The 72,089-nt window shown below is 34.5% G+C and overlaps 3 protein-coding genes across 6 annotated transcripts; 1 reads left to right on the top strand and 2 right to left on the bottom strand.

The window, feature by feature from the left end:
- Positions 1-32,407: 32,407 nt before the first annotated feature.
- Positions 32,408-40,918, bottom strand: LOC142615780 (alkaline/neutral invertase E, chloroplastic-like). 2 transcript variants are annotated; one of them, XM_075788608.1, is made up of 7 exons: positions 40,768-40,918; positions 39,430-40,214; positions 38,470-38,635; positions 38,149-38,360; positions 33,683-34,176; positions 33,540-33,588; positions 32,408-33,058 (listed from the first exon to the last, which is right to left on the bottom strand). In XM_075788608.1, exons 2-7 carry the CDS (start codon positions 40,117-40,119, stop codon positions 32,732-32,734), a joined length of 1,938 nt encoding a protein of 645 aa, XP_075644723.1. In that variant the 5' UTR covers positions 40,120-40,214; positions 40,768-40,918; the 3' UTR covers positions 32,408-32,731. The 2 variants fall into 2 exon arrangements, with proteins under 2 accessions (XP_075644723.1, XP_075644724.1); XM_075788609.1 differs by lacking the exon at positions 40,768-40,918 and adding an exon at positions 40,406-40,430.
- Positions 40,919-47,766: 6,848 nt separating this feature from the next.
- LOC142617136 (homeobox-DDT domain protein RLT3) lies at positions 47,767-64,309 on the bottom strand. Of its 3 annotated transcripts, none has more exons than XM_075789850.1 (18): positions 64,173-64,309; positions 63,699-63,793; positions 62,350-62,784; positions 60,714-60,772; positions 60,209-60,565; positions 60,008-60,070; positions 59,723-59,939; positions 59,508-59,608; positions 58,742-58,828; positions 58,488-58,622; positions 56,713-56,853; positions 53,981-54,103; positions 53,367-53,825; positions 52,426-52,863; positions 51,639-52,259; positions 50,700-50,804; positions 50,342-50,561; positions 47,767-47,924 (listed from the first exon to the last, which is right to left on the bottom strand). In XM_075789850.1, exons 2-18 carry the CDS (start codon positions 63,748-63,750, stop codon positions 47,896-47,898), a joined length of 3,642 nt encoding a protein of 1,213 aa, XP_075645965.1. In that variant the 5' UTR covers positions 63,751-63,793; positions 64,173-64,309; the 3' UTR covers positions 47,767-47,895. The 3 variants fall into 3 exon arrangements, with proteins under 3 accessions (XP_075645965.1, XP_075645963.1, XP_075645964.1); XM_075789848.1 differs by lacking the exon at positions 47,767-47,924 and adding an exon at positions 48,279-48,790; XM_075789849.1 differs by lacking the exon at positions 47,767-47,924 and adding an exon at positions 48,279-48,790 and having other exon boundaries at positions 60,008-60,064.
- A 158-nt stretch (positions 64,310-64,467) lies between these two features.
- Positions 64,468-68,424, top strand: LOC142615221 (alkylated DNA repair protein ALKBH6 homolog). The gene is made up of 8 exons (XM_075787940.1): positions 64,468-64,607; positions 65,636-65,760; positions 65,867-65,927; positions 66,018-66,056; positions 66,720-66,832; positions 67,501-67,741; positions 67,831-67,877; positions 68,047-68,424. The coding sequence occupies exons 2-8, from the start codon at positions 65,653-65,655 to the stop codon at positions 68,224-68,226; spliced, it is 789 nt and encodes a 262-aa protein (XP_075644055.1). The 5' UTR covers positions 64,468-64,607; positions 65,636-65,652; the 3' UTR covers positions 68,227-68,424.
- The last annotated feature ends 3,665 nt before the right edge of the window (positions 68,425-72,089 follow it).

The raw sequence follows: 72,089 nt of genomic DNA, 5'->3' as shown, positions 1-72,089 counted from the left end.
ATCACCTTCGAGGTACATCCTATAACTCCCACATCTCCTAGAATACATGCTTGCAATCATATATAAAGCATTTTGATTCTTTTTGCTTTACTTGTTCTTTGTATATTTTTATTTTATTAAGCATATCATGCATGGGCATACAAGAGAGAAAAGAAATATTCAATTATGTTAAGTTTTTAATATTGCACTTTTGCTATGCCAAAGCATACAGATGTCCTTTCATGATTGGCGGGCAACAGTGGTGAAATGGTTATTTATGCCATTCTCTTAGGATATATTAGTCCTACCTGTCAAAAAGAGTGATATGAGTGTTAAGTACAATAGATTACTTAATCTTACTCATTACAAACACGAGCCACAAAGCTCACTTGTTTAGTTGTGCATAGAGATGCTCATCTAAGTTACAAGAGATACAAAGTTAGAAAACTTTGTTTCATTGGTCATTCAAGGTACACAAGTACCAATGTACACAAACACACACTGTTTTTATATTTTTTTGATTTTTCCTTCTTCTTTTTTGAAAAATAAAAAAATAAAAACTAAACAACCAAACAAAAACAAACAAACAACATGAAAACATGAAAGAAAGATGCAAATGCATGAGCATGATTCTAAAAGCAAATAAGAAATCAAACAAAGAGAGTCCAACTTTAGACAGAAAGAATTAAAGTAGAGAACAACAGAAAAGACAATTAAGTCTTAGGCTCTTTTCTCACCCATACAACATGAGTCTTTAGCCGTGAAGATGAAAAGCTCAAGGACATAGAAGAATTAAGATTCTTCCGGAATTGAGTTAAAAAGCTCAAGGATTTTAATAACTCTCCAAACAAAGGTATAGGTCCTTGAGAGAAAACCTGTAACTCTTTGGACACTTACTTTTGAGGATACAACTTAAAGCAATTAGGACGAATGTGTCCAGAAACACCACAATGATGACAAACATGAGGTTTAACAAAGGATTTAGAATTATCTAAATCAATTTTGGATTTCATACCTTTATCACCTTTCTCAGATTGGGGCACAAAGACAGCCCTTGATCCAGAAGTCGTGGAAGAGGAGGAGTCGGAGGAAACAACATATCCTAAGCCAGTCTTATCAGAACTAGGCTTTTGAGCACTCACTACCTCATTAAGCTCTGCACTAGACATCCTCTCTATTTGAGTTTTAGTTTGACTAAGCTCAACCTCAAGATTTTTGACCTTCTCTTCTAATGAGGTGTTCTCCACAACAAGAGTCTCAACTAACCTTGTAGTCTCATCTAGTTTGACTAATAGATCAACTTTTTTAGTTTTTGCCTCATTAAGCTCTTTTCTACAAAGATGAGAAGTCTTTTCAGATTTTATGAATTCAGTGCATAGCTTATCATAGGCTTCCTGAAGGGTCAACTTCTTGGGTACTTCATCATCAGAAGAATCCTCACTATCACTAGCACTCTCCACAATCATCTTATCGGTTAAGGCAGCAAAAGTCATAACGTGACCACATTCATCCACATACTCATTAGAAGAGTCATTCTCAGTATCACTCCAAATAGTAACCAACCCTTTATCGTTTGACTTCTTGGTCTTTTCCTTCATAAGGTAGTTTGGGCATTCTATCCTCATATGACCAAAACCTTTGCACTCATGGCATTGGATGAGGGGTTTTTCATTCTTGCCCTTCCTTGAGGATTTAGATTTTCTAGGAGGTTTTCCCTTATCCTTTTTCCTAAATTGAAGAAACTTGATAATCTTATCAGTTATGAAGGTTAGATCTTTATCCTCATCATCATTTCCATCTTCATCTTCACTTTCATCTTCATCTTCAGAGTCCTTAATCTCTTCCTCTATACCCTTAAGAGCCAAGTTTTTACTCTTTCCACCTTTTCCCATTGTGCCTAATCTCATCTCATAGGTTTAAAGATTCTACAAGCTCAGTCAAAGGAAGTTGATCAATGTCCTTTACTTCTTCAATGGCAGTGATCTTGGCATGAAATCTTTTAGGTAAGGACCTAAGAATTTTCCTAACAATTTAGATTTTGCTATAAATTCTCCAAGGTTGAAGGTAGAATGTACAATATCCTTGAGTTTAGCATAGAACTCATCAAATGTCTCATCCTCTTCCATCCTTATTTCTTTAAAACTACTAGTGAGTCTTTGAAGCTTCATGATCTTTACTGCTTTGGTACCTTCATAGGTGGTCTCAAGAATGGTCCATGCTTCCTTGGCAACTTCCGTGGATGATATTTTCTTGAATTCCTCATTGGTCACCCCACAAAACAAAGCATTCAAGGCCCTACTTTTGAAGTTTAATACTATAATTATTGTTTCATCCCAATCTACCAGCGCTTCCTTTGGCTTAATTGAGCCAACTTCAATAGCTTGCCATACCTGTTCACCTAGAGCTTGCAAAAAACTTTCATACAAATTTTCCAGTATGCATAATTAGTGCCTCAAATAAAGAAGGAATCAAAAGAGATTCTTCACGATCCATGACAACGGGGGTCAAGGATCACACTCAGGAAATTAATCCAATCAGAGTGTACTTGCTTTGATACCAATTGTTGGGAAATTTAGACCCTAGTTGATAAAATTAACAAGTTTTAAACTCAAGTTGTTAATTATATTTATTATGAATAAACCTTGTTAAAAAAACTAACATCAATATCATGTCAATGTCATGCGCAACGAAAAATTAAATAAGACAAAATATGATGACCTAGGAAAACCAATGAAACAAACTAGTTTCACTGTAAAAAACCTGGGGGGAAACATTCTCGAAAAGCAATCCACTATAGTAAAGAGAAGTTTCAAATCTAGTACAAAACTTTTGTCCCTAGACTCTACAATCCCCGTAGATGAACTTACAGCAGAAACCTTCTACCGCTTCAGAACCTCTGAACTTTTCAATATATGAACGTCACCCTTTTGTACGGATTCCAGTATGTGATTAATCAATGATGCACATCTCCTAGTATGTGACTAACTCACCAACTTGAAGAAGATGTTGGCTGCAAATTTCTTCACTCCATCAACAATGAAGATCAAGAAGCACTTGGTTACAAAAACTTAAGGTGCAAAGACGCAGTAGCTTCTTTTAGAGAGAATAAGGCATTTGTCACTTTTTGCATGTGTTCTCCTTGTATTCTCTTATGTGACGGTTTTTAAAATAAACCTTATATACGTTTAAGATTGTGAGAAAAGAAACCCTGCACAAATACATAAGTATGGGCCGAAAATCAGATCTAAAAAACTGATTTTCGTAATTCTCAATAGATAGAATCTGTCGAGCAACTGTCGAGCCTCGATAAATAGTATCTGTTGAGAGCTGTTGAGCTTTAATGAATTAGCACTTCTTCACATGTTTCTTGGATAGATTTGCATGGCTTCAATACTAGACTTGAACTCTTGTTCTTTGAAGTATTAAACAAATCCTAGATCTACCCAATTACAAGTAAAGTGCGTTTTGTCAAAGAATTAGCCAATATATGATGACATATGTTCCTAACATGAATCACATATGTCCTAACACCTTTCAAGAACAAAGTGTGCTCATGCAAGAGGTTGTTCTCTAACCCTTTTGTTCTTAATGTTTCTCTAATAATGATGATGCATGCTTTCTTGTTTCTAAATTTTCATGTTCTAATTTGTTAGTTTAGATTACTAAAATATGCTCTTGATTCTTTTACTATTACCATAATTTGTTTCTCAATTTTAGAAATCTGCATGTACTAAACTAGTTTTTTTTCAAAACAAAAACATATCTACATCTTCGTAGATATAGATCTGAATTTTTCTTTCAAAACAAAAACGGATCTACATCTTCGTAGATGTAGATCTGAATTTTTCTTCAAAACAAAAGTGGATCTACATTTTCCTTAGATGTAGGTCTGAATCTTTCTTAAAATAAAAAATGGATTTTGTATCTTTTGTTAGATACAAATCTGATTTTTTAATGCATGCAAATTTTTGAAATAAAGAAAGAGATTGTGAATTATTGTTTTGTGGTTTTTTTTTTTTTTTTTGAGTCATGTAGCATGAAATTATTTTGTGAATGAGATCCTCCATTAAAAAATATATATATATATCTCTTTTTTAAGTACAAAAACAGATCTAATTTTTCTATTATAAAAACCTTTTTCTTTTATCATCATCAAAATAGATCTGATCTTTTAAAAAACTCAAGATCGCTTATTTTTTATCTCTTAAAAAACAGATCTGAATTTTCTCTTCAAAAGCCATTCTTTTTACAAATACAAAAACAAATCTGATTTTTTTATATAAACCAAAATCATTTTTTAATCATTAAAACAAACTTAAATTTTTAAACAAAAGAGGACACATTCATAAATGGTTTTGTGTTGTTTAGTTTATTTCACATGTTTAACATATCATTCATGTCATGCATAAAATGGCACATTGGTCACAAGAGTCTAGAAGACCAGACTCTGTCTAGGCGGAATGGGTGCTTAACCCCTTTCCATTTCGTAACCTAGCCTCCGGATTTAGATTTTTGGTTAGGTAGACCTGGGCTTTATCTTTATTTTTATTTTGGATAAATTGTAGCTAGGCTCCCAAGCCATGTAAAGTTCAAATTTTTGAACTTGTATTATTATTTTTTTTTTATTCAATCAATGAATGGAACATTCAGTAATGTAAATTTGTGTTTAGTTTTTCTTATTTTTTTTACTTAAAAAAATAAGTGGCGACTCCATACCATTTACCCAAAAAGAGAGGTACCCTAAAATGTACCCGAATCTCTTTTTTGAGAGGCAATTTCCTGGTCTTTCACCATGGGGTTTTTAATTGTAAAGGGTGTGTGTGAGAGAGCGTGAAGACTCAAGCTTAAAGTAAAGATCAAGTAGATTTCACAAGAAGCTCGTGAGAAGCTATCCTGCGAAGTAGCCACGTGTAGAGCACATGACTAGAATGCAAAGAGTCATGATAGCCCAGAGTTTTCACGAGTATCTCGCGAGTAAGGCCTTCTCGCAAAACATTATGTTTGGCTATTTTGTCATTTTTGCTTTACCAAGTCTTTACCCATACTATATATACCCTCATTACCCACATATTGAGTAGATTGCTTTTCAGAGAAAAAACCCTAGAATATACACTTGAGAGTTGGTGTTGTGGTTTACAAGTTGAAGCTGCCAGAAAGATTGCAGATTCACCCAACAATTCATGTAGGTTTCTTAAAACCTTATCATTGGGATGTAGAAGATCCTACAAGGAATGAGGCAAGGCATGCCTCGCCTACTGTCATGGTTCAGTTTAATCGAGAAGTGGACAAATTTCTTAACAAGAAGGTGACAGGTTATCAAAAGGGAGGAAACATAATAACTTACTACTTAGTGAAGTGGAAAGGGACAGGTGAAACAAAGGCAAGTTGGGAGAAGGCATCTACATTGTGGCTGTTTAAGAAAGAGGTGAAGGCATTTGAGGAAACCCTACTGATGAGGACATTGGCTTCTTCTAATGGGGGTGGTTTGTTAGGAGTTTTACGAGTTGTTGGTGATGGCATGAGGAATAAGGATGTTTGGGCAGCATTGGGCCAGTCACATGGCTTCATGTTTTCTCAACACACTCATGGCTTCTCATGCCTAACTAGTGATGCTCCTAATGGCTCTTTAAGGGGGACCTACCCAGTCTCCCTACTCGAGTTGGATCAATGAGCAATGATAAGGGGCAGCATGTGGAGGCACCTTGCTCCACATGATTTCCCAAGGCCATGGTGGGCTGAGATGGATTTTGATGTTGGGTAGCAGCAGGTTGTGCTGACCCTATGAGGTGGTGCATGGCATTGGTGGCTTAGCTGATGGTTGCTTTGTGTGTGGACTTGGTGGCTTGAGTGCAAGGCAGTGCTAGGTTGTTGTGATAATGATATGTTGTGCAAGGCATTGGGTTGGTTGGTGCTGGCAGAATGCATGGACTTGTATGAGTGGGCTGATGGAAGTTGCTTGATGTGCTGCAAATGGGCATGCTGTGTGGGTTGTGATACTGATAAGAAGGGCTTGGGTAGGGGCCAAGCCTTCTAAAATGTGATGGAACAATAATGTGTAGGCTACTAGAGCATGTGAGTAGAAGCCCCATGATGTGCTAAGACATGGGCTGGCATGTGCAGAGTGTGTAGCAGCAGTTACCAAGTAGTTCCTAGCTTGCTGGACATTCAGACTTGTTGAGTAGAGGCTAGAAACATGGAGAGCAGACCAAGATAGCATAAGTTGAAGGTGTCCTAAGTTAGACCACATATGGCAGTAAGTCCTGGACAAGGGGGCAGTTACTTGGTAGTAACTACTGCAACAGTTATTTATGTGCATTTATCCTAGGTTGTTAGGGCTGTCAATAGCAGAGAGTGTGCATTTTGGCTTAGAGAATTTTGTATGTATTCTCCAGGCTTCCCTGGTACTTGATATTAAGTAATAAAGGTTGGAGTTGGTACCCTTTAAATACTGTGTGTTGTGTTTGTGTGTGTGTGTGTGTGTGTGTGTGTGTGAATTTCCTTGATAATTCTATTCAGAGTGTTCCTGTAGTGTGTGTGTGTGTGTGTGTGTGTGGTATATTGGCTGAGACTAAGTCAGGGGATTAGTGCCATCACAAGCAGAAAATTTAAAAGAAAATTTGACCCTGTGACAATTGGTATCAGAGCTTGGCTGCCATGTCTTCAGACACCAAGGCAAGGGTGACTATCTTGGAGAATATACTGGAAAGGGGAACAACTTTCTATGTGTGATAGATTGGAAGCTATCTTTGTAGAAACTACTGTGGTGAGGAATGATCTTGCAGAACAGAGGGATATTGTGTTTACTCGTGTTGAAGAGTTGGCTGCTGCACTGGATGCCCAAAATTAGGCAGCAAGGGAGACCCAACATCAGCTTGAAACAGAAATTGCCCTGTTAAAAAGAGCAATGAGTGGCCTACCAAGGAAGGGGGAAGTGGCCACCAAAGTGAAGGTGCCTGAACCAAAGCCCTTTAATGGTGCCAGGAATGCCAAGGATTTGGAGAATTTCTAGTGGGATATGGAGCACTACATGTAAGAGGTACTTCTAGGGGATTGTCTTATATTTAAGTGGAGATGAACGAGAATGGGGCTGAGGGTATGCTTGATTCTGGTGCTACCCACAATTTTTTTACTGATCGGATGGTCCAATGGCTTGGTCTGAAAGTAAGCAAGTGTCCAAGTAAGATCAAGACAGTAAACTCAAAGTCAAAACCTATGTTGGGAATTGCATATGGAGTGAAGTTTAAGGTTGGCGAATGGACAGGAAAGGTGAATTTCCTAGTCATTGTTAGATGACTTTGATATAATTCTGGGTGATGAGTTCCTAGTGGCTGCTAAGGCTGCCTCACTGCCATTCATTGTGTTAGGTTCTAAAATCTTAGGAACTAATGTATTAGAACTTCAATGTGTATTGTATTGGAAAACCATGATCAAAACATAGAGTCTAGGTTTAAAATTTTTCAAAGTTTGTTTTATTGTAAAGTTAGAATCGAGTGACTACAGAATTTATTGGACTAAATCTGCAAGGCTCGATTATCGAAAATTAAACTTGATTGATCGAACCACGTGTAGATTTTTTTTCTGCAGAATTTTCAACTCAGCCCAAGCTCGTTTGATGTGTAGGGTTTTATGTTTTACTTCTCATATAAATAGAAAAACCCTAGCTACGTTTTAGATGCTTTTGATGTGCTGTGTGGTGAATCTCTTGTGAGATCTAGAGGTGTTTACCTTTATACACACTTAGGGTTATCAAGATCAAGATTGATGTCAAGAGCTTGGTGATCGCTTCAATTTCTGCATAAAGAACTTAACGAAGATCTGAAATCTTTGAGTGGAGTTTCAAAGTCACAAGTAGGAGAACTTGTGGTTTCAGTGGATCAAAGGAAAGAAGTAGTCTGTAGACTTGGAGCTGTCACATGGTCGTGGTAGTAAGTTTTCTACTCGAGGTAGCAATAGGATGTTAGTGGTCTAAGTTCTATTGTACAAACTTCAATTCTTTCATAGTTGATCTGTTTTACCTTGAGGATAGTTATGTTAAATCCTCCCCAGTTTTTTACCGGTTTGGTCTACCTGGGTCAACAGATCTTTGTGTTCTTTATATTTTCACATTATATTTATCTTACACATATTTGTTTAACCTAGTTTTAATTATCAAACTTGTTAATCAACTTGACTTAATATTAGGTTAAACATTTTGTGTTAAGGGGTCTAAATCTTTACACGTTGGATTATTGTTAATCCTTGATGAGAAGCAGCCATGCTATGTTCCTGTTAGGCATGGGGCAGGAAATAGCAATACTAGCAAAGGGAAAGAACCAATGGTTTCAACCATGCAGGTTGAGCATGGGCTGAAGAAAGGTGAGATGACTTACTTGGCTACATTGATCGAGATGAAGCAAGACAAATATTTTTAAGTTCCAAATGCTATGGCTGGACTGTAGGAGAAGTTTTCTGATGTGATGCCTCCATAATTGCCTAAGACCATTCCACCAAGGCGTGTTGTTAATCATGGGATCGAGTTGGTTCTTGGATCAAAGCCTCCTTCAAAGGCCCCATACAAAATGTCCCCAATGGAGTTGGCTAAAATGAGAAAGCAGTTAACAGAATTGCTAGATGCAGGCTATATTCAGCCCTCCAAGGCTCCTTATGGTGCTCTTGTTCTGTTCCAAAAGAAGCAAGATGGCTCATTGCTGATGTGTGTGGACTATAGAGCCTTGAACAAAGTGACTATGAAGAACAAATATCTGTTGACACCCCATTTTGCAACCCGCATTTAACCTCACATGGTGGGTAAAAGGGTAATTTTGCCTAGGAAATATGTAACTTGATTCTGGTCATTAGATCCTTAATCTCATGTTACCAAAATGATCTTGATGTTGTAACGATCAAATCGACTGGTCATAAGCCCGAATCAGACCATCAGATTGAAAGCTATCATCAATTCAAGTTTTAATGGCCGAGGTACATTATCACAAATTGAGTCTGACTATATGTGATTATGAACAATTGATTCCAATTGGTTATAATTATAATCAATTTGAGATTAATGATGTGTCATAATTTGATTGGTTGGGACAACATTTTATGGTAAGGTTGCACACATCTAATTAATTAGATAGTTAAACATTAATTATTCAATGAGCAATTTGTACAATTATCTTTTAATTAGAGTAAATTTGGAACCAATTAAGTCTAAAATGAGGGTGATTGGAGCCATTTAATGTTAATTGGGAGCTAATTTGGGACCTATTAATGTTAATTGTGCTGAAACCATTTTCTAACAAATAACTGTTGCTCACTATTTCATTGATATCTCTCAGAATATTTTGAATCTATGAATAAGGTTAATTTTCCAAGAAACTAAACATTCAGGGCTTCAATTTGAACACAAGAACGAGACAATTCCAATCAGAATTGAGTCAGATATGATTTTTCGAAATTAACTCTACAGGCTGTTACAGCATCTATAAGAAAACCGAATTTTGGCTTGCTCCTCACTCCCACCAATCTCTACATTAAATGCTCCAGATTTCCCCCAAGGCTAAAATGAGGTCTAGGTTCATGATTCTTTGTCAACCCTCATTAAATGGACTTCTATTCATATTTCCTTCACCACTACTATATAAAACCCCCTCCCCCTCTCCTTCATTCCAGACACATAAAAACTCCATTTCTTTCCCTCTCTTGAGTTCTAGCGAAGTTGAGTAGTCTTGTCATATCTTAGTCTTCCTGAGACTTGCGTCATTAAGTGAGACTCACTCTTCCTCTCCTAACTCTTCTTTTCCTCCACCCTTAAGACCTCTACCAAGAGTCTCCTCCTCTACCATATAGATCTTGCATGAAGGTATAATCCATTTCCCTAACTTGTTTTTTGTGTTGTCATGATGAGAATTTAGGATTAAAGCATGATAGTAACTATTTAAATTCCCTTGAATATGTTTGAATGTTCTTAAATATTCTTATGTGTTCATCACATGTTCATGCATAACACTAGTTTTAATCTTAAATCCACATCAAAAATATGAAAACAAGTTTGTTTCATAATTCTTTCAAATCCTTGGATCTATGTTATCAGCATCCAAACACATTCACTAGAATTTATCTTTCAATCCAAATGCAATGCTTAAAAAATTGAATTAGGATCTATCACATGCACACACATTAAATTCAACATGCAAATTAATTGATAACATATTGGATGATGTGATATGAATGTTGGCCACCATAGTCTAGAAGACCGGTTTCACCGAGCAAGGTGGGTGTCTAACACCATCCCACCTTGTAACATAGTCTCCGAACTTAGATCAAGGGTTGATAGACCAATGTTTATCCTTGTAATTTTCAATTTTTAAATTGTAACTAAAAAACAAAGTTATGTACTTTATCTTAGATTGTATCTAGGACCAAAGCCATATAGTTTTCCTATGATCAATGTAAATTCAATTGAAAATTAATAAAATGAGGAATTTTTCAATTTTGGTTTTCTTATTTATCCCAATAATTAAACAAGTGGCGACTCCATTGTAAAACCCTTAATCTAAAAGGGAAAATATAACTAGTCGAACCTCCATTTTGAAAGGCAATAACACGACTCCACTCATTCACGTGGATTTGATCCAACACCTATAAAAAACGGGGTCCAAGGGCGCGGTCTCTCACAGTAACAACTCCACTGGGGATATTGAGGGCTAAGCTTCAATTAGGTTATGGTGGCCAACCATATCATTGTTTGTTTATTTCTTTTTGTATATAATATGTCTAATATGTCATTATATTGCATGTCATACATCATTTGCTTGAATGAAATTTATTTTATTTGTGTGCTAGCCCAAAAGTCTAGTAGTATTAGCCGTGGATTGTGGTCTTCCTGAGACTCACATACCCAGCGGTGAACCTACCACCCACCACGACAAGGATCATCATGGTTATGCCGTGGTGGTTCATAGGGACAAATTGTACCGTTCAGACCAACGCGGTGCTCCTGGCATCACAAGTTGGGAGGTAAGATGTCCTAGCTTGTGGGAACCTTTAACCTACCTTCTATCCATTTTGTAACGACTCATAAAACCTACCTTTAGGTGGGTCCATGTAAATTGCATTGCATTATGTATGTGTTTGGCCATTGTTTGAACCATGATGAGCCCAAGTCCAATGCTTGAGCCCATCATAATTATTTGAACCTTGTATGCTGTGAATGAATTCAAGCCCAAAGGCCTATGATTGAACTCTACTTGATATAGAAACCCAAAATTGTTTCTTGAATCATTCTAAGCCCACCACTTGAGCCCATCAAAGGCCAAAAGCTCACAATGCATGTCTTCCAAGTGTAAGGTTCAAGCCTTCCAAAGGATCATTATCAAGGTTCAAGCCATTTCAAGCAAATACCAAAAGATCATAATCAAAGTTCAAGCATACCAAGTCTCAAGCATCCTAAATGGACCAAGAAGAAGCAAGCGGCCCAACTTTGCCTCACTCCACATTTGGTTTGCAACATCATGGTTAAGCTTAAAGTCTATTTTTTATTCCATGTTTCTATGTTTCTTTGAATTCTAAAAATCCATGTAGCATTTGATGTACTTTTTTTCACGTATATATTTTTTAAAAAAATCAAAACAAAATTCAAAAAAAAATAAAAATAAAAAATTCAAATAAGAAAGTGTTTGGACTAGGGGCATTGGGCCTTTGAGTCATTTTTTTTTTTTTTAAATCTTTGAACTAGGGCCATTGAACTTCCTAGTGACTTTTTCAAAAAGACCCAATTTCTTTTCTTTCAAGATTTTTTTTTAAAAGTCTCCTTTTCAAAATGGTACAAGAGGATCCCTTGGACAAAACATTTTTTAAATCTTGATATTTAAAGGCTTGAGCAATCAACTTGTACCAAGGAATGATTAATTTCATTTTATCCATGTAAAGACTTTTGCTACTTGACTTAGAATATAAGAAGAAATGGTCTTAAAAGGCAATCAAAAAGAATCCATCCATCAGAAAATCCCAAGAATCCATGCACTCGATCCAATTTTCAAAGATCTTTTGTTTCACAACATTAGAGCATTCATATTTTTTTCTTTTAAGATGAAGTTATTAAAAGAGCTTAAGTCACTATGCTTACAAGCAAGCATTACTAGGGATAGGAGGCCATCTTTGGTTAAACAAGATTATTCCCTAATACCTAGAATGATCATTATCCATTGCTAGCTCATTTGAGCCTTTAAACACTTAGCCTCTTTTTGCATGAACCCACTAAAATCTAAACCTAGGGTGGGAAATACCAAAGTATGCATGCTTTAATCTCATTGTTGAGGAGGAGTCAACCTTGTAGCTTTGAAGCTAATTGATAAATCTCTCCTAGAAGACATGAAAGACAAGTAGAGAATTCACTAGGCTAAAGACAAGAGATTGTCAAAGAAAAATGAGGTTTCACACAATCAAGGAAAAAGAAATGAAATTCCATCAATGTGAAAAAAATAAGTGTCCGTAAAGTTGAAGAGCCTAAAATACATCATCCCAAGAGGAATACAAGATTCATCTAAAAGAAAGTTCATCAAAAAAGGAAAAGATTCGTCAAGCATAGAAATATGCAAGCGCTTCGAGGCAAGAAAGATGTATAGAGAGTGCATCAAAATGACTTAAGCTGAGAAAAACAAGGGAGGTAAAAGACCCCCAAAAAGTTCATTCAATCAAGAGATGAAAGACAGCTAAAAAAAAAAAAAAGCCCACTAGGCTGAAATATCGAAAGGGCAGTCTAGGCAAAAGCTAGGGCCCCCAAAAAAAAAAGCCCGCTAGGCTGAAAACCCAAAATGGCAGTCTAGGCAAAAGTTAGGGCCAAAGAAAAGAAGAAGAAGAAGAAAAGAAAAATTGGAAAATCCTATCAAGTTGGAAACTTGAGGATGCAACCTAAATAGAGAAGAATTTTACAAGATGAAAGTCTAGAGATATAATTCAAGATGAATGAGCTTAAAAAAAAATGTTGATACAAGTGACCAATGAAGACTAGTGAGAAGATGGTAACAAAGAAATGAAAAAACTCCTCCAATACTTGATTTTTGAGTAATGCATACTTGGGGGAACATCATAGGGAATTTTGAGCTTTTTATATCTTTCATTTCATAACCCCAACCCGGCCTACATTACAACCCGTTAGTAAAAACCTCCTTGAAGTCTTGCTAGTTGTAGGCACATCTTAAACTCTAATAATATTTTTTCTCTTGAATTAAAAAGGAAAAATGCTTAAAATTGTCAAACCCCACAGGATGATATGTCTGAGGACAAAATTTCTCAAATTCTCAGATCCTCAAAATGACTCAAAAGAACTTCCAAACCTGGAGCATTCTCCTTGTTTGCACTCAACAATATGATTCATAAATATTATCACATTTCATTTCTTGATTGCCTTTGGAGACTTAATTTGACGATGTTCAAAAGGATGAAGCAAATTTGATTACATAAGTTTAATGATCTTAATACTTCCCAATCAAAGAGATTTGTTTGATTCTTAAACACATTGATTTGCCAAAATGGTTGTTCAAGGGATCACCTCTTGTTCATAAAAGAAGAAGAAGAAGAAGAAGAAGAAGAAGAAGAAGAAAGAAAGAAAGAAAGAAAGAAAGAGAAATCTCATTTCCAAAAAAAAAAAAAAATCATCTTTTTCAAAATCCAGTTCTCTTGAATTACGTTTTGACCTGATCCTCTATGAGAAAGGTACATAGACAACCTTTCAAAGGCCCGATCTCGATCACCCAAACAACCTTGGAGAACAGAGTCAAAACAATTGTTTGGGTGCATGCTAGGTTAAGCCTATTTGTTCGCATTAAGCATGTTTAAACTTGGAGCAGTGGCCTATTTATATTGTGTGCAAATATGTTCTTCTTGCATGGAAGTATGTTTTCATTTGAGGCATTAATCCATTTTTTTGCAAACATGTCCACACTAAGGACATTGGCAAAAAATGTTTTCACGATAATTGGTTTCTAACAAGCTAGAGAATAAAGCATTTTCACAGGATTCAAGGATGGTGGACCATGATCTTCTTTCATGTTCTCCAATGGTCACAACATCAAATGAATTTAGCTTCAATCTAAGCATGGAATATACCCCAAACTAGGGGCATTGGGAATTAAGCAAGGACTTATCCAACAATCCACATCAACTTCCAGCCAAAGTTATTCTCATTCAAAGGATAGGCTTTTCAAAAAAAAAAAAAAATCATCATGAATAAATCTTCATCACTCTTACTCCATCTTCATCTTCATCTCCTTTACTTTTTAATAATGAACAAATCTTCAAATCTCAAAAAGAAGAAGAAGAAGATAAAATTTTCAACAAAAAAAAAATATTTTTTCAATTAAAAAAAATTCCATATCTTTCAAAAAAAGAAAAGAGAGAATATTCAAAAAGCCTTGGGACTAGGGGCATTGGGTTGTGCTTCTTAGTTTGCTTTCAAAAAAAAATTCATCAATCAATATTTTCAATTACTTCAAAAAAAAATTCATCATTTCCAAATTTTTTTCAAAAACAAAAATTCAAAATTCCCAAAAGAGAACTTCATTAAATTCTTCTTCAACAATAGAAAACTATGATCCTCTTCCATATTCTCCTGTGGTGCAACATCAAGTCAACTGTCCATATTCATCGAAGCATGGAATATGTCCCAAACTAGGGGCATTCGCCAGGTATGCCGAATTCTTTTCAATGAATAATTCTGTTACTAATTGGAAATACTATTTTGCAGGTACTAGGGTAAAAGGCCCACACACATGAGCCAAATTCCAAAAGTCCTAGGTCCTCTTAAAACATTAGCCAGGATCCAGAAACCTTTGGTCCTCTAAAAACATGAACCAAGATCCAGAACTGTTGGTCCTCTGAAAACATGAGCCAAAGTCCAAAAATCCTAGGTCCTCTAAAAACATGAGCCAGGATCTAGAACCTTTGGTCTTCTGAAAACATGAGCCAAGATCCAGAACCTTTGGTCCTCTGAAAACATGAGCCAAAGCCCAAAAAAAAAAAAAAACCTCTGGTCCTCTGAAAATATGAGCCAAGATCTAGAAACCCTTGGTCCTTTGAAAACATGAGCCAAGATCCAAAACCTCTGGTCCTCTTAAAACATGAGTCAAAGCCCAAAAATCCTAGGTCCTCTAAAAACATGAGCCAGGATCCAGAAACCCTTGGTCCTCTGAAAATGTGAGCCAAGATCCAGAACCTTTGGTCCTTTGAAAACATGAGTCAAAGCCCAAAAATCCTAGGTCCTCTGAAAACATGAGCCAAGATCCGAAAAACTCTTGGTCCTTTGAAAACATGAGCCAAGATCCAAAACCTTTGGTCCTTTGAAAACATGAGTCAAAGCCCAAAAATCCTAGTCCTCTGAAAACATGAACCAGGATCCAGAACCTTTGGTCCTCTGAAAACATGACCTAAGATCCAAAAAACCCATGGTCCTCTGAAAACATGAGCCAAGCCAAGATCCAAAAATCCTACGTCCTCTGAAAACATGATCCAAGATCCAAAACCTTTGGTCCTCTGAAAAATGAGCCATAGCCCAAAAAACCCTTTGTCCTCTGAAAACATGAGCCAAGATCCGAAAATCCGAGGTCCTCTAAAAACATGAGCTAGGATCCAAAACTTTTGATCCTCTGAAAACATGAGCCAAAGCTCCAAAAACCCTTGGTCCTTTGAAAACATGAGCCAAGATCTAAAATTCCTAGGTCCTCTGAAAACACAAGCTAGGATCCAGAACCTTTGGTCCTCTAAACACATGAGCCAAAGGCCCAGAAACCCTTGGTCCACTGAAAACATAAGCCAAGATCCAAAACCTTTGGTCCTCTGAAAACATGAGTTAAAGACCCAAAAATCCTAGGTCCTCTAAAAACATGAGCCAAGATCCAAAACCTTTGGTCCTCTGAAAACACGAGCCAAAGACCCAAAAATCCTAGGTCCTCTAAAATATGAGCCAGGATGCAGAACCTTTGGTCCTCTGAAAACATGAGCCAAAGCCCAAAAATCCTAGGCCCTCTAAAGACACGAGCCAGGATCCATAACCTTTGGTTCTCTGAAAACATGAGTCGAAGCCCTAGAAACCCTTAGCCCTCTGAAAACATGAGCCAAAGACCCAAAAATCCTAGGTCCTCTGAAAACATGAGCCAAGATCTAGAACTTTTGGTCCTTTGAAAACATGAGCCAAAACCCAAAAATCCTAGGTCCTCTGAAAACACGAGCCAGGATCCAGAACCGTTGGTCCTCTAAAAACATGAGCCAAAGCCCTAGAAACATTTGGTCCTCTGAAAACATGAGCCAAAGACCCAAAAATCCTAGGTCCTCTAAAAACATTAGCCAAGATCCAAAACCTTTGGTCCTCTGAAAACATGAGCCAAAGACCCAAAAATCCTAGGTCCTCTGAAAACATAAGCAAGGATCCAGAACCTTTGGTCCTTTAAAACACGTGACTAGAATCTCCATATTTTCTTGACCTCAAGTAAGCATGTCTTGTACTCATTCAAAAAAAAAAATTGCATGCATGAACTATGTTTAGACCTGATCCTCCCACCAAGAGGTACGTAGGCAATCTCCCTCGACATTCAGTCCACATTTTGATCCACGACATGACTGTCTGCATTTTTATCTACATGCCTCATACATTCACCACGGTTAAATACTGATTGCAAAGTTAGATGTCTCTTTCATACATTGACATTCGCTTTTCAAGCTTTGCCAATGAGGGGCATTCTGTTGACACCCCATTTTGCAACCCACATTTAACCTCACATGGAGGGTAAAAGGGTAATTTTGCCTTGGAAATATGCATCTTGATTCTAGTCATTAGATCCTTAATCTCATGTCATCAAAATAATCTTGATGTTGTAACAATCAAATTGACTGGTCATAAGCCCTAATCGGACCATCAAATTGAAAGTTATCATCAATTCAAGGTTTAATGGTCGTGTGCATTACTACAAATTGAGTCCGACTATATGTGATTATGAACAATTGATTTCAATTGGTTATAATTATAGTCAATTTGAGATTAATAATGTGTCATAATTTGATTGGTTGGGATTACATTTTATGGTAAGGTTGCACACACCTAATTGATTAGATAGTTAAATATTAATTATTCAATGAGTAATTTGTGCAATTATCTTTTAATTAGAGTAAATTTGGAACCAATTAATTCTGAAATGAGAGTGAATGGAGTCATTTAATGTTAATTGGGAGCTAATTTGGGACCTATTAATGTTAATTGTGCTGAAACCATTTTCTAACAAATAACCTCTGCTCACTATTTCATCGATATCTCTCAGAATATTTTGAGTCAAATATGATTTTTCGAAGTTGGCTCTATAGGCTGTTACAGCATCTACGGGAAAACCGAATTTTGGCTTGCTCCTCACTCCTATTAATCTCTACATTAAATGCTCCAGATTTCCCCCAATGCTAAAATAAGGTCTAGGTTCATGATTCTTTGTCAACCCTCATTAAATGGCCTTCCATTTATATTTCCTCCACCACTACTATATAAACCCTCCATCTTCTTCATTCCGAGACACAAAAACCCCCTCTCTTTCCCTCTCTTGAGTTCTAGTGAAATTGAGTAGTCTTTTCATATCTTGGTCTTCCTGAAACTCAAGGTATTGAGTGAGACTCACTCTTCCTCTCTTAACTCTTTTTTTCTCCAACCTTAGGACCTCTACCAAGAGTCTCCTCCTCCACCATATAGATCTTACATGAAGGTATAATCCCTTTCCCTAACTTGTTTTTTGTGTTGTCATGATGAGAATTTAGGATTAAAACATGATAGTAACTATTTAAATTCCCTTGAATATGTTTGAATGTTCTTAAATATTCATATCTGTTCTTCACATGTTCTTGGTTATTCATCACATGTTCATGCATAACACTAGTTTTAATCTTAAATCCACATCAAAAATATAAAAAACATGTTTGTTTCATAATTCTTTCAAATCCTTGAATCTAGCTTATCACTATCCACACACATTCACTAGAATTTATTTTTCAATCCAAATGCAATGCTTAATAAATTGAATTAGGATCTATCACATGCACACACATTAAATTCAACATGCAAATTAATTGATAACATATTGGATGATGTGATATGAATGTTGGCCACCATAGTCTAGAAGACCGGTTTCACCAGGCCAGGTGGGTGCCTAACACCTTCCCACCTTGTAACATAGCCTCCGAACTTAGATCAAGGGTTGATAGACCAATGTTTATCCTTGTAATTTTCAATTTTTAGATTGTAACTAAGAAACAAAGTTATGTACTTTATCTTAGATTGTATCTAGGACCAAAGCCATATAGTTTTCCTATGATCCATGTAAATTCAATTGAAAATTAATAAAATGAGGAATTCTTCAATTTTGGTTTTCTTATTTATCCCAATAATTAAATAAGTGGCGACTCCATTGTAAAACTCTTAATCTAAAAGGAAAAATATAACTAGTCGAACCTCCATTTTGAGAGGCAATAACAGGACTCCACCCATTCACGTGGGTTTGGCCCAACACCTATAAAAAACGGGGGCCGGGGGCAGGGTGTCTCACAATAACTGGTCCCTTTGATTCAAGACTTCTTTGAAAGATTACGCAAAGCCGTTTACTTCACAAAGCTGGACTTGAGTTCAGGTTATGGGTAAATGAAGATTGCTGAAGGGGATGAGCCTAAGACTACTTGTGTGACCCGGTATGGTTCTTATGAGTTTTTAATTATGCCTTTCGATTTTACAAATGCCTCTGCTACGTTCTATAATTTGATGAATGATGTCGTTTTTGAGTATGTGGATCACTTTGTTGTGGTTTATTTAGATGACATAGTGATATATAGTGAATCCTTGGAGGATCACTTGGAACACCTTAGGAAAGTGTTGTCCAAATTGATAGAACATCAATTGTATGTCAAGAAAGAAAAGTGTAAGTTTTCCCAGCAAGAGATTTTGTTCCTAGGGCACAAGGTCAGCAAAGGTCTAGTGATGATGGATGAGAGGAAGGTGCAGGCTATCCTTGATTGGCCTCCACCAAGTAAAGTTGCTAAGTTGTGGTCTTTCCTTGGATTGGCTAACTATTACAGAAAGTTTATTCAAAGGTATTCCAAAAAGGTGGCTCCTCTCACAGATTTGCTGAAAAAGGACAAGAAATGGGTGTGGATAGATGCATGTCAATGAGCTTTTGAGAAGCTGAATGTTGCTATATTGAATGGACCTGTGCTGCATTTGCCAGATTTTGAGTTTCCATTTGAAGCCCATACTGATGCTTCTGACAAAGCAATTGGTGGTGTGCTGGTACAAGAGAAACATCTTGTTGCCTATAAGAGCAGAAAGTTGAATGAGGCAGAACAGAAGTATTCAACTCATGAAAAAGAGATGATTGCAGTGGTGCATTGTTTGCTAGCATGGCGTGTGTATCTGCTAGGGACTAAGTTCGTGGTGAGGACAAACAATGTGGCTAATACCTTCTTTAATACATAAAAGAAGTTGTCACCCAAGCAAGTTAGGTGGCAGGAGTTGCTACAAAAGTATGATTTTGTGTGGGGGCACAAACCAGGCAAGCATAATGAAGTAGCAGAAGCACTTAGCCGTAAACATGTGCAAGATTATGTGGCTGCCTTGATTAAAATGGAGTCAGATTTTGTGGACGAGATCAAGGAAACTGTTAAGCTTGATGCTACCTGTCAAAAGCCAGTGCAAGATGTGACTGCAGGCCTTGTGAGGCGTTATTGGCTTGAAGATGGGTTGTTGTATGCCAAGGGTGGCAAGCTATTTATTCCTAGTGGGAAGATCCGTAGAGATTTGCTAAAGGAAACTCATGATCTACAATGGGCAGGACATCCGAGTAAGGATAGAATGTATGCTTTACTGTCCCATTCTTATTATTGGCCTAAAATGGAGTTAGATATTAAGTTGTATGTGAAGACTTGTCTAGTTTTCCAAAAAGACAAGGGCTTAACTTAAAAGGAAGCAGGTTTGCTATAGCTTCTTCCCAGAAAGTCCACGGGTTTCGATTTCAGTGGATTTCATTACTAGTTTTTCAAAAGTTAAGGAGATGGGTTCAGTATTTGTAGTGGTTGATCGATTCTCAAAGTATGTTGTTTTTATGGCTGCACTAAGTACATGTACAGCAGAGGTAGCTGCTAATTTGTTTTATAAGAATGTGCTGAAAAACTTTGGGCTACTTGAAAATATTGTAAGTGACAAAGACTCGATTTACTGGTCAATTTTAGACTATTCTGTTTGGTTTGATGGGTTCATAATTGAGGATTTCTACTGCTAATCACCCACAAACAGATGGGCAAACAGAAAGAATCAATGCTGTGTTGGATGACTATTTGAGGCATTATGTGACTACTAGCCAAATGAATTGGCTAGACTTATTGGATTCTGCGCAGTTTGCCTACAATCTGCATAAGTCTTCATCAACTGGGATGAGTCCATTCGAGTTGGCAATGGGGCAGCAGCCTCTCACACCTCATGAGATTGCTAAGCAGTGTTCAGGGGGTAAGTGTCCTGTAGCATACAGATTTTCCATCAACAAGCAAGAGCTAATGCAAGAGGCACAAGACAGCTTGTTGAAAGTGCAGAGGACAATGAAGAAGTATGCTGATAAAGGGAGGAGACCTCTTGAGAGGTTGATAGCCCAAATACTTACCACACTCAATCTAAGTGTAAAGGGAGGTTTTGGTGATGCTAGGAAGTATTGGAAGGAGCCATTCACTTGGCAAATGCAATTGGGCTGAATTACAGGATCTGGAAAAGCTAGAGAAAAAAAGGTTCCGAGGAGCCAGTTGGTAGCAGGAGCTTGGAGGGCTCAAGTACATTGGGTAGACTAAGCTTGGAGGATCTTTCGTTATTCGTGTACTCCAACTTATTCTCTAGTAGATCAATTTACTACTTGGAGGGCGGCGGAGAAGTTTTTCACCGAGTTCTTATTCCTCTTCAATAACACATTGTCGTGTTATCTTGTATTTGCATCTCTCTTCCCTACTCTTTAAGCTTATCTTTTATTGTTGCTATTGCATGAATATGGCTTAGGGTAGTTGTATTGGTTGTTTGCGCTCATTTACTCTTATTCCGTACTTAGCTTAAATTAGAGTAAAAGCAATCTAGGCGTAATTTTTATTTAAGGGTCTGAACAAGCTCTTGTGTTTCACACAAATCGGAGCTTTCACATATAATGCCCCAAATTCGGAATTTTTCTTGTCCCACATTGATTAACTCTCATATTAAAATCATCAATGTATACAATATAAATAAATGAAAATAAAAGAAGTGAAGGAAAATATAGTTTTATATCAACTTTTAAGTTTTTGTGTTTATCCAAAAAAAAAAATTGATAAAGACGTAGAATAAAGTTGATAAGAACAAATAAGTTGTCCATGGTTGTGGTGTTTTCTCCTTACCTTCCTTTTCTGTATGCTGCACTTCAAAATAACTATAATTTCCATTAAAAATATTTAATGAAAAATATATATGAACCATACGGTTTGTGATGAGTATGCATTCATGACTTTGTATTACTACGAATATTTTATGAAGGGGTTGCATGTACAATAAAGTTTTGGGATATAATTTATAAATAAGACCTAGAGTGCAATTATATTTATATAGCAGTATTAAATATAATTAATGGTAACTTTGGACTTGTCAAGAGTTGACAGAAAAGCCCAAAGCCCATTGGAGCTAGTGTCTTATTGGTCCCTTTTGGTCCCACTCCAAGCCACACACTTAAGCCCAATTGGAATGGCCCAAAAGGCTAGCCCAATTAGATAATCAGTTAGATATTAAGAGAGAAACATGCAAAATTTTGTGAGTGGTTGTAAGCCTATGAAATGGTGTGTATGTAAGTGTAAGCCACTCTCTAATTCTCCCTTGGAAATTGATTGAGAGACCACACTTCTTGGGCGTTAGTAGAATTGGAGTGAAGATTAAAAGTGTTCCCAAGTGCTTCTGATATTCGTTTTGAAATTCACCGTTTCAAGGTACGTTCTCTTATTCTTAAATTCTGAAATTCACATAGTACATGTTATCAATTGTAAATGAAGTAGATCCATTAATTTTCCGTTGCGTATGATTTGTATGAGATATAAACCATGTTATTCTAATTATAATTACAATTCCAATGTCACAAAATCTGGAATGGAGTTAACTATATAGAAGCTGCCAATGCAATTTTTGCGTCCAAAATACTCTCTATTGGCAACAACAAAGTGAGAATTGGTGGGCTGTTTTTTTTTTCCTTTCTTTTCTCAATTAATCTAATAGAATTCAAAGAAATCCTTGAAGCAAATTTCCCCTACCTCCGTCCAAAACTTTCTACCTTTGCGAAGATTGTTAACATGGACATGCAATTTATATTGGAGTTACATGCGCCAAAAGTGTGAAACATACAAGTTAAGGAGATGTTTTATTAGTCAGTTAGTGCCAAGAATTTACAAATGTTTATTCTTATCTTAATTAGAATGTAATGATGCTGGGTTTTTTAATGGATTGCAGCGTTTGGGTCAGTAATGAGCTTGAGGCAGGACATCTATTTTATTATATTAACAAATCATAGAAAACACATATCTCGAAGAGCTAAGGGAAAACAGAGAGGAACAGATGTTTCCATTAAATGAATAGTTATTTTGTGCAAGGATGATTGTTGAGATTTCTTTCATTCGATGGTTCTATCAAGTGAAAGTTAATAATTAATCGTAAGCATATGAACGAGTCAATTATGAAAGTTTCAATTGCAATGTGAAAGTTAAGGTGCCTATTTAACATCTCATTTATTTACATGAATTATTATCTAGAAGCAGGGGCAACGCTATGTATGATTTAGGGTGGTCATAGGACCACCCTAAGCTTGGAATTTTTTTTTTTTTTTTTTTTTTTGGTTATACCTTAAAAAATGAATTTTAAATTAATATGGATTGTTGACCATCTTAGAAAAAAAAAAAAAACTTGACCACCCTAAAAAAAAAAATCGAACATCCTAAATAAAAATTTGAGCCCATTAAAAATAAACTTTGACCTCTCCAAAATTTTAGTTTATTCAAGATTGAACCAAAAAATTGCAAAAAAAGCTATATTCACAACATTTTCATAACACTTTTACAACAAATCCTAAGTGGTAGGTTGTTACCGATAAGCAAAAAAATAATTTAGTGATATGTAAATTAGAACCAATAACAATTGTCAACTAGGATTTGTTGTAAAAATTTTGTGGACATAGCATTTCTCAAATATTGTCCAAACAAATAAATTAGCCTAAAAATCCAAATCAAATGTTTTATTGTGATATTTTAAATTGTTTTTTTCAAAAGACATATTTTTAAATTGCTATTTATATATATGTGTGTGTGTGTGTGTGTGTGTGTGTGCATATTTTCCAAAAGCTAGTTGGTTAGTGCTTGCTTTAGTTTTTAGCTGAATTTTTTGGGATTTATGTGATACATATTGTACATATGCATATGCATGAAAATAATGTTTAAATACTTTATTGAACATGATTAATGTAACGGTTTAATGTCTAAGTTGAACATTTTGAATGAACTTATAGTTTACCCAATATTCTTTTGTTAGTACTATTGACAAAATTCTTATAAGGAAATCACTTTTATTGCAAATTTTATCTTCTAGGAAAATTCATAATTACTTGAATAATTTTCTTTCAGATTCTAAGCTATGAGAAAAGGTCTTATCTTTTCATCCTAATGATAAGGAGAAAATAAAAAGAGCATATTTACAAAGATATTCTTGTCAACTTCTTAAACATGATTCCCTAAAAAGGAAATTAGTGGAGCATTGCATTGATTTAATCTTGATTAGATTAAAGAATACAAAATATTGGTTGGAACATGTCATAAAAAAGGATGATGCATTTTGTTTATATTGTTACTTATTTAGGCAAGATTTTGGTAATTGAATGAGAGATCAATAGTTTAAAATTACTTGGTTGTTGTATTGAAAAAGATGTAACTGATAGCATTAATAATGAAGCTATCATACAACAATTTCAAATATGAAAAACTCATAAAAGGAAATGTTAAAACTTTATGTATTTGAGATTTTTTTTTATGTCAATATATTCAAGATTTTTATTTTTATTAAATTTTGTTTAATTTAATTTTCTTAATGACCACCTTGAAAAAAAATCATGGAGCTGCCACCATCTAGAAGCATGGGAAGGAGTTTCCAATTTCCTCTTCTTATTCTTTTTTTCTTTTTGGAATCAAACACACACACACACTCACACACAAGGGATTCTATCTTTGTGTTTGATTCTCTTTTTAATCTATCTCAAATCATGAATAACTATTAATATTTGTGATTCTAAAACAAAAATAAAAACAAAAAAGTTCATGGGGGAACCTATATAATATCGTTTGAGTATGGAATAAGACTAACTCACCCTCTCTCGGCTTTATCTCTCTATATCACCAACATCATGTGAGCTTCTCATATAACGTAATTGATTAGCTAATGTCACTAGTTTAAGCAATTTTAATTGAAAATTTAACTGCAATTATTTTTTGGAATTGGGAAAAATGCGTTATTTCATATTATTACTTTAAAAAATGTTAAACATTCTACATAACCTTTTCATAGAGCAGCTTATAACATTATCCACAAACTGCACGAGTCTCTCGACTAGTTAAAACTAATAACAATTTACCACGTATGATTTGTTATAAAAGTATTGTGAAAAATGTTGTGGATGTAGCACTTCTTTTTTCACAATACCTTTATTTTTAGTTGTGGTTGGTTCAAGTATGATATTCTATTATTTTATTTTGACCTATAAGAAATTAACACTTCAACAATTGTAAAAATATTGTGACAATTTTTCGTATTAATATTTTATTATTTTATATATATGTATTTAAAAAAAGGGTAATAGCTCAAATGTACATAAAATTAAATTTAAAAAAATTAAAAAAAGTTCAACGGGTGATATTAACCAAAAAAAAAAGGGCTAGTGAAACAATTGTGAATTGAACAAACCAAAAGTACTATAGCTTATCATTCACTCTTTTTATATATAGAAATAACAATTTACCTTATATGATTTTTTATGAAAGTGTTGGGAAAAATATTATGGATGCAACATTTCTTTTTTCACAATACCTTTTATTTTTAGTTGTGGTTGGTTCAAGTATGATATTTTATTATTTTATTTTATCCTATAAGGAATTAAAACGTCAAGAATTGTGACGATTTGTTGAATTAATATTTTATTATTTTATATATATGTATTTAAAAAAATAGGGTATCAGCTTTTTTTTTTTTTTGAGAAAAAGGTAACAGCTCAGACGTATATAAAAAAATTTTATTTAAAACAAAAAAAAAAAGCGAGTTCAACAAGCTATATTAACCACACACAAAAAAAGGCTATTGAAATAATGCGAATTGAATAAACCAAAAATACTATATCTTTTAAAATTTGCTCTTTTTATATATTGATATCATTGCAAATATGGCCAACCCAAATCACTTCATTCATTCGAGTTCCAAGGCCTCAAAACCAAGTTATGGTATGGATTTGCTATGGCCTCATCACTGACTCACTCAAAGACTCAGGGCTTGTTTGGTTTAGAAGAGTTTTGAGTGATATGATCCAAAACTCATATCTGAGTTATCAAAACACATGGAACCCACACAAATATTTTTGTTTGGTTTGGTTTTCAACTCTTGTTTCCATCACTCAATTCTCTGATTTTTGAGTGATGAGTTATGGAAACTGAAAACACATTTTAGGTGTTTTTAAGTTATGGAAATAGAGTTATGATGGCACTTTCATAATTAACCCCATATATCCAGCTGCAATGTTTGACAAAAGATTGATTTTTTTTTTGGTGAAACCGAACCACAATTTTTGACAAACTTTGGGTTTTTTTTTTTTTTTTTTGTGAAACCCAGTGCAACTGCTGAAGTTGAAAACTGGGTCTGAGTTAAGGTGCCAAACAGGGGTTTGGGAAATTGGGATATTTTAAGTGACGAGTGATAAGTGATAAAAATTGAGTTATGACAAATTACAAACCAAAGGGGCTCTCAATTTCCTTAACGCATCCAAACCTGCTTCCTTAAGAGCTCAAAATCCAAGTATCATTTCCATTTCAAATTTTTGTGGGTTATGTGTACTGTTGGTGCCCCTTTGTAAAATCAAGGACAACTTGACAAGGAATTTGAGAAAAAAAAATTTTAAAAAGATTGAGGTTAATTTTCTTATACTTGTTGAACAAAAAGTGAGGGCTATATTTGTGCTTTTTTGTTCGTAACAAGTTAAGTTGGAAATCTCTTTTATATGGGGTTTTTTGGAATTTAATTGTTTTATTTTTGAAATTTTGAGGTAAATCCTATGTGCTGGAAGGCTGTGTTTTAGGGTTTGAAATTAATTTCAAAATTTTAGAATGTGAGGTTTTTAATTTATATTTTGTTTTGCAAATTGATGTAAATCTAGAGTTTAAATTAATGCAGATCTAATCTTTGTCGAAGGATTGGAGGAGAAGTCTGGTTGAAAGCATAACCGCCATGAGAGAGAGAGAGAGAGAGAGAGAGAGAGAGAGAGAGAGATGGACTTTTAAATGAGGTGATGTGTTTTAATTAGGCCACCTAGAATACATTGTAAGGATTGCAGGTTAGGATATTATAAGGGATATTGTCCCTTGGAATCTATTCAATTTGGTTTCACCATGACCCATCAATCATTTCTCACAATCATGATTAATCTTAATCACTATTTCTCTTCATATTTATGGGTAGGGTTGTCCAAGCAACCTGTGAAACTGACCCACCCACCCCAACCAATCGGATCCGACCAAAAAACCAGCTGACTTAACACCTATGGTGGTCTAGGACGAGTCCCTACCCTCAGAATTTGATTCTAGTGGGTCTTTGTATGAAAACCTTATTCCAATCCACCCAACCAATCTCCATCATCACAAGTCATTGTACTTTACTAGTATGAGACTTTCTCCGCCAGTATAAGGCTTGTCTAGTCAAATTTGGCCCAGATCTGATGAGATCTAATTGAGATTCAACGATACCTCGAGAAATTCAATAGGATTTTAACCATATCTAGTGAAATTTCGACCAGATCTTCTCAACCCAACTCTAATTGACATTTGACCGATACCCGAAGAGACCCGATTTGCCCAAACTGAGGCTTCTTCCTAATTGGCTATGGGTGCCATTCTTGGGGACTCGAAGTGATCAAGTCCAATCTAGGTTGGGATCAAATCCAACCCTTGATAGCCCTTTTATAGGAGAGCAACAGTGATGAGTAAGGTTGGCAATTGGGTGGATTAGTAGGGGTAATTTGGTCATTTTAGACATTCTTGGGGTATTTAGGTCATTTGCTTTTGGATATAGAGGTATATTTGTCATTTTAGTGGTTTTGATGATATTTTAGTCATTGTTTTTAGGCTTAGGGGATATTTGGGTGATTTTGGAGGTTTCAAAAGGTATTTTGATTATTTTAGTGGTTCCATAGGTATTTAGGTCATTTTGTACATGTAATAATTGTTTGTAATCACAAACAGATGGTATACAAACCATTTCAAATAAATTTCAAAATTCTGATTTGTAGATGTTAGATAATTCATGTAAAAATGATAATTTTGAATAATTTTTGTGGGGTACAAAAATTCCAAGTAAGGTAGCTACGCCACATGTCATACTAGGGCCGAGAAGGACAATTATTGTGCTGAGGAGGCCACACTCTCGAATTCTAGGACCACGTTAATTACTAGTACGTCATCAAAGGAGGCCTTACTTTATAGAAAGAGCTTTAGCAAAGGGACTAGCACTAATGTGATTGAAGAGCTGGTGGCTGCCACCCCATTTAATGCATCCCACCAAACCTCTTAGCCACATTTATGTGGAGAAGACCTTTGCACAGTGCTGCCTTAGTTGCCGCATCTCACAGGGGTTCTAGGAAGGTGCATGATGGGACTAGCACTTGAGTAGTGGCCTGCATGATCAACAAATGGAAGGTCAGGATCATCTAAAATGGTCTATATGAGATAAAAGGTCCCCCATAGAGAGGGGATCGGAAAAAAATAGAGAAAAACACTATAGCTCAAGGAATTGAAACTGTAAACAGGTCTCATAGTGATATACTCAAGAACCAATCTCCTCGGACTTGGCCGAGGAGAATTCTCTTTTACAATATTGTGGTTGCCTTTTGTTTTTCCTTATTTCTTTTTTATTTTTGGCCCATAGTGAACGTTATCTAACTCCTAGAAGTATAGTCTTACAGCCCACTCTCTACAAATTCATTGTGTTGGGCCATTTGGGCTTAGGTCCTTCAGTTGTTAAGGCCCTGGAGCTAAATCTAGTCCCTACAATTTTCATATTTAATAACAAATTCACACGTTACTAATTTCAAAAGGAACCTGAAAAGGAAAACTTAAAAGAAATTCTCTCACTCACATTTTTAAGTGGGGATGCTTGCACAGAAGAGCTACTAGTATTTTGTTGTCGAAGAGATTTGACACACATGTACTATCTCAATGATTTTAATATCTTTTTCAACCACAAGTTTATGTTGACACATTTGCGTTTGCGTTTTCTATTTCTAGCAAATATTAGATATTTACGGTGTTAAAATAATGTTTAACTTTTCTTTAGAATGTTCCCTCCAAAGATCTCACATAAAGGAATGCGCTGACAAGCAATAAATTTTAAGGCGCATGCTTATTACCATTGTACTCAACGCAACTGAGTTCTCTATGGATTAAATTATGTTACTTATTTTTCACCAAAACTACTTGGTGACCAGCCTAAAAGAGTGGAACACTATTCCGACAACTGATCTTGGCTGCTTATTAAGTTAGATTTCCCAAGTGTTCTAACTATAGCATAATTTATTAAGTTATTTATATCATTTTTTTTCCCTGTATGCTAATCTCAATACAAGAGACAATAATAAAACAAAATAGTTTATTTAAGATCAAGATGCTTGATAAAATCATAGTAATGCATATATTTCAACCTAGTTTTATCATTTAGTATTTTATATATATATATATATATATATATATATATATATTATGTTCATTTTAATATTTTGTGTTTTAGTTTGTAATAATGTCTATGTTTACAATCTTTTTAAAATAACAAAATGTTTATGTTTACACATATTTTTTGGCCAAATGGGCAAAATAGAACTAATTTTTGAAAATTTCAGCAAAATAGTACTATTTGTGAACTATGTAGTAGAATAACGCCCTTTTGGAACACATAGAACTCAATTTCACAGATATTGAGTTTCATGAGTAAATACCCACAGTGGTATTTGATGATGTGACTATTCTCAATAAAATGTCATGTAGAACTCAATATTCAAAAAATTGAGTTCTATGCAATGTAAAACTCATAATATTGAATATCGAGTTTATCACAATAGTGTGGATCATATCAATAGTGTTGGCTTAATGGGTTATAGATTAGGTTTAAGCTACAAGGATTATTGAGTTTGGACTCAACTAATTAAAATAGGCTTGCTGGATTTTAGTGAGCCATGTCTCAACCCCCTTTTCTTTTCCTCAACGGTGCCTTAACTGGTCTCATCTTTCCTGAAAATAATACAAGCAAATACATTAAAGCACATCAACCGCAAAACAAAGATGCAAATGCTATTATTATGAAATAAAGTAAAATATCATCAGTCCTGCAGTTAGGAGCCTGTCTCTAGGTACGTTACGATCTTTTTGGAGGCTCCTCTACCCGTTCAATTTTTTCACCATGTATCTGCACAATTTGTGCAGCCTCTTGTTGGGGGTTCAGGAGTGACGGTATTTAGGTTGACTTAGTAGGAATATATTGTGGGGTGGGTAGAAATATCATAGGTGAACTACCGTGCAAATCCATGGGGACAGCACCGATCGTCAGTGGGGAAGATATAAAGGTGTTTGGTAAGGGTAAACAAGGGCCATCTCAAGTAAGGGATGTGGGTGGGCAAATATCATCATAGGCTATACATGGAGATGGCCATGTGTCATCATGGGCAAAGGTGTGGGATGGACCTGCATCATTGTGGGCCATGGATGGCGGTGGGCCAATGTCATCACAGCACGTCATAATAATCATTGGAGTGTTATCTTATAAAGCTCAATGGAAGTATCAACATCGTTGGGTTGTCCTTGCTTTAACCCAAACTAACGAAAGATACGGAAGAAGTGATATTAATTCCTCGACCACCCAAAAAACATATCAATGGCCTACAGTACAATAAAAACTGAGAAATCCAAGCATTGTACGACTCCCACACAATTTACAATAGTCAATAAAAGCAAGCAACCGTATTAACATTTTATTTACATGCAATATTTATAAAAAATTACAAAAACCTAGGAGTCCAATTTTTATTTTTTAATAAATGCAATGGATTTGGCAAGTCTACTGTTGTTTAAATCTGTTAAGTGGATATTAAAATTCTTACCGTTTCATAGTTTTAACTTTTAAGCGTGTTTGCAAAATCCAAAGTTGGCTTAGTATTTCTTTTTCTTTCTCTTTGCAATGCTCTACATAAATATCATATTTTTTGTGGACCCTAAGCAAAAGCATGACCATGAAATACTAGGGTGCTCGCACTCACATTAATTTTTCTAAGTTTTAGTTACTTTGCAACGCAAATTAAATAACTTTTCTTTAGGACCAAATGGACCGACATGGACCAAAACAGATCAAATAGACGGAAGTGAACCACAACGGACCAAAGTGGATCTAAAGGGACCAAAATGAACCGAATGGACTAAAATGGACCAAATTTTAATTTTTTTTTTTTTTTTTAAATCCTCCATAGACTAGATTCGCTCCACGTTATATATTTGATAAGAGAATGAGATCAAGAACGTGATAAAATATGTTTCATGTGATTAAGAAAATGATGGCAATGGTCCTCAAAATGTTAACTCTCTAATACAAATGCTTGACAAAATCAATATTTTTGGTGCTCACTCCATGATGGTTACTCTTCAGTCTTTATCATTAGGCTAAAACACCCATTGGTTTTGTTGGTGTAGAGAGAATTCGAATCTCATATCTCTTTACCAACTAAGTTAAATAGAACCCACTTCTCATTCAATATTTAATTTATATGTTTGTTTATATTTATGTTTGTATATATGTTTATGCTCATGTTAGTTAATAAAGAAAAATGTTTGTATCATAAGTGGAAATTTTATGTAGTGCAAAAAAATATTAAAAGCTTGAAAATTTAAACTTGACTCTGAGCTCCTTGAATTACACTTGTGGTTGGCTCAGAACCCAACTATTCAAACAAAGGGTCAGTCTCAAATCCTATTTCTCTTCATATTAATGGGGGGAGAGAGTAATTATAATGAGTTATTAACTTTGATAAGCCGAATGGTCAACCACAATAGTAATGAATTTTGAATGACATTATAATATTTACTAGAGAATGTGAGTCGGCCATGCATAGCTCGAGTAATTAATAGTGTCTGTAAGACTGTAACAGTGTCAGTAATATGTGGGAGCTACAATGTGAGAATTTAAAGATATATGCCAGACCAAATGTGGCAATCATATTCATACCCAAAGATAGGTAAATGAGTAAACATAAAATGTCAGTAAAGAAAGAAACTATGATAAAAATTAAACTAATAATTAAGGAAAACATCTTCAAAAAAATTTATTTAATTGGATTATACCATTTTTTATGTGGAATAATGGATTTTTATTTACATTAATTTTCATATTCACATAATTCAACTAGACTTCCTTACTAAGCATATTGTTAATTTCGTGGCGTTTTATCCTTGCCTTTCTGTTTTGTATACTGCAATTTAATATAACTGTATCAAAATTAATTGTTGTTTAAAATATTCAATGAAAAATATATATTAGCCATATTTTTGCATTACCAAGTTGCTCAGAAATTTAATTAAATGATTATGGTACGAGATCTCAGAAATCTGATTAGCTTAATTGATAAATTGAATAGATGAAATCGTCAAATAAAATAATACAACCAAATTTGCATTCTACAATGAACGTACTACATAGAGAATTTGTTAACAATAAATCTAGAGTCAAAATATTTTTCAGAACATATTTCACAATTGTTAAGTGACAAGTTGTTAATGTAGATATCAAAGTGGTGTCAGTGGTAGTCCAATATAAGAATCAATAACTTGCCAACTTAATAGTTTTGGAAAAAGTTGTGTAACATCATTTTATGTGTCAAAACTGCTTCTTCTTCTTTTCTTTTTTTTTATAACAATGTGTCAAAACTGCTTAAGCCTGCAATATAGAAGACCATGAATCTGGGTCCCTGCATAATTGGAGAAGTAAAATAGATGAGCATACAAAGGAAAGGATTACTCAACTTGCCCTTTATCACAATCTTATGAAAATCGATTAACAAATCCAAAACAGTATGACAATCAATAAATTATATGACTGTCTTGACTCAAAGTGGAATCCCAAAGACAATATAATAAATTATATTTATGATACATAGAAGTTTAAAATTACAGTCTGTGTGTTCAATAGAGTAATTAAGTACCACCTAATTTCCTAAATTAGGCTACATAATCTTTACAATTAAATATCACATGAAAGGGCTTTACAACAAGTTCAGCCTTCCCACCCTATTTAATAAAGAATTATCATACTGTTGGCCAATTATCAAAGAATCATAGAACTTTGATAGATTAAAATGTTAATTGGCAAATACTAAACCCAGATTTATACGCATGCAGGTAAACTGTCTGGCACCTAGTCAATATGACCATAGAATACTCATACTATATATGTCTGCTTCAAATCCTTCCGACCACGCTTTCTTCTTGGGTTCGCACTAATCATGCAAGAGAAGGCATTGACAAGTTCAGAATCCTCTTCAGTTATAAGAATCTTGGCTTTACTTGGATCAGCAAGCAGGAGCTTTGCCACGAGGTATCCTGCAATTGACCAGGTCTGAAACAGGCGTGATTGTTTTCCAATGAACCTTCCTCTTTTAGTGTCATAATATTCAGGCCACTTGTCTTGTGATATGCGTTTCTCAGCAACCTCAACAGCTTTAGCAGCAATTTCTGGCCTATCCATCTTTATGCATGCAACTGTGAGCTGCAAAGACATCTTGAGTGTGTTAAAACTTTATTTATCAATAATTTGTTAAAACTTTCCCAATTGACTATGCATATCCATCCTGACGTGTATACAATCTGCAGGAAGTTAAAAAGATACACAAGACATTCTGAACAGTCCAGGTGGTTATTGTCATCTGATTAGACCAGTGATTGTTAGTTGGATGCTCCTAAATAGGGCCAGATATTATGAAAAAAAATGACCATACTGATACATAATAGATAATAGGTCCTCCAACCACTAGCATTTCATCAAGAAAGACCAGACAACCTTGAATTCTAGAAAGAGACATAAGTACTCCTCAAAACTGTAACTAATTATTACACCTTATGTGCAACCCCCTCCCCCCCCCCCCCCCCCCAAATTTAATGAAACTAATTTCTCTATCTTCAGTAAAAAAAAAAAAAATGAAACGAACAACATATTTAAGAGTGTTCCTAACTGGACCACAAGAACTAACCTGCCAGAGCAAAGTTGGCCAAGCACCTGCATTATGGTAGGACCAAGGCCTGTATCAAAAAAGAGAAACTGTGGCATGAAGGAAACGACAAAGTCAAAGAAAAAGTATATGATCATTTAGAATCAGGATACATGATACATTACGTGTTCTTAGGATCACTGCCTGTGATAATCTGCCACTCCTGACCTTCAAGAGCAGGATAACAGATCTTAAATGGCATACCAGCTACCAAATCTACCCATTTTGCTTCAATGAGATCCAATATGGCATGTGATTGATCCATTGTTGCCAGACCGCTCGCAACAGACCACAAGTTTCCTAGAGAAAAAAATCGAAAATCCATGTGAGCTGGTTGCAAGTTTCCAATTAGATAGCCACCTTTATTTGGCATCCATTCCACCAACCAAGGAGAAATCTGATCTGGGTATATATTGAACTTATTAACTGCATCATATGAGTACTCCTCAGTCTTATAACGATAAATCTCATTTAGTTTTTTCATATCAACCCAATAATACTCTCTAATATGGAATGACAGAGCTACTAGACGATTGTTCAGTGCCCGCAAAAGATCAGCCGATCCATCCTCAGGAGCAAGCATTTCACGAGCACAAAGTAATGCTGAATAAAAAAGTGCCTACAAGAACAAAAAGATCATCATCAGACTACTAAACTCTTTTTCTTGCATGTCCAGGTGAAACTGACTTTAGCACCAGGGGAAAGGTAAAAAGACAGGTAAAATTGCAAGATTTGGTATATTATAACCTTTTACCGAACTGCAGCACAAGCAAATGTCATTAACCATTTGGACACTCCTATTGCCCTTGACTACAACATTTCACTCTTTCCCAGAGAAAAATTTCTAAGTAGCTGCTCTAACAATACTAAAAGAAATTATCCCAATGTAGCATATCAAATGTGCATCAAACATAGTGTTTGTTCACCTAAGGTTCCTTATATCTAGCTAATGGCTTGGCCATCATATATACAGTATACCTTCATAAACCTTTTTCTTTGGACCTTGGGTAGGCCCCATTGGAGCACAGAAGAAGCTCCCCCAAAAACTCATATGATCATTAGTTTAATTAACTCCACTCTTTCTTAATGTGAAGCAGCTCAATTTGAAATTCTGGAGAGCAAGAGATTTAAAAGTGAGAGCAAAGGATATTATTTGCATCAACTTAACCGACAGCCTCAAGCAGGCTCAAAGCCTGTAAGACATTGTACCAGACTTGGGAGCAGTTTAGGAGGTCTGAAACTGCTCCCAAAAGTAAATGATGAGGGAGACACAAGGAGATTTTTATTCAATTTAGTATTATTTATTTTTGCAAGTCAATTGAATTTTCATGTTTTAGATCCTAGTAGTTTATTAGGCTATTAGTATTTTAATATATGGTAGTAAGGTTATTTTTGTAATAAGGCAACTAGAGTTTCCTACGCCAATTAGAACTATGGTTTAGTTTTCCTCTATAAGCAAACTATTGTACTTTTGGAGAAGATTTTTTATGAATGAAAAAAACAGACTTTTGGTTTCTTTGGTCTAGCATCCACTCCAGCCAACCCTAGGTACTAACTCCTAGTAGTTTTCCTCACTTGGTGCTGACTGCAAACAAGACTCTGACTCCTAGGTTTTATCCCTTTATTTTCTTGTCTTTCAATTTTACTGTTCAATTGTTCTGATTGTCTTGTGTCAGTAACATTGCACTGAACTATAAAGTCTATTAAAAAGGACAAGCCACTCACAAAATTGACAAAAAGCTCAAACACTTTTAGCTTACTAGACGAGATAAAGAGAGATTGAGCTTTTCAACGCTGAAGCAACTACGGAAAAGCCCCACCAATCAAGACCTTATTCACGGCTGCAATGTCCATGGATTAGCTTTTCCCACTGCAAACCAAATTTTGGCTCCAAGAATCTAATCCAAATCTTTTTTTTTTTCTTTTTTTACTAGATTAGAAACAATCCAAACCAAATCTTTACACCAACAATAAGAGTTTAAGTCCAAAGCCCTTACTAGGGAAATCCGATTATTTTTCTTTTCCACTTTTCTCTTTTTTCAAATCCAAAAGATTTAAGATTTTATCCCTGAAATCATCCCAATGCTACTAGCACATGAACAGATTGAACTGCAACAATTTCTATAGTCTCTAAGCATCTGATTTAAGCAAATAATCAAATCAATAGTAGCCAACCCTCTGACATTGTCTCTAATCTGTTTTTTTTGCTCAAGTGGCCTGTAGATTGTTAGGAATTTTAAAAAGAGACACAAATTTGTCGTCATCAAAATGGTCATATATAGATAGTTGCTCCCCATTGTTTGATGTGGTGTCTTTGGAGGGAAATAAATAGCGGGTGTTTTGAAGATAATGAGAGATCTAAGCCAAATCTCAAGTTATTCTTTTTTAGAACCTTAATGACCTAGTTGCCAGAATTTAGAGACCATTCTTTGTTTTCGATTCTTGATTTATGTAATTTTTGTATTTGATTGTGTACCCCCTATACTTCCTGTCTCTTTCTTCAATATTAATAAATCTTTATTATTTAATAAATAAATAAATATATATATATATAGAGATATATATAGAGAGAGAGAGAGAGAGAGAGAGAAAATTACCTAGACATCATACAACATATATAACTTATTTTTCTATGCATGCATAAATCTCTCCACAATCAAAGCCTATAAGTAATCTATCAGATTTAATAATTCCATGAAAAGCAAATATATTTCACTGTCCTATCATTTATAGCCCAAACAGCATATTCAGACTTATCCTATTTACAACAATACCAGACAAGAAATCATCTCTCAAATTTAACTCAACGCCCACAATGATCTCCAAAGAACTTTAGAGTATGTATCAGATCATATTAAGTCCAAAAAAAAAACTATTACATTATGCATGGGTGGAAGCAAGTTAAGTTCACATCTCTACATGCTGCAATAGAGCCACTAACTAGTCAAAAGCCATTACCCCTTCCCCTCCCCCCTAAAAAACACACAAACACAACAAAATATACAAAGCAAAAACAAAAGGGGAGGCAAAGGCAAAAGGATGACTCATGAAATTGTTGAAATAAGCCAGTAAAACCAATTATTAGAGTTTGGAAAATTTTGAAAAGACCCTTAAAAAACACTCCAACAACAAAGTTTTAGTTCCAAAACTGGGGCTATAAATCCTCAACAAACTAATTCATAATATAGCCCCAGTTTGAACTAAAGCTTTGTTAAAATTTTAGGGGGGAGGGGAAGGGGTAATGGCTTTTAGGGGGGAGGGGAAGGGCTATAAATATATGTGGCTAAAGTTTATGATAGGACAGTGAAATATAAATTTAGTCACTCTATTATGAATTTAGTCACTCTATTTGTTAAAATTCATAATAGAGTGACTAAATTTTATACTAGCCATCAACCTACTACAACCCTCTTCCTTCTAGGCTTGAGATAGGCCATATAATAATTTCTTGACACTTAAGCACTGACAAAAATGGAGTTTAATGCCAATAACAAAATGTTATTTATCATGGCTAAGATCATCTTCAACATCTAGGCTCCTTTATGGTCCGTTTGGATTGGGGGGAAGGGAGGGAGAGTAGAATAGAGTAGAGTAGAGTTGATTTGGCCCAAAATCAGCCTATTCAGCCAACTCTATTCTACTCCCCTCCACACCCCCTCAATCCAAACAAGCCCTTAATGTAAACACATCTCCTAACTTCTTGGATAAGTGTCCCCACCTTAGTTACAGATCCATTACCAAGACAGAGCAATCATCTTTGTATTGCATAAAACACAACAAAATTATTTTTTACTTATTTTTATTTGGCAATCCATGGTGTCCTAGGTCAGTATCTCCATCATTCAGTTTGGTATCTTGATGCTCAAGTTTCATCCCACTCATCCTTAACAACATTTTTGTCATTTGCATATTACGATCTTACATCATTGTCCTAATATAACATAACTTAATGCCTGTCTGAACCTCATAACCTGATCACCAATAATTTCATTTTATGTAAGAGATGATCTTCTTGAACTTCCTTTCCAGTGTTACAAAACAAGTAACCATCAACCAAATCCCTAACACTCCAAAATTATTCTCAAGAAACCAGTGTTTCTCCTTTAAGGATCAACAGAACCTTTTTAACCTCGTCAGTACACTGTATTGTTGTTAGTTTGTTGATAATACAAAATTATTAGCACTAGGTAACGCTTTTAGAATTTCTTTGTGGAATGACAACAAGCTTAAAATCTAATCTTTCAACCTCAATTACCCTTCCCAACTCCTATATCCATGTCAAGTTTTATAATCTTTATTCTATTAGAATTATTTAAAAGTTCATCAACATCTTTCCAAAAACCAAGCTATGCTTTTTCTTTATTACTTATCATTAATTACTATAACAAAATATCAATTTTCATACCCCAGTGACACCAAAAAAATCCAGATATTCCCAAAAAGTAATTAATAGAAATCATTTAATGATTTTTTGTCCTCTCTTCCTCCAAGTTTTCCAGCCACAAGCAATTGCTTCATGATCCAAAATCATGGTGTCTTCTGTAAATTATATGTAAGTGACCACGGAAGAATGATATGACATCTGATATACCTGTATTTCCAGAGGGTGACCATGAATTCCCATTCGCCGATCTATCATGCAGGAACCATCTGTCACTAATAGCGTAGGGAACATATCAAAACCATCAGCAATACATAGCCTTAAAATCATTTTAATTCCTGTTTGCACATCAACTCTCTCCTGAACAGACAGGTCCCCAGAGCATTTTCCATAGGCACGTAATAAAATAATCCACCATAATCCTGAAATTGACATAATATTACAAATACAGATTCAGCACCAGAAGGAACTAATGAATGAAAATATTTTCTTTTAAAGAAATCCAGTTGAGCTGATGATAAAAATATTTACCAGAATCAACTGGTGCGACACGGCCAATTGCTGCCTCTCCAAAGTCAGGATCCAATACCTCTTCTGTTGCGGAATCATCACCATCCAAGGGAACTGTACGCACCTTGAAACTAGCCGGCATCAACCCTTGACCAGGACTGTGACAATCCATTGTTTTCTCCCAGCTCTGCAGTGCATGGCGCCATGGGTAATTAATAGGATGAATACATAAAAAAAAAAAACAAACACTTAATCATCTTATAAGGATAGTTAGTAAGATACCAACCTCTTACAAGTAATGTTCTCAAATGGGCACCAATTTTGAATTTGCAACCAAGATTTGCATATAAGCAGAATGTACATGTATAAGCTATCTATTTGATATTAAGTTTTAAAAATAAATAAAAGTCTGACAGAGTTTTGTATTGCAAAGCCACTGACATTCAAACATTTACATATAAATAAGCAATTGTCTTATATTTATCATATCTACAATTGTACATAAGGAAAGTTTCATTACAGAATCATGTCAGCAAGTTCCTTTTAACAATTGCATGCAAAGAAAGTTTCAAGTAGATGGTTCCAAAAAAATAAATTACAATCTACTATAACAACTACTAATTGAATAAATGCATCTCTCACACACCCAAGGAAATAGTCAGGTGCTCGAAAAGCTCTAGACAGACACACGCACACGCACATATCACATGTATAATTCTATAAACACAATTCAGTGGCACACAAACTACACTTAGTATACTTCCACACAAGCAAAAAAGACATCAAGAAATATGAGGGGAAAACAAATAACACAGAGTTGAATTAATATGTGAATCAACCAATGGTGAACAAAATGTAACTTGACAAAACCAGCTAGGTAAATGAATTGTTTCCGTTGTTAAGCAGTGAGTATTATGGAACAACTTCATAGGTTGATTTCTCTCCAAAAACCGTTCGGTATAATATAGTCCTCTGCATTACCTGCAACTGAAGTGTATGAAGGATGAAGTTCCGAACAATATCGTACTCCCCCTTCAATAGGAAAGCTATACCAGAAGGTATGAAATCTCGTATGAAAACTTGATCATAATTCAACGTGTTGGAACTTGTCGGGTCCTTTGCAGCTATTGTTCCAATAGGACTACCACAATAATACACCACAGATTCCCGGAGTAGGTCCCATGCTTCATCTTCAATGGAATCAACACTAATCTTGTGAAAGGTATCTCTTAGTGTACCATTTGCACTGTTAGATTTCAAATCCTCATTTTCTTGTTTCAAATGTTGAAGATCCTGAAACTCCAGAACATTTGGCGCATTCATCATACCATTAATGGGATTTAAGTTCTTTGCATTGTCAACAAACCATGCCCCATTTCCATCTTCAGTAGTTACCCCACTTACACTCTCGGATTTTTGGCATTTGCAAATTTGAAGCGAAGAAGGATCAGCTTTTTTATTGGGAACACCACTTCCTATCCCTCGAACTCCATACTGCAGCACGCTTGAACACTTGAGAAACTGCAGACACCTTGAGGCCCTTTTCCTCGAACATTTTAAACGGAATTTAGAAGCATATATTGAATCCGACATGCTAAAACATGAGTCACTATGAAAGAGACGAGGTACAGCCCCAGACAAAACTTGCAGAACTGCTTCAGAAGTTCCCATCAATACAATTCTTCTATCAAATTAAACAAAGTGTATTATACTTGAAATCCTTTTGGTCAAAAAGAATCCAAAATCTCCTATTTAATTCAAGACACCTGCATGGTACAAACTAAAATCAGAAACATATAATTCATCAACATATAAAATTTTTTCAGAAGTGCATCTGTAGTGTTTGAAATCCTGGAAAAAAAAAATAGAACTAAATCAATTGAGAAATGACAGCTAAAACATCAGATTATTATTGAACCTTATAAGTGTAAAAGAACTGAATAATAATATGTATTACCCTCTATTTGGGAGCTGAGAAACAGAAAATCTAGACAAGCATAGAAACAAATATACTAAATCAACATTCTGTTTGGTAAAGAACCCAATTCATATATACCAAACAAACTAAGTAGCAAATTGTGATATATAATCAGAATTTCAATTCATGAACAATCATTTCAAAGTGAAATTCAAATGAAACCAATATATACTACATAGTGAAATATTCCAACAAACAAAAACAAAAAAAAGTCAAATAGAAATTAGAATGTTCGGTATATGACAGCAGAGAAGAAAGAATGGCAGGTGAAAATGAAAACCCAGATGAATTAAAATCACAAAATAGCAAAAGAAAAAGCTAATGAAAAAAACAAAGAATACCCAATTGAAGAAACAAGAAAATCTTTGATGGGTGGCAAGCAAATAAGTCTGAGAATGGTAATGGTGCAAGAAAATTGGCGCTGTTTTTCGTGTTCCAAACGAAACTATGTAAAAGAATCAGAGACTCATATTAATCTGTGAAAAATATTAAATAGTTGTGTTTGTAAAAGCAGACGTGTGATTATTAAAAAAAACACGTGAATAATTCTACTACACTTTTTCTGTTTGGTCCACATTTTAGCTTATATTTTTAATTATTGATTTATTTTACTCCTCTTTTCTTTTTCTTTTTTCTTTCTTTTTCTTCTTTTTAGGAAGCCGAATTTTCTTTTTTCTTTTTTCTTTCTTTGGCAAGTTTTCAGCCATGCTAGATTTAAGCGTGCACCTTTTATATATATCTTTTTCATCTTTTTCTCTTTTAGCAAATTTTCAACTATACTTGATTTAAATGGCCTTTTCCAACATGTTTATATATATATATATATATATATATATATATATATATATATATATATATATATATTTTTTTTTTTTTTTTTTTGTCAAATTATTTCAATTTCAATATATAAGAGCACTAGACTCGGATGGGTTAAATATTAAATTTTTAACATTTAGCATATTAAAAAGGCAAAGAGCAGAAAGTGAGTTTCATTAAATGTGCTTTATACATGTACAGGAAAAATTCTTAGGTACTCTCGGAGTATAGTGAAATGATGCTTCTTTCTCTCATATTTATGGTGGACCCTGTTATGAATTTAATGAGCGAATCTCACCATGAATATGAGAGGAGAGAGCACCATCTTCCGTGCTCCGGGAGTACCTAAGAATTACTCCATGTACAATAACAAATGCTATTATAATTAGTTTGGAAAGAAACCTTTCAAATTTGTCCTATATATTTTTATTAAAGTTGCATTTGAATAGCTTATTTTTATCAACTTATTTTACTATTCAATTTATTTTTGCTATTATTTATAAGCCCATTGCACTTTTTGGTACTATTCATGGGATAATTATTGGGCACTCCTAGAGTACCATAAATACATACTCTCTCATCTCACATAATTGTTGGTCCCACTAATTAAATTTATAGCGGGACCCACAATTCATATGAGAGGGGGAGTACGCATTTATGGTACTCCGGATTATTCAATAATTTTCCCTATTAATGGGTCTTATTATACTATTTTAGCTAATTTTTATTTTTATCTACCATACTTTCAGCAAAAAGTTTCAATTTTAGCAAAATAAGCGAATCCCAAACAAACCATAAATAAGAATTTTGAAAATCTAACCTCTAAATTGTATGTTCTTTATATTTATATTCTTAACATATATGTCAAATTTCATTCAAATTAGATGTTATTTACCACTTTATCAATAATTTTTTTATGTATAATTTTTTATCACAAAAACTTGAAATTTAAACACTTATCAAAGATGCAATTATTAATTTTTTATTTTCTTGAAAATTTTCAAGCATAAAGGATATAATAAAATCATTAAATCCAACGGTTAAATTTTCAAAAATTCACATTCAATAAAAAAAAATATTTGAGGAGTTTGAGTTTCAAAATAAAAATTTTCCATTCTTTATTTTCTTCTTCTCTCTCCTCTCACATGTCACTGATGTCAGGTCTCTCTACTTTTGTGGTTGAGTTTTTTTCTTTTTTTCTTTTTAATAAAAGGTTGATCTTATTTTAGGTTATTCTAATAGGTGATGTATTTAATTATTGTCAAGTGCTATTTTAAAATAATAAAATCCGATTTTGTTGTGTTAAAATAGCATTTCTTTAGCACATTCAATGCCGATGCTTTAATATATACTATATACTAGCATGTAACTCCATGCAAATGCATGGATACATTTAAAATTAAACAAATTTTTATTATAAAAATATAAATAATTAGTCAAATTAATTTTTTTTAAAGCATGTAACATATGCATTCATGCATACATATAGATACATTTAAAATTAAACACATTTTTTATCATAAAATATAGATAATTCATCAAATAATTTTTTTAAAGTAAACATAATTATTCACATATTAAAATTCTTACCTAAATTTAATACTACTTATGATCATTTTTTTTTCTAATTTTTAATAAGATAAAACGTGTGGTGATTTTTGTTATGCGGTGATTTTTATTTTATTTATTTTTTGAGAAACATGTGGTGATATTTATTGAGTATATGTTTTTTTTTTTTTAATTTTATAGTTCATTAATATTAACTTCTAAGTATTTTGCACTTATTAACTCACTTGACACAAAGATTAAAAAACTTAAGTAGACACATGGCACAAGCTTAAGTAGATAATTATGGTGTAATTCCCTCATAAATTTAGACTCATGGCGCAAAATTGGACTATAATTTCAAATTCTAATTCAATTTTCTCTAAGTTTTACCTATTGATATATATATAGATGACTTATAAATTTGAATTTTTTTAGTTATATGATTATGTTTTTTATGGTTTATTATAATGGATTCATTGTTTTCTACACGAAATTAACTAATTTGCCACAAAATTTTAGATTAGATAGGACACATGACGCAAAATTAAACTCTAATTAAAATTTAATTTTTACACTAAATGAACTCACTTGGCACAAAATTCTAAAATGTAAATTATATGAGACACATGATGCAAAATTAGACTCTAATTGAATTCCAATTTGAAATTTAATTAGATTTTCTCTTTACTTTACTTATTATTATATATATAGATTCCTTTCTCTTTTCTTTTCTTTTTTTAGCAAATTTAACTATGCTTGATTTAAGTGACCTTTTTCAACTTGTTTTATATCTTGTGGTCATATTACTTCAATTCTAAACAATAGTACATCCAAAAAAAATTTTAGATAGATAAAAGTGGTGGATGAAATTTGTGGGGCATAACTTTCAAATCTATTGCACCCAATATCCATAAATTACTAAATATGGGAGCGTTAAAATCTTTTTTTTAAATTAATAATAATAAAAACTTGTTGACCATGGTTGATGGATCAAAAAAATAAAAAATATATATATACCAGATTTATTTGAATACCGCTTATTTTGCTGAAAATTAAAAATAATAAAAAATTATGAGTTATAAATTTTTTTACTATTCACATACCTAAATTTACTGTTTATTGACAATGAACCGTACAAAAGGCAGTCAGCTGAAAAAAAAAAAAAAAAAAACGCAGCGAACGCAAACGCAAACGCTCACACAATCAGGAACGACCTATCTCTTATTTTATTTTTAAGTGCTTGGATTATGGATAACGTAACGGTAGACGAGACTTTTTTTTTTTTTTTTTGGTTGTTGCTGTAGCCAAGAGTTTTGTGGGCAAACGCAAAACACGTGGCAAAATAAACACCAATGGTAGTTGGATACCAACAAAAGTTCAACCTCCGGAAAAGCACGCAACCTATTTTCTCACTTTTTACTTGCCGTTCTTAACCAGAACTAAGAGACAAGGATGGCCTACCAAAATATAACAGCCCCAATAATCCACTTAACACGCTTGAAGTTTTGGATAATGTAAACTAAGTTTAAGATTTTTAAACTTCAGTTCTTATCCCAACACTCTTCCAATATTTATATTTATAGAGTGACTATTGCGCTATGATTAAGGGTGTGTGGTGATTTTCTCAATTGTTTTAAAGATTAAGTTAGTTTTAGAGACCAAATTGATTAGTTTCGAAAAAATTTGGTCCTAGTGAGTATTGACCCAAACCTCAAAGTATGCTTATGAAATTTACTTATTTACCCTTTAAAAAAATTCAGAGTTTCTTTCTTTTTCTTTTTTAATTTTTCATTTTTTCATTTTTTAATAACCCCATCCTCAGATATTCTTATGCTCTCAAAGAAGTTCAACTCTATGGGCAGCCAAGAGTTCAGTCCCAAAGAAGTCCAATGAGGAAAATAATAAGGAAAAGACATGGACACCTTGGCTGACTTGGATTTGACCACTTGATGCATGTGCATGAATTTCGGAATACATGCTCAGATTTCACTCCCTTTCCAACCAAATTGAACCTCCCTGAGCTGATTATCGGCCAGTTGAAAAGCCGTGCAATGTACAGAAAAATTTTGCCTACAAGTATTTTGGTCTCAAGTTTTGTATAAAAACTATAATTAAATTATGTTGGTCTCAAATTGAAACAATAAACTTGATTTCTATACAATTCCAATCTTCACTATTTACAACAATAAGAATTGAGTAAGCAAAAAAAGCTTGAAGAGGATTCAGAGAAAAAAACATCTAAATAAACATAGATTTGCTATAATAAGTAAAATAAGCACATATTGTTAGCCACAATTTTTTTTTAATTATAAAAACAATATAAATCAAGAACTAACAATAAAAAAGTATTGCATATATAATTAAATAATTGAATGAAGTAACATTTACAATAAAAAGATCACAAATGGCATACCTTTGTTGCTCGTGGATTTGATTGAATGAACACATCACTAAATTTGCCAATAAAATTTTGCTTTAAGCCAAACCATGTAAAATTGGTACACATCTAACTAAAAGTTTCAGAAGTCCTCTCTAGTTTCTACCATATGGTATACCAAAATTATTTTTGCATCATAGATTATATGCCAAATATTTTTTGCTAGAATCCCCTAAGCTGTTTAGACTTTCAGAATGGACAAATGCTATCAGAATCTATAACCACGGTATCTCAATTATTTGGCATATCTAAACTTATGATCATCTTTATGCTAATGATGGACCAACCACTTTCATGCAATTGCTTAAAAAAAATTGCAATTCGAAGGCATTACAAACAATTTGATCCAACTTCTTGTGAATTTCTTAATCTACCATAGGAGTATATCGTATGTCATATCAACAAATTGGTCTTCATGCCTAGTACCATAGCATTATTGACAACTCCAAATTTAATATGAATATAGTTGAATGCAATATGACTATTAGTGACTATGTCATATCACATACCATTTGACATTTTTTGTAACACAGCAAGAGAAGTATTCATTATCTTAGAAGACAATTCTTACAATGTGTAGCCGATTGGTAAGACTGAATATTATCTTCAATATGGGGAATCCTAATATACTACTCAAAATGAGAGAGAGAGAGAGAGAGAGAGAGAGAGAGAGAGAGAGAGAGAGAGAGAGAGAGAGAAGTTTTGGAAGAGGACGAGAAAAATAGAGTGGTGAGAGTATTGAGGTTAGACTATAAATTTCCTTTTTTTTTAGTGATTGTATATTTTTCTTAACTATATATCTCCACTAGTTTACACAGGAAGACTGAATTAAGACTTGAAAAATGAGTAGGAACGTTGGTTTTGTTAGATGGGATCACTGAACACGAATTGCAAACCATTGTTCTTAAAGAAGCTAAAGAGTGTGTGTGTCTAAAGGGAAACTTGCACGGAGAAAGAGAACTTCTAAGTGAGTTATGATTTTGGCTTTCGAGTTTCATCTACATGTGGGGGAGGAAAAAGAGAGTTTCTAAGTGGGTTAGAGTCTTGGCTTTCATCTACACTTGGGAAAGGGTCATACTTGGGTCATAATATGTAAGGAAATAAGTGGACTGGGCTCATAGTTTTAAAAACCGGACTAGACCGGCCAGTCTGACCGGTTCAACCGGGAACCGAGATCTAGTTCGGTCCGATTAAAACCCCCAAAACCGATCAAAAACCGAGGTTGAACCGGAAATTTTTTTAAAAACGGTTCAATGCCCGGTTTGGTTTTTAAAACCATGGTTGGGCTTTTCATAAAGTTTGGTATGATTTTGTCTAATTTCAACAACAATCCATCTTTTAGATAACGGTAAAATAATAATAATAATAATAATAATAACATAATCTTTTGGGCAACAGTAAAAAAAGTTAATAAGAAGAGGTTAAAGAGGTTAAGTGCAATATTAGATAACAGTAATTAAAAAAAAAATTAACATGATCTTTTGAGTAACAGTGAAAAAAGTTAATAAGAAGAGGTTAAAGAGGTTATATACAATATAAGAGAGTCACATGGCAGGACTTCATTCTCTCCCGCATGAGGTCTTTACTTTATATATATATATATATTGATTATGGGTTGAAAATTTCATTTATATCTATTTTAATTTGAAGATCCATCCTGGAAAGAAGATTAAATAGTAAGGAATTCGGATGGAGTATATAAAGCAAAAAATCATGTGCACTTTCTTGGTACCTCCTAAGTCTTTAAGATAGATGCTTGAAATGAATGCAGATTTTAATATTGATTATCTAACCAGACAAGCATCAAGTTACCAAGATAGGAAGTTAAGGGAGCAGGTTACATCCAGTTTTCAGCGTCATTGGACCAGCTGCGATTGTGACACGTGTCCATTTTTGACACGTGTCACCATATCTACAAGTCCAATACACTAGACGTAATCCACTACTGGAAGCTAGAAACATGACGGTTGCACAATGCATGCTCCGATCTTTCGGGGACGACAAGGACAACCTCATTGCTGCCATGAGCTGTTCCCTACCACAGGTTGCAAATGTTGCTGCCACAAAAGCCCAAAGCATCACACATGCTGTTCCTTGGATGTATGGCTTGAGGAGGAGCCAAACCAAACTTCATTATGGAAGCTGTAACCAGAGAGAGTTCACCAATAAAACTATCGACTACTCTACTCCTTATTTACGTACAATTTTTTAGATGCTGTACATTTGTTTCTCAATGAAATCCAAACATATGATTACAACCGGATGTCGTCGAAGTATTCCTCTGGCTATAAACAATTAAGCGTGGCTGGCTTGTAGCCAAGAGGTATACTATATAATATCTCATCTTCTCAGTTCAGAGTTCTTGAGTTCAACAAAAGACCATCGTGCTTGTCCTGTTAACATCCTAAAGCATTTAATCTTTAACGTTCTTCGACCGATGAATTTCAACTTCAAAAGGCAAGCAACAATGCCACACAAAGACTTCAAAAAAGACCATAAGAGTTGAGCAAGGCATGACCAGATAAGATCACTTGCAAGGTCATTCTCAGTGAGTTTAACAATCGATTTTTTGTTTCATTTGTAGCTAGTTTTCTTCTATTGTTGCAGAGTACTCATTGGAAGGGAATGTCCTTCCTTTTTTGGTTGGGGGGATAAATCAGTAATTCATTCAAACATCAGAACAGCTCAAACAATTTTCTGCAAATCAGACACAACAAAGTGAACTGACACAGCAAAGTGCATAACAGACACAAATATTGTTATTCTAGAGCAGCCGCTGAGTTATATTAACATAACAATATAAAATGAGAGTAGAAATCTTCATAGATATTTTAATGAACCAGAAAATTCCTCCCCCTCAACAAGTCTCTCCAATTTTCCGTCTAACCATAATAAGAAAAAAGAAAAGAAAGAGGCCGAAGATGCCAAATTTCAAACAATTCCTGTTCTGTGAACTCATAGAGAAAGTCAAAAGCTTACCCTTTTCTTCTTCACCGTGTACATTGAAATATAGGAAAATGAAAAAGAGAACAAATAAAAGAAGCATACGTTGCCAAAGATTTAGTCCTCTATTTGTTAAGTAGATTAAAAGTGGACATTCACAAAACTTTATTTTATCAACACAAAAGGTTGCAACTTGAAAGAGGCCTTGACTACATAAATGTAACGAATTAAGAGGGCTTGTGAAAGTTAATGAACCAAAGACTTTGTTTTCCTGAATATATCTAATCTAATGCTGTACAACATTCAATAGCTCAAGCTATCAGTTTATATTGACAACAAAAAAAGGAATGGAGTCAAGAGCAGTACTTTGTACAAAAAAGATATTGCTATCGGCACCTTCCATTCAAAACCCAAAAAGCATCGGTGATGCCCCTCAAAACTAAAAGCCACTATAGCCAACAACTGTTCACTGATTCCGCAACAGATATTTGGGTGATATTGTGACAATGAGAAAAATGAACATGTAAAATGTTCCTCAATGCCTCAGATATGGAGATACTAATTCCTACTAGCATAAGCATCTTAAGAAAGCTGCATTGATTGCTTTGGAGCACACCTACCTGCAATGCAAAGGAGCATTTTAGCTGACAATGTAACTTAGATATTCAAAAGAGAACTCACCAAAAATATTCATGTGCAAAACCAATATGTATTATAATTTCAAGTTTCAACCAATAACTCGCATCTATTTCCAGAATCCAGCCACTCTGGGAAATAGATCATAGCAACTATGCATGCCAACTGGTTTTTGCAGCAAATAAATATCACTACCACTATGATTAAAGAGGATACATCAACAATCTGTGTGTGTGTAAAGTATAGCATGGGATGTAAGCCAATGTAATAAGAAAATTACAAAAATTACCTCCAGAATATATATTACAGATGGGTTCTGCAATCTAGCTCCAAAAAGACACAGTGCAACTTGGTACGGTTCCTAATGAAGCATTTAAATTAGGGGATTTATTACTTTCCTGTTTTTTTCATTTATTTAGCCATAACAAACTAACAAAGAACCTAGTTCTTTGATCTATTCAGCAATCACATTCCCTTTGCCTCTTCTTATAATTAGTAAGATACGGTTCATTTAGGGAAGCAAGAGATCGTTGATTTTTTTATAGGTGGAGGAGGGGAGGTGGGGCTCGAACCACAAAGAGCAAGTGATCTTGAATTAAAATGGAGAAACACCTATTTAATCTTTCCTAACAAGGTTTAAAGTATTCCACCAGCAAGAGTTTGTCAAATGGACACATGTCATGCCAGATTGAATCAGCCTAGCAGATCACCACCACTGGGAAGACAGACAAGGGGATCAAAACAAAAGGAAAGGAATAGATTGTTGATTGTACTAAACATAAACCACTTCAAACAAAGGAAGTATCAAGAAATCTTTCATGAACAAAATAGATTACATCAAGGCCCATTTGTTTAATCAGAACAATTTTATAAGGAAAAATTTTCCACAAAAAAGTTATCTGCAGCCTGCAGGTTTAATTCTATTATTATTTTCTTAAAAAATTAAAGTAATACATATTATGTGGAGAATTCATTTATTTCTTTCCCTTTCTTTGTTTATAAGTACAATTTCTCTTTTAAATATTACATATAACAATTATTCTATAGCAAATTTTTTGCTAGAAATTCTTCTCCAGAAACACTTCTTTTTGAAAATTAAAGAAAAGAAGTTCAATGGAAACTCCTTTTTATTTCTTAAGGTGGGAAAAAGGAAGAATTCCTTAGGCAGCTATTTTCAACCTCCATACTATTATAAGTACCACTGTACCAGATTTATATATATATATATATATATATATATATCATTATTAGCAACAGTGAATATTATACCGTAAAGAATACTGCACAAGGATTCTATTCACCTATCATCATAAATATGCCTGCATCCACGACGACAGTAGGTTCACAAAAGGACCACAACTAAATTGTAAAATTCAAATTATTAACAATCTGCCTCTACTTTCTCAACTTATACTTGGAAAAAGGAATTGAGCCTAAATCAATTCAGAAAATTGATAAACAAATCGGGAAGTCCCATGAGTTGAAATTTATGATGTTTTGAATAAAATGCATATGACAGATAAAGATACCTTTACCTTTGGTACTGATTTCTGGCTTCTTTTGAAAACGAACTTTTTCCAAGTAGGGAGCAATTAAGGCATCCAATTCCACCAACCAAAGTGCAACCGCAGATGATGTTTGCGGCATAGATGCAAAGGATGCAATAGTCTCTTCAACAATATTAAAGGAAACTTGCTGACCACTGCATTCACACACCCAGTCCTCATTGATGGCACCAACAAAATCAGCAAGAACCTGTGAGATTTATGGAGTAGAATGAATAAGCATGTGCAGTTAAGAGAACAACCTGCAAGATTTACACCCAGAAACTGCTCTTGCTACTTATAGAAAAATAAAATAATAAATTCATATATATTTGAAGGGGGGAAAAACCTGCAAAAGGTCGGCCATAGAAGAGGTGCGTCGGAGCCTTTTGACCCAAAGCTTATGAGCAGACTTTGTCCAAGCACCCACCAATGCTTCTTCAGGCATGACTGACTGCACGTAAAATGAATTGAATGCTATACATCATCTATATTCTTTTTTATAATTAAAAAAGGTTTTTTATTTGATGAAGACAGAAAATATCCACACTAAGTTGACACAGACACAAGTGTACCTTTTCAACATCAACAGGAAACTCCCAAAATCAAACATGTGAAGGGCTATTACTTTTCTTCTTGTTTTAGAGGGGGGGGTGGGTGTGGGCATGTGAGATGCAAGTCCATGTTACACTGGGTCAATATTTGTCAAATTTACCATTGACTATTAATTACACAAAAAGTTGTAAGCCCAAATACCATTAAGCAATATCCTAATTATGTGTAGCTAGATAAGAATCTCAGCTTGTCAAGATTGGCAGCACAAATACTCTCTCACCATTCCAGCCTGTTGAGAGATGCATTCTTCCGTCAATCATATGCATGCGTCTTACCAATCAAACAATTGGCACCATAAAGCAATGGCATATTCCATAGCTACCTTACAGAATCATAAAGTTAGGCCTTAGAGTTGATAGGTATAAAATCAACCACAAGAGTCCCAAAGCACAACTCTATATAGCCATTCCAGTTCTCTATGCAAATGTCAATTCCTCAACCCTGTACCATCAATCCTATCTGAACCTCATTTAGTGTTATAATTTCCTTAGGCCCAAATAAAATATAGAATTCCTAAAAAACACCAGGGCCTGGTCATTGCAACTCCACCATGAAGAAGCACCCCTCCTCCCAATATATTGCCAAGTTCCTTAGCAGAGCATGTCAGCTTAACATGCACGCGCGCGCGCACACACACACACACACACAAAGCTAGTAGACAAATGAAACCCACCTCAATTGCATGGATTGCAGCTTTCAGAGACTGGATTTGTGAAGATAGAACCTTATGCTGTGGGAACAGAATCTCAGAGTCTTCTTTCTCTCTACATGTGGCTGCATGGATGGCGTATCTTTCTTCTAAATCAAAATCAAGCTCAAATGTGGTATGGCATATCCTACAGTGCTTCTCATCTCTCCAATATAGATCATGACAACTTTCACACCTAGCAAGTGAATCAAGATATGATCTTTTACCATGTTTTACAGCATTAAGATTTGAGTAAAAAGAATTCCATATCCAGGAATCAAATTCTTGAAGTCGGTTCCATCTTTCTTGTTGTTCTTCTCCCTTATTTCCAACATCTAGAACAACAGCCCCTGATGAAGGCAAAGAATCTTTTATAGTCTCAGTCAGGCTTAGGTTGTCTACATCAGATACAGGAGAACAACTGTCCTCTCTGACCATGTCCAGCTCAGATTGATCAGACTGTGTCAAATGTCTGGTTCCAGCACTCTTTACTATTTTATTTGACATTGCTTGACAGAGAAATGCTTGTCGCTTCTCCAGAGATTCAATAAGGATAGCCTCCCGCTTACCTCTGTCATCTAAAACTGACAACAAGGCACACAAATCCTGCATTGGGTTGAAGAAAAAAACAAGCAAATAGTGGCGGTTAAATATGGACAGGAGGTAACAGATGATTAGATATGGACAAGTGTAGTTTTACTAGTTAAATATGTCTAATAAATATAATTCTCAAGAAAGGGCTACAGACTATAACAAAGGCTCAGATGGGTACCTCTACAGTATCAATCACCTCCCAGTGACCATCTTCAGAAGATTCAAAGTAAACCCTCCGATGGCCTGGATCATATGCACTACAAGGGCCCAATGTACTACAAGGGCCCAAGAAAAGCCAGTATCTATTGTACCTGCGATCAGACCCCAAAAACACAGATTGCATGAGATGCAAACCTGACTCAACTTCTTTTTCTTTTACATTTTCTCCTTCACCAGAGGGCCTCTCCTTCTCATAAGACTTTGATATTGACACTGAAGAATCAACTGGATAAAACTTAAATAATGAGTATGCTTCTTTTATACTATGCATTTGTCCAGCATAGCCCCAAGATGGCCTGTCAATGCAATGCTGTTTAGTTGATGACCTCTTTAATTTTGCGCCAGAACCATATGGATGGATGTTAGGTGCGCATTCAGCAATTGCTTGTGTTTGATCCTATATAGAAAATAGCTAAATAAGCTTCAATCATCGATTGAAATAATCATGAAAGTGAAATTACGATGAATTATCCAGCATTACCAAAACCATTTAAAAATCATAGCTACAGTTGTATACATAAAATTCAATAGATCGCGTGAAAATTGAAATGCTATGCGATTAATGTAAAGACATTTATATTGTGCACTATTTATAAACCTGTCAACAACAGAGCAATGAAAGAACCAGTAAATTGATGATGAAACCATAGTTGTTGAACTGAAAATGACATCCAATTTGATAAGATGAAGATATGGTAAGAAGCAAGAAGAATGTCCTAAATCATCATATTCAGTTTGGTTACACCAAATATCATAAGTAACATATGAACACTCACTGTTGAACAGAGTTATAGTACGAAGGGCTGCAGAACTTTCATTAAGAACTTGCCACACACACACAGGAAAAACAACAAAAGCACTTCAAAATAAAGAACATTGCTATAATAGTCTATAGATTACCTCTACTCTGAAACTGGATCCAGCAAGAAGAAGATCAGTTATAGCCACTAATGCATTCAACTTTTCTTCAATGCTTAAATCTGAATATTCACCTTCCATCAATCCTAACAGCCAGACTTCTCCTGGATGGCTTTCGTCGATTTCATTGTGTACAATCATCATGTTATTTTGACTTTTATGACAGTTCATATACTTAAATTTTCTTGAATTGGAATTTCCTGATTCACAACCCGAATCATCGCTGTCGCTACACAGACCATGGTCATTAGGGTCATCGTCAACACTTCCAGAGTCCTCAGTGTCAGATTGAAATTCATCAACTTCCTTTGTAACAGAACTAATACGAAGACGATAGGAAGATGATGAAATCTTTTCAAATAATGTAATATCACTTGAAAGAGATGAACATATTAAAGACTCCAGTTCTTCAGTTGTACTGGCAATATTCAATTCAGCAATCTTCAAAAAAAAAAAATCATCACTAATATAATTCACCAGAACACTTATTTATCATCTTTCAAAAGTAATGGTGATAGTGAGAATGATAACAGCAACATGGTCAACATCCTTTCTCTCCTAACCTAACAAGTGAACTCCACATTCTAGTAACTTACCGGCAATGACTTTGCCAACTCAGAAACTTTCAACCCATTATTTCCCTGCTCTGACAAAATTTTAAACAATTCGCACTTCAAAGTACCTGGCCGTAGACCATACTTCACCATGAGGTTCATTTCCTAGACAACAGAAACGTGGAAGATTAAAATTCAAAAATTAAATACACATATCATCAGGTCTACAGAACAACAAAAGGTTTTTATTTAGGGTAGAAAGTAGAAGAACCAACTGAAATAAATAAATAAATAAATCCTGCAGCTTCTATGAGCATTAAAGCAACAAATTCCATACATAAGAAGAGAAAAGCACATGCACTCAAAAATTCAAACAAAACATATTTAGTAAGTCACACTGAAAGAAGGTTATATCCTAAATTCAACAATCTCCCTCCCTAATCTATTGGGAGTCCATACCCTTATCATGATGCCAGTTCTTGCAGTCTAATTCTAAATATTCAGAGGGATTTGTGTGCAATGGTAAAGGATTTAACCGCAAGTACATGGATTTTAAAAATAAACTAAAAAATTAAAGAAGAGAAAAGAGCTACTCAATATGAATTAGATGATAATTGAGCAGAATTCTTGAAGCCCCTTCTTTATGAGGGCATTGGGCCATGGCTTATGAAGGAAGAAACATCTACTTAACCAAATTTACTTTTCATGTGTAACACATTTTTTTCCTTGGTGGGATTGAGGAACAAGAACTCTAGTCATCAAACCTAAGCACATGAAAAGATGTATATTCAAAAGGCTACTTTATGCATGAAAAGCACAAAGCAAACCAAAAATTTCAAAGAAAGAAACAAACTAGAAAAGAAAACGATAAAGAAAATTAATTACAATAGTGAAGAGAACAAAGAAGCGAAGGGAGAGAATCACTAGATGTGAGTCCCTAAGTCCAAGACCAATTGAATAGAGATCCACTAAAGAAAGCAAGCAACTAATCTCTGGAACTATCCAAATCCTCAAAAGTCCACCGATTGCATTCCTTCCAGAGATAACACAATAAGCACAACGGAACTAAATTCCAAATGTTTAATGAGTGCTTTCCCAACCAATTCCACCATCCAAAAAGTAGATCAAGAACTGTTTTTGGTAAGACCTACGAAATCCCAAAAGATTTTAAAAATAATAAAAAATAAAAAACTCCACAACCAATGAGCCTTCTCACAACGAAGTAGTAAGTGATTCACAGTCTCCCCACAACGACAACACATGATGCACAAGTCAACAAAATCAAAACCCCCAAGTCTCAAATTATTGTCTGTAAGAATTTAATTCCATATTCCAAGTTACAGTCCAAACGAAGAAGGGAACACGAGCCTTAACTTTCCAAATACCTTTCCAAGGAAAGACAACGGAAGAAGAACCTCGCAGCTTATTATAATACGAGCAGATTTCAAAATCCCTAGGCTTAACTTCCATCTCATCCAGACCCCAATATCCATTGAAGGAATATAGGATTCGAAGATTCGAAGAAAAGCCTCCCTTATGTCCAACTCCCTATTATTAAGACCCCGAATGAAATGAACATCCCAACTTCTCCTACCCCCACCCCTAGCCTTGTCAAAGCAGACTCAAAGGAGACCTCCCTATCAATGGTAATACCATACAGCCCCGAGAAAACCAGTTGGAGAGGTTGATCCCCACACCACCCATCTAACTAAAATCTCACTCTACTCCCCATCCCAACAACAAATTGAGTATTTTTGCTAAAATCCTCCAAACTCATACGGATACCTCTCATAATCCACACCCATAAGCACCCCTACCCAACTTATAAGTCCATTCCCCCACTCTTCCCCAAAATTCAAAGCTACCACCCTCCAAAGCCGAGTCTCCTCATTTCCAAACTATCAAAGCCATTTCCCTAGTAAAGCTTTTTGAATGTAGTTAGTTTCCATATGCCTAAACTACCATTGGCCGCACACTTTGTCCCATCCTACCAAATGAGTCTTGTTATCACCCCACAAAAAGTCCCTTTGCAACTTTTCAATTCCGTTAGCCACAAGAAGGGATGTTCACCATAGTTTGGGGTTTAATCAATGTCAAAAATGGATATTGATTTTTAAAACGTACTTGTTTAGAGATTAAATACGTAACCCATTTGCTTAATAAACCTATTTATTTGTGTACTTAATAAACCTATGAATTTGTGTACGGGTATAAAGTCTTTTCTTTTTGGCTAACAATGTGTCCAATACTCTTGAGCACATAACCAATTCCCAGATATGTACAACCATTCATGCACTAATGGATAAATTTGAACTCAAGACCTTATGGTGAGAAATCGTGAGTTCGAGGAACCAGTAGACCAACCCTTTAGAGTTAAATGAGTATAATGTCAAGATTGTTTGACTTTCTTAACCCAAGGTCCCAAAGTAGAGTTTGAGTTAAACCAAAAAGATGTCCAAAACCACACTTTGGCAGAGTACAAAGTTAAAAGTTCAACCAAAAATTTCTGCTTGTTGCCATTAAAAGACTTTCTTTCTTTTTTTTGCACATATTCAAATCTTTTGAAATGCTAAATAATCTTATTTCTCATTATTGATCAAATTTCATATGATAAGAAAGCAATTAAGGGGGTACTATTTACAACACCTAAACATAAATTATATTTTTATAGGGAAATTTGTTTAAACAGGAATTATGATTTTATCACACCAAGTTAATCAGATCACCAAGAGTCGATAATTTTTTTTTGATGAAAGTGTTAATATTTTGAATACCTTGTTGAGGGCTTCCCTCCGCATTGCGCCTTGCTTTGAACCAAAACCAGCGGCAACCAATACTTGACGCAATATTTCTGTCCATGTTAGAGGGTTTAAAGCTCTCTTCCAAAACTCCAGAGCAACCTTTTGGTTTTCAGCCTGCCAAAATCATCAATAAAAGTACACAAGTATGAAGACCTTCCATTTAATTTTATTATAATAAAAGAATTAAGAGTTATAAGCATCATTATAATTCATTTGAAAACTAATGTCCTACAAAGAGCACATAAATTTTGCCAAGAGCCTTGTAGCTCAACTCGCACCTCCTAGTGTTTCCAATGATGATGTCTAGAGTTCAAAATCCCACCCTCCTCATTGTAACTATCAAAAAACAAAGAGCACATGGATCTTTAAAAGTGTTGGGGCTGCTAATAGTCAGGATACATATTTATAAAGAATATTCTTAGAAAAGGTGGAAACATTAGGCCCTTTATCATGTTTTTAGAGTGTGAGGCTTTTTCTGGGCAGTGAACTCTTCTATTATGAGTTGCTATTCTCTTTTTACCATTACTTCATTATTCAATTAAATGTATCACCAGATTTGTCAACTTACTTAGACCTATACAGTTCTATTTGAGAAGAAGGCAGTTCAACTGCCACACAGGTTGCTTGTCACCTGATTTCTTTTAGTGGTAAGTTACAAATGCACCCTATAAGTTTACAATGATGGTTACACTTATTTACAATAATGATTTTGTAAACTTTCTAAAACCTCAACCTCAAGTTCATCTTTAAACCAAACAAAAAAAGTGTCATCAAGTAAGAATATGTGAAAAAATTCTACAGAGTGGTTATCTTTCTACAATTTAAAAAATCCTTACTCACAACAGCTACGTCTTATTATGCATGACCTTTATAAAATCTAACCGCTGAGAGTAATATATCCTCAATCATTTTCACATCCTAACAGTGGAAATGTAGGCCCAAATCATTTACAGCCATTGCATACAGTCACATCCATTTCACTATAATTATTTGTTTCTTGTCCGAAAATGATACAAGTGTGGCGATCCGGGGTGCTTCGGATTCTTGGCTTCCTTGGAAGGGGGTTTGGAAACCTAAGATCCCTAAGCGGGTGGCGTTCTTTCTGTGGTCTGCTGCTCATAGCCGGATTCTCACCCTGGATAACCTCATGCTTAAGGGTAGGCCTTTGGTTAATAGGTGTTGTTTGTGTTGCATGGATGGGGAGTCGGTTAACCACCTTCTCCTGCACTGTCCTGTTACCCACTCTCTATGGTATTCGATGCTTCAGGCCTTTGGGATTCCTTGGGTTATGCCAGGATCGGTGGCGGAATTGATCTCTTGCTGGCATCAGTGGCATGGAAAGGATAAGTCGGACATATGGAATTTGATTCCAGGGTGCTTAATGTGGACTGTGTGGTTGGAGCGGAATCGCCGTTCCTTTGAGGACAAAGAGAAGACCTTGTTTGAGCTAAAGCTTTTATGCCAGCGTAATCTATTAGAGTGGTCTCGGTGTTGGGGGTTTACTAATTGTTCTTCTCTCTCAGTGTTTATGTCCTCTCTTAGCTTTGTTCCCTAGTAGTTTTTCTCATTCTCTTGTTGTTCATCATCATGAACTTCTTGTATGTCTTTCTTTTTCTTTTCTATATAAGCTTTCTGATTACTTATCAAAAAAAAATGATACAAGTGTACAAAACAGTTAAAAAATAAACAAAGTTATTGTTGATCAAGTTATTTGTTGACCACAACAACCTGCATTGTTTTATACTCACCGAGTGAAGTAACGCAAGAAAATTGCAGGATATGCTCAAATGTGGGGGAAAATATCCATTACTAAGCTCTGCTTCTACCTCAGATATAAGAAGCTTGAGAAGGGCCACATGAATTTTTCCAAGTAACAGGGAATCCTGAAAGGAATGCATAGAGAAAAGAAGAAATCAACAAAAGGTAATTTAAATGTTATTCAAATAATAAGGTAAGACACAAAAATTCAATATGTAGAAGGGGATCAGAAATGAGATTTAACCTTGTCATGAAATGATTGAGCAAATTCATCAAGAGTGAAGGAGCATATATCAACCGCAATAGCATAAGTATAAAGGAAATGGAAAACCTGCTCAAGAAAAGTCAGCCGTAAGTCTTAGCATGATAAATCAACATGCAATAATCCCAACAAAAAGCCTCCACATACAACCACTATTAAATCCTACAAGGAGGAAAATGCAGGAATTAAGAAAAAAGCTTTAACATTATTACTTATTTCATCAATTTGTTTTCTTTTTTTTCTTTTTTTTGATAAGTAAGATGTATATTCATTAATTTGTTTTCATGCAGTACAATAAATGAGCATGTCTTAGTCCTGCAACACATAATGAAGAGAGTCTAGAGAGGGATGCTATAAATAACAAAGTGACTATATGACCTTAGATAGGATAGAGCCAACCCCCATCAGTTTGGACTAATTAAAAATTATACAATCTTAATTCCAAGTCATAAACATGACAGATTTCTAAATTATAAAATAATTAACAAAAGCTTATATATATAGAAACTGTCAGCATTTTTTATATTGCAATGAACATGCTAATCAAAAGATCAAATAAGGGGTAGGGAGTCACTGAATTTTTTCGGCATGTAGCAGGAATAGCAAATATTGTATATCTTGCACTTGCTAGATAAAATAATTCATGAATAAGAACATCAAGCACATGCATTATAAAATTCACTGCAACAGAAAGACAATTTGCAGCATCTTTTGCATATGATGATAACAAATTTTGCAAACTATGCACCTTAAACAATTTCTTGACAATCTCTGGAGAAGAATCCCAAGGTTGAGTACAGAATGGATGCTTCATCTTAACAGAATTTGGAGGAAACTTAGCCAGCAAATCTGCGATTCAAATGAAGTTACAGATATCAACAACTTCAGATACCATAAATCTACAAATAATACATGCATTCAACATGATATAGAACTTTGTCGGATTCTTCCTCCAAAACCAACCTTTGCAAAGTGAACAACCATGTATACCGTTAGCAGCAAAATGATCTGAACACCTCAGTGGATTTGATCCTGCTTGTAACTCTTGCAGCTCCAGCTCTTCATCATCCACAAGCATAGCTACATGATTAAGGTAATCTCGAGATATTGCTCCTTCCAAAGCAAGTTCACATTTTACTATATCTGGTTGTTTGAGATGCTCATCCTGGTTGGGTTCCACCTGGCATATAACAAGAAGTTATATGTTGCTACTCAACCGTATAATTTCAATAACAACTTATTATATACCTCTCTTCTTCTGGTGGACTGTTTCCTCCTATCTTGTGATTTATTTCTAAACTTTACCTGTTTCTAAATATATAAATACTTATCAGAAAACTTTCTGTAAGTAACAATTAGGAAAAATTTATAAGATAATCAATCCAAAAGGCCCATACAGAAAGGTAAATGGACAAAAAAATTTCATAAAATTAAAAGTAAATGACTTACAGCCACAGGTACTTGTTGTGATCTTTTCACCCGGTGTTGTGGTTTTTTAGGTGCTGTAGATGTTGAGATTGGAGATACAACCACTTCACTGTCAGTATAATCGATACCAGTAGGAATATCACCCCCATCAGGATTAGTTGCCCGCCAAACTGTCATCAAACCTTTCCCGATACCATGTTTCTTCGCCTGAGTCATCAAACCTTTCCCAATACCATGTTTCTTTGCCGGAGCCATCAAACCTTTCCCAATACCATGTTTCTTTGCCGGAGCCATCAAACCTTTTCCAATACCATGCTTCTTCGCCGGAGCACTCTTTTTATTAAAGACCTGGTGACTTAAGATGGCTTGCTCGGAAACCTACCACCCACCCACACGCACACATAAAAAGTCAAGGAGTTCATGTGAAAATTAGTAAAGACAGTGTAATGAGAGTGGCCAGGGTTAAAAAAAAAAGTAGGCCATGACAACTTTCAAAGAATGGCAAGTAAAAATCTTTCTCAAGTACCTTAAGCCTTTTGCCTGAGCCTTGGTTGTCTTGGCAAGATGGACGAGATTTTTTAGGATCTAAACAAGCAAAGACATTATGAGCAAAATGTTATTAAAGAACCATATAGTGCAAGGCAAATTAAGATCTTGTAAGAGAGAATGGGAGAATAAAAGAAAATCTAACAGGGTAATGAATGCCCAAAAGGCTGCTATATCAGTCTTTGATTACCTTATATACCATTTCACTGTTAGGTAACTAATTTGTCAGAAAATTTAAAAAGTAAACAAAACACCATACATAGGAAGTATAAAGACACCCCTAAAGAACTTCCAAGCACCAGTGTTTGTGGAAAGTACATGTAAATATCAAGAAAAGAAAAAGTAATAAAAAATAACCACCCCCACAAGGAAGGCGTAAACATTCTTGAGGAAAAGCAATGAAGTTCCCCTAACACATTTCAGAAGGAACCAAGAAACACCTAAAGAGAATAAAGAGTAAAGAGAAAATCCCAACACTATTGACAAAAAATGAACCATTAACTCCCTGTCCCTTTTACGCACATAACACCAAATTGCCAAAATTCTTTCGTTTGATCAAGTTGTCACCTCAAAGAATTCTTTGAAGTGTTTTACTTACAAATAAACAAAGCCAATTTTGCAGGAGCATAGCACACCAAATCCTTTTTCAGGGAAAATTCATATGATTCTACCCCACACAAGCCTTACAACACAATGTCGCATAAAAACTTTCATCATTAGTTAGCTACCACCAACCCAAAATTGCCCTCCGATATCCTGCAGCTTGGACCTCTACAGGGGCTCATTAAAAATAATGGAATCTACCTTCCAATCTTAACTGATCTACAAGCTTCAGGATACTAATGCATGAGCCCATAACCCAGTACCAGAGTTAATGGATTCTTCCCCTACTCACTAGAACTGCAAACCCAAATTGCACATCCCAATTAATGGTGCATTTGCAACCCAATTCCCAAAACTTGATATCCTAACCCCAACCATTAGTTGCAAAATTGATAGAAGTTACCAATCATTGCATAAAGAAAAGAGGTTTGGCTAAAAGTAAAACATGTCAGAAAAAAACCTCACGTGCGTTAACCCTTAGGAATGATTTTTGCATATTCAACCATCCCATCTTTAAATGTTGGTGGTCTATCAAATTATATTCTGTGTGTTCTGTTATCAGGGTTAGTACTTTTAGTGAGTTTCATACCCATCAACTCATTTCAGAAAATAATTTGTCCAAAATCATCCCTTAGGCCTCTTGCACAAGTGAAGAAGCCTGGGGAGACTTTCAATATACGAGTATATAATGAAAATATATTGGAAGAGATGTCATTCAATCTGCCTAGCTGCTTGATGTCTCAAAAATGTGAGAATGCTTAGTTTCTTGGTGAAGCTCAAAGACTTGTTTCATGGCAACTGTGCCTTCCTAATTCCAGTAGGAAAACAAAACTACTGTGAGTTAAATTTTACTAGCATCAAAAAACAATATAAGAACTCCCTACCAACTGTTTCCATATGCATCTCAACCTCAATTATCATGCAGAACAAGAGAATTAAAACAGCCTAATTATTATTGCAATATGAATAAACAAGAGCTACATGTTACACAAATAATCATATTTGGAGTATACCTGTACGGCAGCAAAATGCCCGAGAAGGAAGAGAGTCAAATTCCACACCAAGCGGAGGGCCCTCCTTGCGGAAAACTTTCTTTAGAATATAATCCGAAGTAAACAAATGCTGAAGAAGAATGGGTTTTCTCTTTCTCTTAGGAATCCTGGTCTCAACCATAGATGGGCGATTGGATATTGAAGACAAAGAAGCCTTTGCCTTATGCAACAAGGGGTCTCCTTTAAGTACCTTTCTAGCAGCAATAGTACCAGACCCAACCCTTGTAGTAAGAATGGGATTTTTCTTACTTGAAGCAGAAAGTGATGGTACAATACTTCCATTTTCTCTTTTATCCCTCCTCCTCCTCTCAATAAACCATCCCCGGACCTGCTTGTACGTCAACCCCAAAGCAGCAGCATTGTCTTCCATCAACTCTTTCGTAGGATACTTATTCTCTGCATATTAAAAAGGAAAAAATATATTAAAAACAAAAGGTCAGTGTATTAAGATATCTACGAAACAAAGATTTCTCATAGACGCTGTAAAATTATATAATTAAAGTAAGATAAATAGCAATATTTATTACAGATATGAAAATATTTGAACCTGTGGTATCTACTCCATGATGATTATCCTTTCCCATAAGACTAAGACACCAATTAATTTTTTGGTGTAGGCATCATTCAAACCCAGGTCTCTCATTTGGCCACAAGAGAATTTAGCAAATGAGCTAACTATAACCCACGCAATATTTAATAAATAAAAACAAGTGCAGCCCAAACACACAGGATGTAATACTACGGTAACAATCATCAAAATCAAACTCTAAAAGTACAATGATGAATCAAATCCAATAGGGTTGAAAAGGAAAATAATCCATCCACTCAAACAATAGTGAGTGCTGTAAATGGGACTGTATGAAACTTTTAGATAGTTTTATGGCACAAAAGTTTATCATGGAAGATATGGCATAAAATCTACAGGTAGTGAAACAAATAAATAATGAATGGTTATTCATGGTTTAGTAAGAATTGTACAAGTAGAGTTTTGGTTTATGATAAATTACTGATTATCCCAAAAGCTTAATCTTAAACGTGGGTCTAAACTCCTCTTTAATAAGTGAGCCCAACACGTGGGTAGGGTGGAAACCGAAATATCATAAATTAGATTGTCCCAAAAACATAATAAATTATTAGGAAATGGTGAATTTAATAATAATTTTGAACAAAGAAATTTGAAGTAATAATAAAATATTTTAGTTTTATGGGGTTGTAAATTTTTTTTTTTTTTTGTCGGAATGAATCAGAAACAACAAAATAAGGCATAAAAAAAAGAGGAGAGAAGAGGAGAAGAAATGGGTTTAGCGTACCTAAGTAGAGTTGTTGAAGGGATTGAAGTTGTGAGGCCGTCTTCCTTGCCATTTCTATCTCTTCTCTTCTCTTCCTAATTTGCAAAAGAGTTTAGCTGCAAAGTGCAAAAACCCAAACACCAAAAGCTTTAATTTCTCACTCAAATTACAAACAAACAAAAAATAAATTATCTTCATCCATAAAATCAGAAGAAGATTGATATAAGAAAGAAAGGGTGCAAACCCAAACACCAAAAGTATAATTCTTCGCTCAAATTTTCCAAAAATTACAACAAAAAATGAAAATTAAAAGAAGAAGAAGAAGATTGATATATATATATATGAAAGCATGGAACATGAAGGAAGAGAGAGAGAGAGGGTGAGTGTTGATTGTAGCTAGCAGTAGCAGTAGTAGTGGATAATACATTTTTGTTTGAGTATGGAAATGAAGCTACTACAACAAACACAGAGAGATAGAGAGAGAGTGAGACTCACAGTTGATAATTGGGCCATCGACGATTGAATTAGCAAAGTGTGGGAATTGATGTCATTTGTAGAGAAGTAGAAGAAGATAGATAACAGAGAGAGAGAGAGAGAGAATGTGTGTGAGGAGCAGAGAAAGTGTAGGGTTTTGGGTTTGGGTTTGGGTTTGTGTCTGGGGTTTTACTTTTTATTACCCAATAAAAATATATAAATAAGAATACATATATAAAAATAGGAGTGGCTCCTCTACGGTTTTTCAAGTCTACAGTTATCTCCTTTTTGTCATTTTAGATGAAGGACACGTGGGTCAGAACATAACCACTTTAATTACAATTTTTCATTCCCTTCTTTTTATAATATAAACCAAAAACAACAAAACAAAACAAAACCGGTCGCTCGATCACTCGCAAATCCACACCTATATTGGATCAGCCTCAGCCGCTGTTGGTTAGTTTTTTTTTATATAGTAATATTTATTGTTGTTTTTGGCATTCATTGTGTCTGTGTTTTGTGTTATATTTCATGCGCCTGAACTGAATTACTTGTTTCTGAAAATGCCTGTGAGAAAACAACCAACTGAATATGCGGAATTAGCGCATGTTTGAACACTAGCACATGCATTTCTATGAACCCACTGTGCCCATTAGGTAGTCTGTATTTATGGTATGTATATACCTTTTAGTAATAATTATATACACCCAAGTCATATTTCATGATTGTTTTGATACATCGATAATTTGGGGGTGTTTGGATTTCAACACTGGATGTCATTGTTGCCCAGTTTACCTATAAGCACCACCAATAACAAAAATAAGCACTTGGGTTGCACACCAATGGAGAGAAAGAGAGAGAGAGAGAGAGGAGATTTAACAACAATGTTTAAAGGTAGCCTCTTATGTTTAGATGATGCCTATGTCTGTGAAGGAGTTGCTGTCTTGTTGGAGAGGTGGTTATAGGAAGCATAATATATGTTGGGGGTGTGGGAAATTATCCCACTTTGCTTATTATGAAGTGTTTGGAGAGTGTAAGGTTAAGGCCGTTTGTGGGAATTGAAATTCCTTTTGCTCAGCTGAAATTTTTTAATTTTGAGATCTGTATTTGAGTGGGCTAGAGTTCTTGGAGTATTCAATTCGCTTTATGGCTTTTTGGATCATTACTATCTTAGTGGTTTCTTTTTTGTTCGTGTTTCTCTTGTATACCATGCATGTACTTGGATTTCCGTTTTGTTTAATAAAATTTTATGTAATTCATCAAAACAAGATTTCATATTACTTTTGAAATTAAAAAAACCTTGGTAATTCTTTGACAAAATTATCTATCCTGCTTATCATCCTTGAGACTTTCTTTACTTCTTTTTTCTCTTCTTTTTTTTTATGATGCTTAATATCAAAGGATAATGTTTTTTGTTTTGTTTTGTTTTGTTTTTCTTTTCTTTTCTTCTTTGACGCTTTATGTATCAATAAAATTTGTAATAGTGGGTTTTGACGGTGCAATGGAAGCAAAAGAGGGATTGAACGGCTTCAAAGTTGGGATACTGCCCACCTTAATATACATTCCTGACTTCATATCTGAAAGTGAACAAACCATGCTCCTAAATAATGTAAAAATTCCATCTTTTTCTTACGCGTGCCTTGTTCTGCTTACTCCAATTCTTGTTTTTTTTTTATTAGAGTGTTATTGCATATTACTTCACCTATGTTTTATAGGTTTATGGAGCCCCTGTATCAAAGTGGAAATCTTTGAAGAATAGGAGACTACAGAATTGGGGTAGGTTGACATTTTATTTTGTAAACCTTTCCTTTTCAGTTTGTTTCATATTGAGTAAAGTTTGCTTTTGTGGTCTATGTTAACTGACAGGCGGTGTTGTCCATGAAAAGGGTCTTCTACCGCAAGAATGTAAGTGGGAAACTAATTATGATTTATGGCATTTTCAGCCTGCATGCATCACGTAATTATACATGCTGCGTGGTATTTGAATGCTGATTATAAATTGAAGCAGCATGGAATATGGAGATGCGTTTGCTTTGTTCATTCTTATTTCTTTCAGTAAACAACCTTGTTACCATTAGAGGTGTTTGGGCATCCATAGGCTTTGAGATTCGCACTTTGCATGCCTTTGCTTTATTTTTAAGAAGTGTTTGATGCAAATTCATCTGATTCAAACTTGCTTCTTCTTCTTCATTTTTTTTTTTTTTTGGTTCTCTAATTCATGCTTATTTTGTTCAAAACTTTATTAGATGTCCAAACACCCTTAAATCTTCCCTTCAACCCATGAAATTAAATTAGCTGTAAAATGTTTCTTTGGTTTGAAGTGCACAATGTTTCTCAGCCCCCTTTATTAGAAGGTAGTGTATTATTAAGCAATTGTTTGTGGTTGATTGGTCCAATTTTAGCTCTCATTGTCACTAGGATTGAGGCATGATGCACATATAATTCTGCTGAATTGTGTTTTGCCATTGCTGAAAATTATTATTAGCTTGATTTATCAGTGTTGAAATTCATCCACTGCTAGTTGTTGCGATATGCACTAATGATATTCTTCGTCACTCTATCTTGCAGTGCCCCCGTGGCTAACAAAGATTACAGAAAAGATATATGAAGAATCAGGGCTATTCCCCTCAGCAATTAATCATGTTCTTATCAACGAATACCTTCCTAACCAAGGCATAATGGTTTGCACAGGACCCTCCTTAGTTTATATATAGCCATTGCTTTATCGTTTCTATTTCTTCTTATTGTCAATTATTTTTTTGATAGTAATAAAAATATATTTAAAGAAAAGGTGCTAAAGAGGTGCAATCCTAGCATACAGGAGGTATACAAAGGAAAAGCCCAAATAAAATATAGATAAAAATAAAAATGAAAGTATTAAAAAGAAAAAACAATAGAGGGTAATGAAACTCATTTTATCCAGGGACTCTAAAAAGTCCACAGTGGAATAAGCCTAAGAAGTCAAAGTCCAGTCAAACAAAGTCTTCAAAACTAAATACTTCAACTTTGACGTATGCTTCCCTTGCCCTCAAAGCACTGAGCATTTCTTGCTCTCCAAGGGCACCACATTATACACAGAGGAACAGTGTTCCAAATCTCCCCATTGCTTCTCTTAACAAAATGTCCCTTCCAACAAGATCTTTTTATTTTTTTTCTAAATTCTTCCAACAAGATTGTAATTCCAAGTTCCATGTAGCATTTAAGCTCAAGTCTGCAATATAATTCTGGTAATGATATATTGCTCTTGAGAACTTTATTGATTCATGTTTATAAATTATAATTTCCACGTGATGAGCATCAAAATGCATTCATGTTATGCATGACTTACAAGTGCATGTCTGTCATACAGCCACACCAGGATGGGCCTGCTTATTTTCCAGTTGTAGCAATTCTGTCACTTGGATCATCTGCTGTTATGGACTTTACTCCCCATTCAAGATTGAGATCTTGCACAAACAATGTCGAGGATACTAATTCTGATGGTAGAACTTCTGACATTGGAAAAGATAAATTCTTAGGTGATGACCACTCTTTTTCGATTGTATTGATGCCTCGCAGTTTATTGATATTCAAGGACGAGGCATACTCAGGTCAGTATTTAGTCTGTCTTTTCCTTTCATATTATTAAAGATTACCATAATTACAAAAAAATTGAAAACATTATGCCTATGCTTTCCAGATTACCTGCATGGAATAAAAGATAGTGAAGTGCAAGAATACGACGGGGTAAGATTACTTTAATAGATGGGTGGATTGGACTTGAGTCAAATGAAAAGTGATATCTACTGGATATAAGTTTGGTATTCAAATTAAGTTTATTATTCAACTTGAACTTATTCCTGAATGAACTTACATGACCATTATAGCTTATATTTTTTCTCATTTTTCTGTTCAGGCTGTAAATGAGATTGAAGCCCTGAAACATTCTGTTCAAGATCAGCAACAATTTGGTTCAGACGTAGGTAGTGAAGAAATGAGAACTCAAGAATTTAAGACCATCCATAGAAATACTAACAGAATTTCATTGACATGTCGATCAGTATTGAAGGTACACAAAAAGTTGTTTAAGTTTTAGAATTTTCTTAATTAGACATAGTTTGTGCCATCTAATCAAAAGTGAAAGTGCAGCTCGAAGGTTTTCCTTCTGTAAGAGCTTCTTTGAGTTTGAGGAGTAATTAGGGAGGAAAAATATTTTTATTTTATTGTTAGCAACAATGCTAGTGTTTGTGAAAATCATTTTTACTGTCTTTTCTATATATAGCATTTTAATTTTAGTTTAATAGACTAAATATGACTAAATAATAGGTGTTTTGAAGATAGTGAGCATTCTATGCCTAATCTCAAGTTATTCTTTTTTATAACCTTATTGGACTTGTTGTCAGTAAGGAGAATCCAACCATTTTTTTTAATTTTGGATTTACTTGATTTATGTAATTTTTGTATTTGATTTGTAGACCCTTGTATACTCTCTTTGTACTTGGTACTTGGGTGTCTCTTTCTTTATATCAATAAATCTTTATTACTTATCAAAAAAATAATAATATATATAGCAACTACTACGAGAAGAAAAGACTTGGAAAAAAAATGGGGGGAAGAAGCTTGCCAAAATTTTCAGCTGAAAACATATGACATTTTTAGGTCATTCTTGCAAGGTTGGGTCAATACAATTTGAGGCTTAAGGAAAAAAACTTTAAATAATTTTTTTTATTTTTTATAATTGAAATATAACTTAAATAATATATAGCAATGCTAGTCCAATGTTTTTTCAATCCAAAATGCCCTTACCTAAAAGAAAAGCCGAAGTAGCAACAACCTAAACTAAACCAATGTAAACCCAATAAGACAGGTAGACCAACATGATAAAGAGATCCCAATAACTATTTCCGATTAATACAGAAGGGGAATGGGCCAAGAAAGACCACGCAAGCCTGCTAATGTAGCCACTTCTCTAGATGTTTTTAGGCCGATATAGTATGACAAAGTTAGTCACTTGGCACCCAACATACAATTGCTTCAATATTAAAAATATATATTGATCCAAAATGGGGGATTGGCTAGCATTGCCAAAATGGTGTTACCAGAAGTAGAAATTAGGAAGGAGCTAGACAAGGACCAAAAAATTCACTAAAGAAGTCCTTTCTAAATAGAAACATCTGTTTGTATTACAAAAATTAAAGGAACTCAACTCAAAATGGGGGATGAACAAGAAGCACCATTGAATACGAGTAGATCAACCAAAAAAAAATTGTAAGATTTGTAAGTCTTGATCAATTGATAAGTAGCCAATATCCAATGTAATTGATTTGATACAATACTTTATATAGTACGAATTTAGGGGGGGAGACACTGATTTGTTGGAACAAATTAATTGACGGTACGTGGGTTCCAATTAGATTAAATAACATAGATTCTACATAAAATATTTAAGCATATCATAATGGCAAGACAAATTCCACATTAGACCCAATTAAACTTATTGGCATAGAAGCTTTCCTAATCAAAATCCATAAACATTTTCCGTACGGGTATTTAAATATACCAAAAGTGGGTCTTCAAGACAACTAGATACCATTTTTTTTTCTGGACATGAACGAAACATATACACCATCCAAGTCAATTTAGTGTTTGTTTGGAAACAATTTATTTAGTTTTTTACTGAAAGTTTTTTGCTACAAGTGTGTTAAAGTATACTTGTATCTTGAAAATTTTTGAAAAAGTGAAAACAAAAGAGGAGGAAATAAGGTTTTAAAAAACTGTACATAAAAATTAAAAGTTAAAAACTAATGCCAAACTAACCCTAAATATCATTTGTTTGTGGACATGAATGAAGCATATACACAATCCAAGAACATTTTACTATTCACATGCCAAACTAAACCTAAGTAGGTTTTTTTTTTTTTTTAAAGCGTAATAAATTTGATTGAAATAAGAAGAAACTCAAGTGCAAAATGAGCATACACGAGAATCTCCCACAGAAACTAAGGTGGAAGAAATAGAAATTGAGAAGCATTAGTGCATGGGTAGGTCCTGATCTAAAAGAAACCAACCATGAATTTTTTTAGTCCTGTCTATAGTGCAAAAGGAGGACAAAATAGTGAAAATACAGCAGATGCGGCAAACACAAATCCTGTCTAATTTAGAGAGTAAAAGCACAAAATGATGTTCCAACAGTCTCTCTAAATAGCAATTTTTTTGTGTTAATGAAGTCACTCTCTTGGTCCGAAGAGTACTACATTAACAAAACAATTAAACAAAATAAAAAAGTTGGTCACAAGTAACCCATTAAAATACTCACCTCTCAATGGCTACAAGTCTCAACCAAATTTATTTTTCCCTCATATGTCTCTAAATGGAGACACACAATCAAAGCACAAAACACAATCTAGCTCTCATAAAAGTAAAATCAAAATTGGAACAACAAAGTTGAATCAGAACAAGAAAAAAAGAAGAGAAAAAAAAAGACAAAGAAGCCAATTTGACCCAATCCGAGCCGCATGCACTTGGCTATGGGGAGGAGGACAAGCTGCATTGGAGTAAATGAGGCAGCTTCAAACGGTGAACAACGATCTGAAATTTTGGGGGCTTGTTTTGGATTCTTCTTGGGGAATTGATGGCTATGGATGGTGAAGAGAAATTGGAGTATGAGAGCAATCTCTCTCTCTAGTGATTTCTCAATTGGTCTTGCTGTGTCAATCTCTCTCTTTTTGTGATTAACGATTTCTCTCTTCTCCCAATTTTTTTTAAAAAATATTACTATATATGTGTACTAATTTTAGCAATTTTGTTCTATAAAATTACATTTTGTTTCCTTTAAACAATATCATTGATTTTTTTAAGAGTAACACTAAAATGCTAGAGTTACAAGTTTTTTTTATAAATTACTGATGTGATAAGTGGTGAGCCCATATGCAAACGATTTTTTACAAACTGTTTTAGTAGCAAATTCCTATTCGTTTGCATATGGGCTCACCACTTATCACATCAGTAATTTATAAAAAAATTTGTAGTTCTAGCATTTTTTCATTTTAGTGATGATAAAAAAAATGTATAGATCTAAATTTTTTTTTTTTTTTTAAAAGCAAAAAGAAAAAAGTTCAACAAAAAAAATTACCAATAGTAAAACTAAAATAAATTAAGTTTAATTAACTAATTTTATCCAAAATAAAAAATCTTGCTCTTTAAAAAATTCTAAAAAAAATAATTTTGTTCTTACCAAAAAAAAAAAAAAATCTCACTAGCTAAGTAATAGTAGAGTCAAAGGTTGAAACCGCCACATACGGCTAACAATAAAGTTGTCCCCTCTGCTTAAGACTCTAATTCCCTGAGGCTAAAGATTGAGTAATAAATTAGGAGTGAAAATGTGTGGTTGAGTAAACAATTGAGTTAACGCATTTTCTTTTTTTGAGTGAAAATGTGGGGTTTTTAAAATTAGATACGTGCTCATAAAAAAAATCAGATAGCTTTTTATTTTTGAGAAAAAAAATAGAAAGGGATAATTATAAGTTAATGAAGAATACAAATAATCCATAAAAGGGAACTAGATAATAATTAATGAAGTTTTAGGGAAACTTTAATGAATAGATTCATTCCAAATTATAAAAATTTGATAAATTTCAAGACTTAGCATAGAATTTGATATAATTGTAGACTTGTAGGGAATGAATAAAAGAATGATGAAAAAATATTAAAAAATAATAAAAAAATAATATTTAAATGGAATAGAGAAAGTGATAGAGAGTTAGTTGAAACATGTGAAGAACATATAAGACTTTGATCGATGAGAAACATGTCTATTCATGGCTTTAGTGCAGGAACATACAAGTAGACCCAATTTGATGTCTTTGTTTCAGTCACAGAACATGAACTAACAAGTTTTGTTGTAGCATTTTAATATTACGTAATTAAAATGAACTTATATTACAACATAAATATAGAAGA

This window comes from Castanea sativa, chromosome 11 (genome assembly GCF_040712315.1).
Source record: "Castanea sativa cultivar Marrone di Chiusa Pesio chromosome 11, ASM4071231v1".
NCBI lineage: Eukaryota > Viridiplantae > Streptophyta > Magnoliopsida > Fagales > Fagaceae > Castanea > Castanea sativa.
The sequence above is the reverse complement of the archived record's forward strand: the minus strand, read 5'-3'. Positions and strand labels throughout refer to the sequence as shown.

Bases quoted from the DNA above. Each gene is read 5' to 3' on its own strand.
- LOC142615780 (XM_075788608.1), bottom strand. From the start codon at position 40,119: ATGGGAACTTCTGAAGCAGTTCTGCAAGTTTTGTCTGGGGCTGTACCT. The intron at 38,636-39,429 runs GTAATGCAGAGG...CATGCACTGCAG, and splicing joins TTCATACACTTCAGTTGCAG to AGCTGGGAGAAAACAATGGA. The intron at 38,361-38,469 runs GTAAATATTTTT...TGTCAATTTCAG, and splicing joins TGTCGCACCAGTTGATTCTG to GATTATGGTGGATTATTTTA.
- LOC142617136 (XM_075789848.1), bottom strand. From the start codon at position 63,750: ATGGCAAGGAAGACGGCCTCACAACTTCAATCCCTTCAACAACTCTAC. The intron at 52,260-52,425 runs GTACCCATCTGA...AACCCAATGCAG, and splicing joins AGGTGATTGATACTGTAGAG to GATTTGTGTGCCTTGTTGTC. The intron at 48,791-50,341 runs GTAAAGGTATCT...TTTGCATTGCAG, and splicing joins GCCAGAAATCAGTACCAAAG to GTAGGTGTGCTCCAAAGCAA.
- LOC142615221 (XM_075787940.1), top strand. From the start codon at position 65,653: ATGGAAGCAAAAGAGGGATTGAACGGCTTCAAAGTTGGGATACTGCCC. The intron at 66,057-66,719 runs GTAAGTGGGAAA...TCTATCTTGCAG, and splicing joins GGGTCTTCTACCGCAAGAAT to TGCCCCCGTGGCTAACAAAG. The intron at 67,878-68,046 runs GTAAGATTACTT...TTTTCTGTTCAG, and splicing joins AAGTGCAAGAATACGACGGG to GCTGTAAATGAGATTGAAGC.